This window comes from Adiantum capillus-veneris, chromosome 2, assembly GCF_014529385.1.
Source record: "Adiantum capillus-veneris isolate H3 chromosome 2, ASM1452938v2, whole genome shotgun sequence".
In the NCBI taxonomy this organism is placed as follows: Eukaryota; Viridiplantae; Streptophyta; class Polypodiopsida; order Polypodiales; family Pteridaceae; genus Adiantum; species Adiantum capillus-veneris.
The window spans coordinates 108,612,734-108,684,822 of record NC_140932.1 but is presented as its reverse complement, the minus strand read 5'-3'; positions in this window follow the sequence as shown (position 1 = coordinate 108,684,822).

The window sequence follows — 72,089 nt, the reverse complement described above, 5'->3', positions numbered from 1 at the left end:
GTTCATGCTCTGGCTCTTTTGTGGACTCAGTTTCTGTGGATTTATCTGCTGGTGAAGGTGGTGGGCTTGGCATGGGGTGATCGTGCTATTCTGAATCAGGAGAAGAAGGTCGGGGAGACATATCACCTTGATCATGTTGTGCTTCTCCTTGTGCAGTTGCTTCCTCTGCTTGCTTTTGCTGCTCTGTCGCCTCTTTAGCTTTTTGTTCCACTTCTTGGGCTTCTTTCAGCTTCAAATCTTTTGATTCTTAATTCATTTTTTTCAGTAACTCGATGGGATCTTCTGCCTGTTTCCTGGCATGGTGCGTTCTTCTTGGTCCTTTCAATTCAGTTGGTACCCATTTTGCCGGGTCCTTGCCTTGTGCTTGGCGGCTACGTTCATAGGGATGCTTTTCTCTTTTAAACCTGGCTTGTTTTTGTTGCGGCTCCTCCTGATGTGCTACCATGGCTTTTCTTTTCATCTCTTTCCTTCATGTTCTTTTTTTCTCATTATCTGAGCTTTCACTACTATGTCGTTCTGGCGAGCTCTCACAGCAGACTTTTATGTTCTCTTGGTAGATCTTGTAGCTTGAGGGGAAGGTTGTCCTGAAACTATCCAAGTGTTCTGATCTAGTGCAGATGGCAAGTTGTCGGCCATGCCGATAGCATGGTAGGAAATTCTTGTTAGAACCTCTGGTGCTCCGAGATATGTTATTTTTCCTTCTTTCTTTGTCCCCTTCAATGTGGACAACACGTACTGTGCATGGTCGATTGGTTTCCTGGTTGTTGATTTGAGAACTTGTGTAAAGGTTGTGGCAACCGCATGATTGGGTGCCGTATACCTTGGCGGTCTCTTGGCGAGGAAGTGAAAAAGCTGATGATACAATCTTGCAGGCTTTTCCACCTGTTTTTGGATGAGGTCGGCAAATGTTGCAACGGCGGTTTCCTTGGTGAAATTTCCTGTCGTCTTTCTATCTCTTGCCCTCATTGTCATTCCTTCTGTTGGCAGTTTGAGAGCTTCTACCACTATCTCTTTTGTAGTCACCACTTCGACTTTGTTCCCTTGCTGGTCAGAGATTTGGGCGGTTCCATCTTCTTTGATCGTGGACAAGAGCTCATAAGCTTTTTGGAAGTCCACTCCACATGGTTCTTGTTCGTAAAAATCTCTGAGCCCCAGCCTTCGGTTGGCTTCTTTAGTCTCGGGCTTTGCAGCGACGACAACATAAACTTCTTTTGATAGAAGTTGCAGTTCTACCTGATGTCCTTCTTCGCTCTTGAATCTACCTGTGAACACTGTGGTGTTATACTCTTCCAACTGTTCTCTTGACAGATAGGTCGCTTTGGCAGTTTTGTCTGAACTGGGATCCAGTTGGTATGGTGGTAGCTCTTGCAGCTTCTCCTATTGCGAGAGCTTCTTCTTAGCTTTCTCTGCACCTTGCATGGTACCTATTAGGTGAATAGAGTGTCAAAGTTAGCAAATTTGGCAAATTTTTCTCCGAAATGTCCTTCAGTTCGAAATGCTGACAATTTTGGTCCAATTTGCGTCAAATTAATTTTTGAACATGCAAAGATGCAAAGTAAATATATTTAAAGGTCAAATTCATGAAGTTAAAACAAAAAATTGCAACAAAAGTAAATAATCGTGATTATTTACAGCTGAGTAATTTTTTTAACTTTTTGCAAATTTGACATTATAGGCTTGAAGTATATACCAATTACATACTCTAAGTGAAATATGTGCTCATTTGGATGCACAGGATGAAAATGGTGTCAGACTTAGGCTTTAGGTCTCTGAAACAGTAGATGTAAAGAAATTTTGAGATTTTGAGCTCCAAATTTGTTACAACTTGGCTAGTGGGCTTAGGACATCATGTACTTTGAATCTATGATGGCAAAGTTGCAAATTTCTTCCATCTTGGCCAAAAAGTAAATAATTGTGATTATTAACTTTTTCATCAAAATAAACACTTTTTGGTACAACTTGGTTCTAGGCATGGTATAGACTTTGTGTATGTGATATGAGGTGATTTGGATAAAAAATGTGGCTCATAACTCAAAATTTGGCTTGCAAGGACTTCTTTGCTTTTTTTTTGGCAATTTTCCAAGTTATAGTTGATCATTTTGGCTCATACTTGAAATTTGGTATGTAATAGGTGTGTACAAGTGATAGGTGAGGTGATGATACAATTTTCAAGCCAAAATAGTGCAAAAGTAAATAATCGCGATTATTTACAACAGTCAATATTTTCTTGCAAAACTTGTAAATTTTGACTTAGACACATCCTATACACCTAAAACAATTCTTAAATTGAATTTGGTAAAGTTTGGCCTTGCCAACATCACTTTGTGCTTTGTCAACTTTGAAATCACCGATTTCTGTGACTACACTTCCTGTAGAGTTTGTTAGGAAATAAGACGTAGCTAAATAGATAATTGAGTAGATTACTTAATGGAGAGAGACATATTTACATACACGAGATTATAGAGTAGAGAGAGAGAGAGAGAGAGAGAGAGAGAGAGAGAGAGAGAGTACACACGATATACGTGGTTCACCCAATGTGGGCTACGTCCACAGGAAAGCAACCACTCAATGGCTTTAGTACTTCAAAACAAGAAGTAGTTTACAAAGGGATTATACCCTTAATGGAGCTCCCGCCTTGCTTCACTCTCACCACCTCACACTCACCTTGTTGCATCAACTTCACACTATGAAATGTGTGTAAAAATGGCCTCCTTTTATAGGCCAAAAGGGCTGCCCTCTCTTATGAGAGACAGCCATGTGTAGCCGCCCTTGTGTGAATAAGTCCAAATCGGACCCTCCAATCCGCCCATGTGTGGCCGCCCTTGAGAAGACAAGTCCGCTTTTGAATTCGGCCACCGGCCATTGAATTCGGCCACCGGTCGCCGGCCATTGACTTCCGACCACCGGCCATCGGCCATTGACTACCGGCCAACCGACCGATTGTTTTTCGACCACTTTCCGGCCGCCGTCCGGCCATAATATTCCGGCGAAAAAGAATATTCCTGCAAAAAAAAAAAAAGTCTCGGGGGCCTCCGCCCCCGAGGCCTTTAAAGTTGCCCCTGATTCTTGTCTGTGAAAATTTTGGTTTCCGGTGAGTGATTTTCCTTCACGCACGATGGCTTCTCCTCATAATGGGGGCCTTACAAATGTACGCTTTTACCACAGAAAATTACAAGGGTAAATCAGGCTCCATACTTAACAATCTCCCACTTGGAGACTGATCTCCAAACCAAACCTGTGACTGCTTTCCATTCTGGCTTCTTATCCTTGAATACCGTTTGAAGATGAGCAAAAGCTCAACTTCTCCTTGTTGACCACCTTTGTAAACATGTCTGCAGGATTTTCACTTGTATGCACCTTTCCTAGCTTTAGTTGTCCCTCTTCCAAAAGAGTGCGTATGAAGTGATATCTCACCTCAATGTGCTTTGTCCTTGAATGAAAGGCTTAGTTCTTCGCAATATGGATAGCGCTTTGGCTATCACTGTACAAGACACAATTGTCTTGTTTGAATCCAAGCTCTTCTAAGAATCTGTGAAGCCACAGAATTTCTTTGCTTGCCTCCGTCATTGCTACATACTCTGCTTCCGTGGTAGAAAGTGAAACCACTTTCTGCAGCTTTGAAGCCCAGCTTACTGTTGTGCCTCCAACCGTGAACACATAGCCAGTAGTGCTCCTTCGAGTATCTTTGTCACCTGCCATATCTGCATCAGCATACCCTTCTAGAAAAATATCAGTTCCTCCAAAATACAAAGCATTTGTTGTTGTCCCTTTTAGATACCTAAGTATCCACTTCACAGCTTGCCAATGCTCTTTACCTGGGTTGTCCATGAACCTACTCACAACTCCCACTGCATGTGCAATGTCTGGCCTTGTCCAGACCATAGCATACATAAGAGAACCTACCGCTACAGCATATGGAACTTTAGACATATAGGCTATCTCCTCTTGTGTCTTTGGACACATATCCTTCGTTAGTTTAAAATGACTAGCCAAAGGTGTAGAAACTGGTTTTGCATCTTGCATTGCAAACCTTTCTAGTACCTTCTTGATGTAATCTTCTTGAGATAGCTTTATTGTCTTCTTCTTCCTGTCCCTTGATATTTTCATACCAAGTATCCTCTTTGCAGCACCTAAATCTTTCATTGAAAAAGATTTGGACAGCTCCTCTTTTAGGTCTTTGATGTCCTGCATGTTAGCACTTGCAATCAACATGTCATCAACATACAACATTAGGATGATGAATTTCCCATCTCCCAAATTCTCCGTGTAGACGCAGTGATCCGAGTTGCATCTTGTGAATCCATGATCCAACATCCATAATTGATCAAACTTTAAGTACCATTGTCTTGATGCTTGCTTTAAACCATACAAGCTCTTCTTTAATCTGCAAACCATTTTCTCCTTACCTTTTACTTCATACCCCTTTGGTTGAAGCATGTAGATTTCCTCCTCTAAGTCACCGTGAGGGAATGCCGTATTTACATCCATTTGCTCGAGATTTAGATCATGAGCAGCCACAAGGCTTAAGACAAGCCTAATTGAGTTCATTTTTACAACAGGAGAAAATATTTCATTGAAGTCAAAACCTTTCTTTTGAGAAAAACCTTTTACCACAAGCCTAGACTTGTACCTTTTCTTCCCACCTTCTTCTTCCTTTAGCTTGTACACCCATTTGTTTTGAAGTGCCCGCTTACCTTTAGGCAACTCAACCAACTCCCATGTTTGGTCGCGATGTAGTGAGTCCATCTCCACTTGCATGCTCTTCGTCCATTCTTCTTTGGATTCATGTTGCATAGCTTCTTCATATGATTCCGGCTCTCCAGAATCTGAGATCAAGAGATGGTTGAAGGAAGGAACAAACCTTTTGTAAGGTCTCTGACCCGATCATAAGAGCACCCTTGTACCACGAAATGAATACAATGGAATAAGTTACTACTTTTAGCAGTTTTCCAGATTCTGTCAGTGCCATGATGTTTAGAATGTTATAAAGCTTCAAAATGTGAATTAAAATAATTTTTGTGAAAATTTTCCAAAAATAGTAAGTTTTTGGTCACTCGAACCGTCCAGTCTCGACTGTCTCGAAAATCTGCACCCGTATCCCGAATTTGAAAAAAATGCATTTTCGGACCCCGGGGGCTACTAAACATGGCAGGTACTCGGGCCACTACGCCTTAGTTAGAGCTTCGTATGGCAATTTACGGCATCAAAATCCGATTCGTATGACCCGTTTTAGCCTAGAACCAAATTTCCTAAAAATTGTCCGGGGAGGCACCGGGGGCCCGGGACTGTGTGGGAACAGGTCCCAGGCCACTCCAGATCAGCTTTAGCAGCTAGGGGGTGCCCTCTTGCTTTGTGGGAGTCTTGGGAAAGCTGCCAAGCCTGCAACTCAGTCTCAGAACCAGTTAACCAAGCCAACCTGACACTTGGTGGGCAGAGAACTGGACTTGCCATGCTTAACTTGAGAAGCTCCCAGATGCATTTAGCAACCCAGATCGATTTTCAGCCTGTAGGAGCCTATTTAAAGACCTGCATACACACACACACACACACTTATGATCACACACACACAGTGCATACACACACACCCACATACATTGGGGAGGTGCTGCCAAATCACACACCTATTGAAGAAGAAGCTAGGAGGGAGGTGCTGCCGAATTTTCATCTCAAGAAGCTCGATTAGATCAGAAAATCGAGAAGATTGCCAGCTCTTAATCACGATAACGACAGTTTAATTAATGCCATCTGCGAATCTTTTTCTCTACCATCTAAATCCCTTGTCTATTATACTTATTCCTAGTCAAAAATCTCTATGACTACTCTCTAAATTCTCCTTATTCGTACTCTATTATGTAATCATCATTCCATAGCTGAATTATCAGCCATTCTTCACTCTCGATTAATGATTAGAGCATAATTACCAGAATCTTCTCTCTCTAGATAGCATAGTAATTAATCGGCAAGCTAGTAATTGTGCAGATTGAAGAGAATCACTATTGTAATCACTCATTAGCATTGTAGCTTAATTGAATTCATTTCTCTTATGCATTAAGACGTAATTAAGGAGAAATTAATCCGTCAATAAGTCTCTAAGAATTGGTTTTTCCTCACACATATGCATAGGGTAAATCTGCATCATCTAATTGCTAGGAAATAGTTTAATCATACTTAATCCAATTCTCTGGTAATTCTAATAGTGAAATCCTAATTATTCTTGATCATGTAAGCCGAATAATTATCTTAGAGCCGGTTCCCATAGGATTATGTGTCATCCTTAATGATTGCTTTATGAAAGAAATCTAGACTCTCATATAGGAGGGATTAATTGATGTCACTTATCTACCCATTGGACTGTTATGATGCTTGTGAACCTTAGCTCTTTCTCCAAGCTAATCATTCAAAGTAGTGAGAAATGGCCCCGGTTAAGAGGACGCGCTTCGGTGGTGCCCATGATCGCGAACCAGGAACGAGCAATGTCAACGGGAAGGGGAAGGCTCCCATGGACGAGCAAATACCGGCCATCTCACGGGCTATTGACGAAGAAATGGAAGAGGTAGGTCCCAATTTCTATTCAAGTTGTTTAATTAACATTACATACAATAAGTTAGAAGTGAACATATCCCCGAACATGTTGGAGAAATCCGACAGAAACCTCGACATTGAATGCATAGTACATTTAAGTATAAAGTAGGAAAGAAATGATTGATGGGTATGCTGTTTGCAAGAGGAAAGAATGTTTTCTAGGGAAAACTTAGCTTGACATGTTCATTTTATTTCCAATGTTGAATCGGTCCTGACCCCCCTACTGATCACAGGGGGCAGAGTTCCTCGTTAGGGCTCTTGAATCCACGTCTTGATTTTTATGCGGTGGATACCCACGACTTGCTTTCTATGCGGTGGGAACCCACGTCTTGCTTTCTATGCGGTGGGAGTGTCCATGACGTGCTTTCTATGCGGTGGACATACCTAGCTGTATGGGCAGCTAGGCGACAACGGGAGGAATGAACTCTCGCTGGATGGGGGATGTTGTACCTCCAGAACATTGGAACGTTTATGAATAAGTTTGAGTAGAATTTTTACTAGAATTCTGTCTTGGTGTTGTTTGCAATACTGGTTGAAAGGCTGTCTTAACGAACCATGTGATTCGGAATTAAACAAGGAATATCTATGTTGAACAACCTTGTGGTAGTAATTAGGTCACACGAGGAAGTGTGAGTGTGGGGGTGGAAAGTGGGGGCTTGGCTCGGGTTGCCAATGCCTACGAGATGGGTGGTCCCGATTGGTCGGGAACTCTCTGTCCCCATCGTGCTTATTCGATATTGGTATTACTCATTGCCCCTAGAGCGGAGAATCCTCGAGAGTACGTGCCTCTGAAACATGGGGAAAAAGGCACTCGGGGTTTCTCTCCTCTTGGAAGGTGGGTCTTAGGATCTCTAGATAGTTAAGTACGCTTCCCCTGCGAGGTGGAGCTAGATCTCGTTGCTAGTAGGCTCGAATTCGACTCACTTTGTGATGAGAGATCGTCCGCTAGTTGAACCCTGAACCATTTTGTTTGCTTCTGCTATAGATCTAGTGGCCACCGGGTTTACCATCAGATCCGTTGTTTGATACGACGGGGTGGGGACCTCACACCTGGTATCAGAGCCTAGGTTAGGCTGGGAAAATAAAGTCGTATTGTTTGAACATTTAAAAGGAACTAAAAGTATATAGGTAGTTGATCCGAATTCCTTGCATTGGTGTTGCAGGAAGACCCCGTGCTCGAATATCGGAAGTTCCAAGTGTTTGAGCTTATTTATGAGCAAGCTCGAAGATCCCCTATTACCAGTTCAGGCGAGATGTCATGGAGATACTGTTGAAGGCTTATACGCCACACTCCACTCGCATTGACAAAGGATGGGAACTTGATTGGACATTTCGAGGATGGGTTTACTACATCAATGCTCGAAAGCTAGGATGCCTGGCTATCGACTTGAAGAAGATACGTTGGGGAGAAGAGTTGAGAGTGATAGAGATATTCTACTTGGTGCCCACACGATTGGACCAGACTGTTTTGGGCAACTCCAACCAAACCATCAACGACTGGCTCTTGGAGAAGGTCACCAATGTGATTCCAGCAAACCGAGTCAAAACCTTTGGATTACTGAAAGCGGAACTCCGGCCCGATATCTTAGTTTATTATCCCCTCAAGAATGTGTATAAGAACTATTACACGAATGAAGTAGTGCATCATGTCAATACCATTTCCTAGGCGTATGTCATACGCAAATCCATAAAGCCATGTTATAAGCGGTCATCAGTCATTCTAAACCTTGAGGGGTTTCGGTTGTAATAAATTTCCATCAATAAAGTGCTTTTTGTCTCTGAATCTCTGTCTCTTGATAAAGTGGAATCTTGAATTTTATTTAAAGTCTCGTGTCTATCTTGAAATTCAAGTAATGATATCAAGAATTTCGTATAACCCATGTAGGTACCGCTTGTTGCTCTGTACTTGGCAGCGCAAGAGAAGAAGCTCCTCCTTAAGCAAGCCCAACCTCCGATCTTTAAGGGCGAGGGGGCAAATGTGGAGAGAGATGCGGAAGTATGGATGGAAGCCATGGACGATTACTTTGAAGCTGCGGGAACCCAACCCGTAAATCAGACCATGCTTGCGATGTTCCGCCTGACTGGCGATGCCAAGATATGGTGGAAGCAACATTGCAGGGACATGGATATTAAGGGATCTTCCCAGTCCTGGGAAGACATCAAAGCTGCGATAATGGGACGTTATTTACCACCTGCCTATAGGACCTTGAGAATGAATGAATTCTTTTCACTTCGGTAGTTGAATTCAACGGTCAAAGAATACTATGCAAAGTTTGTCACTCTTCGGAGATATGCTCCTAAGATGACCTTGGAACAACAAGTGGAAAGGTTTTGTCAAGGACTAATCGATCCCTTGAACACTCGGCTGGAGGCTCTCAGGCCGTCAACTCTACAGGATGCCTTGTTGAGGGATAAACCTCTAGCTCTCGAAGTACAAAAGGCTAATCAGAATAGGAGGAATCATTGGGCAAAGAGGGCAAGGAACACTGCTTGGGACAACAGACCAGCCAACCAAACCTATAACTAGCGCCCTATTGTGGCTACCACCACAACCATGGAGTTCCCTAATGTTCGATGCTATGGTTGCGGCGAGCATGGACACTACAGATACAATTGCCCCAGGAACATTCATGCAATCAACGCCAATGCCATACCCTTGAATCCCCGGGGGCGTGGCCAAGCTAATGGAAGAGGAGGACGCGGAAGAATGAGCAGAGGGCGAGGGCGTGGAGCTACCGCCAGAGTGAATGCCGCAGTAGTTCAACCAATTATGGGTGATGAAGCAGTGGAGAGAGAAACCCTACATGCTGCAATTGACAATCCCAATGGTTGCGAGCAATACGCAGTCATTCATACGCCAGGATCTCTCAGAGGTGAACAAGTTAACTTCCTTATAGATTGTGGCAGTACTCTTTCATTTCTTTCACCCAGGTGCATGAGAAAGCTTAAGCTAGATAAGTATCCGTCAAGCAAGCTAGTTGTCGAGTTAGCAAACGGCAAGGAGGTAGTATCTCAACACTCTGCAGGCAAAATTGACTTTGATTTAGGGAGACACCCAACTTCTGCCCAATTCCGAACCCTACCCTTAGGATTCTTTGATGGGATACTAGGGATGGACTGGTTAAAGCAAAATAAGGCCCATATCCATTGTGCACAAGGAAACTTTACATTTACAGATAACTTGGGTAATGAAGCCTTAATTCAGGGGGAAAATGGGAGACCTAGGGCTATTCTAGTTAAGGCCAGCAGACTCTTGAAGGGACTAAGAAAGGGTCAGCAAATATATGCAGTTAAACTCAATAAGGTGGACCAATCAGATACCTCACTTCGACCAGACTGGCTGAGGGAGTATGATGACGTATTCCCTGAGGACCTTATGAATCTTCCACCACACAGAGAGGTAGATCATGAGATTGAGACTATCCCTGGGTGTGAACCTATCTCAAAAAGACCTTATAAAATGTCACTTCCGGAGGCCATCGAACTCAAAGAACAACTTAGGCAACTCATTGAGCAAGGATTCATTCGACCCAGTACTTCTCCTTGGGGTGCTCCAGTTCTTTTCCAAAAGAAGAAGGATGGGACCTTAAGGCTATGCATAGACTATCGTGGATTGAATCAGGTAACTGTCAAGAAGAAGTATCCAATTCCAAGGATCGACGAACTCTTGGACAGGCTCCACGGCGCCAAAATATTTACAAAGATAGATCTAAGGTCAGGATATTACCAAATCAGGATCAAGGAATCGGATATTCCGAAGACAGCTTTCAATACTAGGTATGGGCACTACGAATTCACAGTAATGTCTTTTGGTCTAACAAATGCTCCTGCAAGCTTCAACCGACTTATGCAGGATATTTTCAGACCTTACCTCGATGATTTTGTCTTGGTTTTCCTTGATGACATTCTGATCTATTCCAAAGACGAGGCAGATCACAAGGAACATGTTCGCAAAGTACTTGATCTCCTTCGAGAACACCAGCTTTACGCTAAAGAGAGCAAGTGCACTTTTTGCTCACCAAAGGTCAACTATCTTGGATTTGTCATTTCGGCTGAAGGGATTTCAGTGGACCCAGACAAAGTCAAGGACATCGTTGACTGGCCTCAACCATCCACTGTCAGCGAAGTAAGGGGATTTCTTGGAATAATGGGATGGTACAGGATTTTTGTCAAGGATTATGCACGTATTGCTGCACCTTTGACGGAACTCCTGAAGAAAGGAATGAGGATCGATTGGAAGACTGAGCACGAGTCTAGTTTTGCTAAGCTAAAAGAATTCTTGGTCTCAGCTCCTATTTTAAAGCTTCCAGATTTCAGTAAAGAATTTGAAGTAGCAACGGATGCTAGTAAGTCTGCTCTAGGCGGAGTTCTTACTCAAGAAGGAAGACCGGTGGCGTATACTTCGCGAAAGCTGAGGGATCATGAAAAGAATTATCCCACTCATGATCTGGAACTTTTAGCAATTATACATGCACTGAAGTTATGGAGACATTATCTTCTTGGACGCAAATTTCAATTGGTTACAGACCACAAGAGTTTAAAGTGGATTTTTACTCAACCCATTCTCAATATGCAACAACGTCGATGGATAGAGCTATTACAGGAATATGACCTTGACATAAAGTATAGACCAGGGAAGGAAAACGCAATTGCAGATGGTCTTAGCCGAAAATCGTTTCTCGGAGCTATCTCTATTCCAAATAACCCTATCTGGGATAGAATCAAAGAAACATCCCTCGAAGATCCAGAGTACCAACGTATGGCTTCATTAGTCCAGCAGAATAAGATGCCTGAAGCTAAAGATTACGCTCTTATGGGAGGATGTCTTTACTACAGACATAGACTCTGTGTACCCAGAGACCCAGCTTTAAAGAAGGCCATTCTATATGAAGCACACGATAGCCCTACATCCGAACACCCAGGCTATGCTAAAACTCTTCACGCCGTCAGAAGGAGTTATTTCTGGTTTGGAATGAAAGGAGACATACTTCGCTATGTGAGGCAATGTCTTTCTTGTCAACGGATAAAGGCCAAAAGGATCAAATTACCAGGGCAACTTCAACCTCTTGACATACCCCAGATGAAGTGGGAATGCATCAGTATGGATTTTGTTACAGGGTTACCTTCTGCAGGAGGGTATGATTCTGTTTTCGTGGTTGTTGACATGCTCACAAAAGTGGCTCATCTAATACCCATAAAGATGACCTTTACTGCTTCAGATGTTAGTCGGGTATTCATCAAGGAGATTTTTAGGTTACATGGTCTACCCAAGCGTATCGTCAGTGATAGAGATGCCAAGTTTACATCAAAATTTTGAACTTCTCTTTTCCAATCTATTGGGTCATAATTAGCCTTCAGCACAGCATATCATCCGCAGACTGACGGGCAAACCGAAAGAGTTAATCAAGTCATTGAGGACATTCTCAGAGCCTATTGTTCGCAAGAACCAAAGAAGTGGTTACAATATCTACCTTTGGTAGAATATGCTTATAACTCTTCCGAACACAGAAGCATTGGAATGTCACCTTTCAAAGCTCTTTATGGACAGGACTGTTTAGCACCACTGAACTTTTCAGATCCAACCATCAGAGTAGAAGCCTCTAGAAAGATGTTAAAAGATATGGAATCACAGACTAGAGCCATTCGCCAGGACATTCAGGCAGCTCAAGATAGGCAGAAGCACTATGCAGATAAGAACCGCACAGATAGAACTTTCAAGGAAGGAGATAAGGTTTTTCTCTGAGTCCGACCTAAGAAAAGCAATTTATCACTAGGCAGATACAAGAAGCTAAGCCCAAGGTATTGTGGACCATTTGAGATCGTTAAGGTTATAAGTGACCAGGCCTACAAGCTAAAGTTACCTGCAAACTTGAAGGTTCATGATGTATTCCATGTCAACTTACTCAAACCCTATATTCCCAATCCTGATCAATTCTTGGACTCAGATCAGATAGTCATGCCAGCACGAGGAGTTCTCGAGCTCCAACCTGACTATGTACTTGAAACAAGGGAAAGAAAGTTACGCAACAGAACTATCACGGAGCATCTAGTCAAATGGAAGGATTACCCTGAAGAAGATGCAACTTGGGAGGACGAATCGACGCTCTTAAAAGATTACCCAAACTCATTCTTGAGATGAGGACATCTCAAATTTTTCACGTTGGGGAGGTTGTAAGGTCTCTGACCCGATCACAAGAGCACCCTTGTACCACGAAATGAATACAATGGAATAAGTTACTATTTTTAGCAGTTTTCCAGATTCTGTCAGTACCATGATGTTTAGAATGTTATAAAGCTTCAAAATGTGAATTAAAATAATTTTTGTGAAAAATTTCCAAAAATAGTAAGTTTTTGGTCACCCGAACCGTCGTCTCGACCGTCTCGAAAATCTGCACCCGTATCCCGAATTTGAAAAAAATGCATTTTTGGACCCCGGGGGCTGCTAAATATGGCAGGTACTCGGGCCAGTTCGCCTTAGTTAGAGCTTCGTATGGCAATTTACGGCATCAAAATCCGATTCTTATGACCCGTTTTAGCCTAGAACCAAATTTCCTAAAAATTGTCCGGGGAGGCACCGGGGGCCCGGGACTGTGTGGGAACAGGTCCCAGGCCACTCCAGATCAGCTTTAGCAGCTAGGGGGCGCCCTCTTGCTTTGTGGGAGTCTTGGGAAAGCTGCCAAGCCTGCAACTCAGTCTCAGAACCAGTTAACCAAGCCAACCTGACACTTGGTGGGCAGAGAACTGGACTTGCCATGCTTAACTGGAGAAGCTCCCAGATGCATTTAGCAACCCAGATCGATTTTCAGCCTGTAGGAGCCTATTTAAAGACCTGCATACACACACACACACACTTATGATCACACACACACACAGTGCATACACACACGCCCACATACATTGGGGAGGTGCTGCCAAATCACACACCTATTGAAGAAGAAGCTAGGAGGGAGGTGCTGCCGAATTTTCATCTCAAGAAGCTCGATTAGATCAGAAAATCGAGAAGATTACCAGCTCTTAATCACGGTAACGACAGTTTAATTAATGCCATCTGTGAATCTTTTTCTCTACCATCTAAATCCCTTGTCTATTATGCTTATTCCTAGTCAAAAATCTCTATGACTACTCTCTAAATTCTCCTTATTCGTACTCTATTTTGTAATCATCATTCCATAGCTGAATTATCAGCCATTCTTCACTCTCGATTAATGATTAGAGCATAATTACCAGAATCTTCTCTCTCTAGATAGCATAGTAATTAATCGGCAAGCTAGTAATTGTGCAGATTGAAGAGAATCACTATTGTAATCACTCATTAGCATTGTAGCTTAATTGAATTCATTTCTCTTATGCATTAAGACGTAATTAAGGAGAAATTAATCCGTCTATAAGTCTCTAAGAATTGGTTTTTCCTCACACATATGCATAGGGTAAATCTGCATCATCTAATTGCTAGGAAATAGTTTAATCATACTTAATCCAATTCTCTGGTAATTCCAATAGTGAAATCCTAATTATTCTTGATCATGTAAGCCGAATAATTATCTTAGATCCGGTTCCCATAGGATTATGTGCCATCCTTAATGATTGCTTTATGAAAGAAATCTAGACTCTCATATAGGAGGGATTAATTGATGTCACTAATCTACCCATTGGACTGTTATGATGCTTGTGAACCTTAGCTCTTTCTCCAAGCTAATCATTTAAAGTAGTGAGAAATGGCCCCGGTTAAGAGGACGCGCTTTGGTGGTGCCCATGATCGTGAAGCAGGAACGAGCAATGTCAACGGGAAGGGGAAGGCTCCCTTGGACGAGCAAATACCGGCCATCTCACGGGCTATTGACGAAGAAATGGAAGAGGTAGGTCCCAATTTCTATTCAAGTTGTTTAATTAACATTGCATACGATTAGTTAGGAATGAACATATCCCTGAACATGTTGGAGAAATCCGACAGAAACCTCGACATTGAATGCATAGTACATTTAAGTATAAAGTAGGAAAGAAATGATTGATGGGTATGATGTTTGCAAGAGGAAAGAATGTTTTCTAGGGAAAATTTAGCTCGACATGTTCATTTTATTTCCAATGTTGAATCAGTCCTGACCCCCCTACTAATCACAGGGGACAGAGTTCCTCGTTAGTGCTCCGGAATCCACGTCTTGCTTTTTATGCGGTGGATACCCACGACTTGCTTTCTATGCGGTGGGAACCCACGTCTTGCTTTCTATGCGGTGGGAGTGTCCATGACGTGCTTTCTATGCGGTGGACATACCTAGCTATATGGGCAGCTAGGCGACAACGGGAGGAGTGAACTCTCGCTGGAGGGGGGATGTTGTACCTCCAGAACATTGGAACGTTTATGAATAAGTTTGAGTAGAATTTTTACTAGAATTCTGTCTTGGTGTTGTTTGCAATACTGGTTGAAAGGCTATCTTAACGAACCATGTGATTCGGAATTAAACAAGGAATATCTATGTTGAACAACCTTGTGGTAGTAATTAGGTCACACGAGGAAGTGTGAGTGTGGGGGTGGAAAGTGGGGGCTTGGCTCGGGTTGCCAATGCCTACGAGATGGGTGGTCCCGATTGGTCGGGAACTCTCTGTCCCCATAGTGCTTATTCGATATTGGTATTACTCATTTCCCCTAGAGCGGCGAATCCTCGAGAGTACGTGCCTCTGAAACATGGGGAAAAAGGCACTCGGGGTTTCTCTCCTCTTGGAAGGTGGGTCTTAGGATCGCTAGATAGTTAAGTACGCTTCCCCTGCGAGGTGGAGCTAGATCTCGTTGCTAGTAGGCTCGAATTCGACTCACTTTGTGATGAGAGATCGTCCGCTAGTTGAACCCTGAACCATTTTGTTTGCTTCCGCTATAGATCTAGTGGCCACCGGGTTTACCATCAGATCCGTTGTTTGATACGACGGGGTGGGGACCTCACACCTTTCTGGAGGTCTACTTGCTCTTGTAGATCTTCGGGGAATAGGTTGAGGCTCCTCATTTGGTTGACGTTGTTGCACATTGTCACTGTTTGCAGTCCTTGAGTCTTCATCGTCCTTAAGCTCCATGTACTCATCACCTGTTTCTTTTGTTTGTTTTCTTTCCAAGTAATCTTTGTACATATTTTGTTCGTTAAAAATTACATCCCTACTCCTTAAGATTTTACCATCTTCAGGATTCCATAGGCGATACCCAAAGTCTCCTTCTCCATAGCCAATGAAGAAACACTTTTTGGACTTTGCATCTAATTTTGATCTTAGGCTTCTATCTATGTGCATGAAAGCCTCACACCCAAACACTTTGAGAAATGCATAATTCACCGGTTTATCTGTCCATGCCTCTTCTGGAACTCCCCCATCCAATGCCGTTGAGGGTGACCGATTGATTAAGTACACAGACGTACTTACAGCTTCCGCCCAAAGCTCAAGCGGTAGGCCTGCATGTAGCCGCATGCTTCGTGCTCGCTCCATGATTGTCCTGTTCATCCTTTCCGAAATCCCATTTTGTTGAGGTGTCCTTGGGGTTGCCCTTTGCCTCCGAATGCCATTGCTAGCACAAAAGCTTTCAAAAGCTTGGCTGCAATATTCGCCTCCATTGTCGGATCTGAGGCATTTAACCTTAGTACCTGTTTCATTCTCCACAAAGGCTTTCCACCTTTGAAATATGGAAAATACATCGGATTTATTCTTCATGACATAAACCCATGTTTTTCTAGTCGCATCGTCTATGAATGTTACATAGTACAATGAGCCACCAAGTGATGGTGTACTTGCAAGACCCCAAACATCAGAATGAACCAACTCAAGTTTTTTATTTTTTCTTTCATTTCCTGATTTTTGAAATTTTACCCTCTTTTGTTTACCATAAACACAATCTTCACAGAACTCTAAGTCCACTTCTTTCAAACCTGGTAGAAGTTTCTTTGTTTGAAGGATTTGCATTCCTTTGGCACTCATATGCCCAAGTCGGTAGTGCCACACCGCACTGTCAACTTCTGTAGTTGCTGCACAAGCTGAAGGTTGCGTGCTAACAGTACACAAGTAAAGTGTACCGACTTTTTCACCCTTGGCAACCACCAAAGATCCCTTTGAGATCTTCCACCGTTTGTTTCCGAATGCAATGTTGTGACCTTCATCGTCCAATTGTCCTGTAGAGATCAATTTTTTGCGAAGAGAAGGAACATACCTAACATCTTTAAGCTTCCATTCATTTTCGTTAGCAATTTTGACAGAAACTGTACGTTTGCCGACAATCTCACAAACTTCATCATCTCCCAAGTATACATACCCAAAATTACCTTTGGTGTAGTCTTCGAAATGTTGCTTGTGTAGTGTCGCATGGAATGAAGCCTCGGAATCTACTATCCAGGAATTAGAGACATTATCTAATGAGATAATTAGAGCATCTTGCTCTACTTTACCTGCCACATTGGCCTCGGATGTTGGCTTGTTGTCTTGAGACTCTGTCTCCTTCTTCTTCTTGGACCAGCAATCCTTCTTGACGTGGCCCTTCTTGCCGCAGTTCCAACATTCAAGAACTGACTTTGTGCGTGACTTGCTCCACCTTGAGCGATCACGACCCTTTTGGTTTTTGAACCTCTCCTTAGGCCTTCCTCTTGTTTCCACTGATAGTGCAGCACTTGATGATTCTCCTGTGCTTCTCCTTCGCATTTCCTCGCTTAGGAGAACACCCACAACATCATCAAACTTAAGAGTATTTGTGCCATAGATAGAATTACTTATAGCCATCACAAGGCTGTCCCAACTATCCGGTCAAGATGATAGTATAAGGAGAGCTCTTCGTCATCGAAATTGATTTTCACTGATCGAAGTTGACTTATGTTTGTGTTAAAGTCATTTAGGTGTTCTGCAACTAAACCATTCTCTGCCATATTTAGATTGAACAAGCGCTTCATAAGAAATACCTTATTGGATGCCGATGGTTTCTCGTAGAAGTCGTCAAGTGACTTCATCAAGTCCTCCATGGTCTTCATTTCCGAAACATTGAAGGCCACCGTTGACGCCAAGCTTAACCGGATTGTTCCCAGTGCCTTTCGATCAAGGACAATCCATGCTTCATCTGCCATTGTTGCGGGCTTCTTTGCAAGACCGCCTAGTGGCAAATAGAGGTCCTTCTGGTAGAGATAGTCTTCAATCTGCATCTTCCAATGTTGGTAGTTTTTGCCGTTGAACTTCTCAATCTTGAGCTTCCCTTCCTCCGCCATAACTCCCACTCAATTCAAGGAATCCTTTCCTTGAGATAATTTAGCTACGAGCAAACCTTGCTCTGATACCAGTTGTTAGGAAATAAGACGTAGCTAAATAGATAATTGAGTAGATTACTTAATGGAGAGAGACAGATTTACATACACGAGATTATAGAGTAGAGAGAGAGAGAGAGTACACACGATATACGTGGTTCACCCAATGTGGGCTACGTCCACGGGAAAGCAGCCACTCAATGGCTTTAGTACTTCAAAACAAGAAGTAGTTTACAAAGGGATTATACCCTTAATGGAGCTCCCGCCTTGCTTCACTCTCACCACCTCACACTCACCTTGTTGCATCAACTTCACACTATGAAATGTGTGTAGAAATGGCCTCCTTTTATAGGCCAAAAGGGCTGCCCTCTCTTATGAGAGACAGCCATGTGTAGCCGCCCTTGTGTGAATAAGTCCAAATCGGACCCTCCAATCCGCCCATGTGTGGCCACCCTTGAGAAGACAAGTCCGCTTTTGAATTCGGCCACCGGCCACCGGCCATTGACTTCCGACCACCGGCCATCGCCCATTGACTACCGGCCACCGGCCAACCGATCGGTTGTTTTCCGACCACTTTCCGGCCGCCGTCCGGCCATAATATTCCGGCGAAAAAGAATATTCCGGCTGAAAAAAAGTCTCGGGGGCCTCCGTCCCCGAGGCCTTTAAAGTTGCCTCTGATTCTTGTCCGTGAAAATTTTGGTTTCCAGTGAGTGATTTTCCTTCACGCACGATGGCTTCTCCTCATAATGAGGGCCTCACAAATGTACGCTTTTACCACAGAAAATTACAAGGGTAAATCAGGCTCCATACTTAACAGAGTTGGTTAGTCACTTTTGAGACTATGGACTTGTCCGCAACATAGTCGTGAAACAACTCATCCAATTTTGGCCCATTTGGAGTCAATTTGACCTCGTTTGTCGAATTTGATGCTCTGTAGCCTTCGAGACATTTTATGCCTTTTGAGGGCTTGGCTTGATTGATTTTACGAAACCAATCATATACATTGTGTATAGACCTTGTATGCAAGCTGTCTGTGGAGTCAGAATGCAATTCTGGCATCTGCCAAAAACCTAGCTTTTCTACTTGCCGAATGGTCAACTGTTGCTATAGAGGTGTTCTATTATGTTGGGGCATGCTACAACTTAAATCTCATCCGATTTGGTTGAGCTGACAAGCCGCTATGGTCGATTTTTGGTTGTAGGTCTTTGTACACTACTCGGATTCTAGGATTTTTTCTAGGGGTTTAGACTAGCTACCGGCCGTGCAAAATGGATCATTGATGAGTAAAGAACTTACCCCTCATGTCTTGTGTGAGATGGCGCTAAAAAAGAGGTGACTATGGACTCCAGAAAATACACACCAAGGAGGTCGAAAAGCTCTTTCTTCAAAGGCAACGAGTGGAAACGAGGTGATTTTAGCTTACCTTGGGTATCTATACTCAACTTCCCAAACCATTTTTCCCCAGATTCCCCTGTTAGTCCTATTAGGACGTGAAATATGTGTTAGACTCAAAAAAATTCCCAATCAGATTCCTGTAGCTCATTTTGCAAGAATTCTGCAAAAGTAGGTATGGCCGCCTTATTTAGGCTTCCCGCTTCCATCTGCCGATTTGATTGAATTTTTCTGTGCTTTTTCACCTTGTCTTTTTTATCACCATTGTGTCTTCAATTTTTCCATTTGAGCTCCTTTGCTATTTATTACTAGTTTTTTACATGTTTATTGGAAAAATAAAAGAAAATAACAAATTGCACTAAGAAAGCAAAGTGAAAATCCAATAATTAAGAAAATTCAATGGCTTAATTATTTTTTGTTGGATTTCTCTATTTTTTAATCAAAATATCAAGAAAAAATGATGAAAAATCACCAAAAAGGACTATTTTTAGTTGATTTCTTGATAGTATATACACTATTTACACTCATTGGGAAGATATTATCAGTTCAATTTTCCTTATTGATGAATTATAAGGGCATTATTAGGTAATTTTACAAAAAATCACACGTTAACAGCAAAATTTTTCCTCCCTCTTCAAACATTGCCCTTAATTACTTAGTACTCTTCTACTCCTCCTAGATGGCGTACTCCGGGACGATTGTGTGCATGGGTTGAACAATTGTGTCTATGCATACCCTTGGTTGGCTATACCATGCTTTGAAGATTAATGTAGCTCAAACCATTATGATGTGCAAGAGTTGGGTCTTGAGTAATTAACTCAAGGGTTTCTGATGTCGAGGCTTTCTGATGCTGTCTTCCAAAGAGAAAATCTTGTAGCTTGTGTGCTCTTTCCTTGATTGTGCCATCAGGATGCTTTAGCATGCTGATTTCTTGAGCTTTTGGTATCAATAATAACAGTTGTCGAGCTTTCACTCGCCATTGATATCTTGGTTTGTCTTGGTCAGAATGGTGTGGTTGAGGTTTTTGAGACTTAACTCTCCAATGCTTGATTGGTTTTTCAGTTTGCAAAGAAGATAAGTGTTCTTTTCTCTTCCAAATCCATTTCATGTTAGGTTCCTTGCTAGGAGATGCTCGTCTCTGTGTTTTGACCTTTGGAACCGTCTTTGGTATTGTCGATGATGTTTTGGGCACCCAGATTTGAATCGGCTTGTCCTTAAGCTATGCTTTCGGTACCCAAATTTGCATGACTTCTTGCATGCTACTTGTAGCATTTGCTTGTCGATAGGATGAAGAAGATTGATTTCTTCGCGGTTTGCTTTGTTGGTAAGATCCTTTCCATTCCTCCTTGCTTGGTGCAATTGGAACAATGATTTGTCCGCCTTTAGGTGATAGCTTGAGCTGATTTGTATCCAAATCTGATATTGCCTTGTATGTCCGCATCCAGGGAATTTCGAGGATCATCGTCTCATTCATGTGTTCATCTGGTAAGAATACACACTAATGAGGACATGAACATCCATGTACTATCACATTCAAGTTGACTACTCCCAATGTTGGTGTTGGGTTCTTGTTGCATCCTTTGATAGTCGCTATTCCTACTGTCAATGACTGACTTGTTGCTTTCTTGTACGTGGAATAACTAACTGCATTACTCTAGCTCCTGTATCAACCAAAGCATTTGTGCTATGATTGTTGAGCTGTAATTTGATGCGAAGATCCATTCCATCTAGCCATTCATCATCCATTGACACCACATCTTTCTGCAATTCCCATTTTCGGCCATCTATTTCCAGTGTGTTGATGGGAATAGGTATTTGTTGATTCTTGAGAGCAGCTTTCCTTTTGAGTACCCAAAGCCGAGATTCCTCTTGGGCTTCATCAATAACCTGCTCTCGTTTTATCTTCCTTTGCTTGGTTGCATGTATTCTTTCTAACAATTCATTGGTTAGTGGCATATTGTACTTCTTTAAACGACATCCACTAATCCAATTAGCCATCGGTTCACCATCTAGGGTGGACAACTTAACTGCATTACTTGGAGATACATCTTCAATGATAAACGGTCCGTTTTCTTTTTTCTTAAACTTGGAATGTGTTTCTTAAGAAAATAGATTAAAACTAAGTCCCCTTTTTTGAAGATTTTTTTAGTTAGATGGGAATCAAAAAACTATTTTTGTTTCCACTTTTGTGCATAGATGTGAGCTACAGCAGTTAGCCTTTGCTCATCTAGCTTCTCTAAATCTTCAAGTCTCTCTGAAAATTCATGTCTAGTCCACTCAAGATTTTTAGCTACCCTTAGTGTCGGCAATATAAATTATATTGGCAGTAATGGCATCAAGACCATAAACAAGGATAAAGGGTGTAGCATTTAAATCTGTTTTGAATGAAACTCGATAAGCCCATAGAGATGCATGGAGATTCATTGCCCAGTCTGTCCTTCCTGAACTAACCACTTTCGTCAACACAGAGCTAAGAATTTTATTCGTATGCTCAGCTTGTCCGTTTGCTTATGGGTGATAGGGAGCTGATTTGTTATGGATGACCATAAATTCATTAAGCAAATACTCAATTACCTCATTGAGGAAATGAGTTCCCCTATCACTGACAATTTCTATTGGCAATCCATATCTTGTGAATACATACTCATATAAGAATGCGGCAGTGGTTCTGACATCACTCTTTTGAGTTGCTTTAGCCTCGGCCTAGCTAATCCAGCATGTGCTTGTTCTATAATCAGAATATATTCATCTTCATTTGCACAAAGACGTAAATGTTGATCCTTATCTCTCTGATACAATTTGTTTCCAATAAGAGCATAGTCTCTTGCTTCAATTTCAATTGCTCTTTGACGGCGTTTACTCATATCATCAGGAAATGTTCGGCTTGTTAAGTAAGTAACGAGATAGTTACTCCACTTAGGAACATGCGACATTTGAAACAATGTTACATGAGGTATGGGTGTTTGTTTTTGACATTGAGGACAATCCTTTACAAAAGAGCAAACATCACTTCTCATAGTTGGCCAAAATACTCCAAATCTCAAGATCCTTTGCATAGTTTGGTCTTCCTCAAAGTGAAGTCCTACTATGGTAATATATGCTTGACTTAGGTACTGGGTTTTTTCTTTAGGATTAATGCATAAGATCAATATTCCATCTCGGTTTCTTTTGTATAACCTACCAGCTAGTAATTGATACATAGCCGAGCGCTAAATTAATCCGATTGTAATAGGAAGTGGTATTTGTGAATCCACTTAAGCTATGGTCATCAATGATACCATATTTTCCGACCATCGAGGTATCATTTCCACGGAGAACAAATATGCATCTGGTAGATCATCGTCTACTCCTTTAGGTGGTTCCCCTAAAACAATCCTAGACAAATGATATGCTCTTTGATGAGTAGTGCCCTTTTTCACAATTACACTGAAATCAAATTCTAGAAGAATGATAAACCATCTCACTATTCTTCCTATTCTGCATGGCTTGTGGACCAAGTACAATAAGGCTTGGTGGTCCACAAAGAACACAAATTTGTTTGCTAGTAGGTAATGTCTATACTTTTTTACGGCATAGATCATTCCTAGTCCTTCCCTTCCTGTGGTCGTATAATTCTTTTCCGCCATGTTCAGCTGTCGGCTAGCATAAGAATAGGAAAATCGATTTTCCCATCCCTTGGTTGAGCTAGTATACACCCAATGGCAAAATTGGAAGCATCTACATGTGTGAATTATCTTATTCCAATTTGGTGCTTTCAATATTGGAGCTAAAGTGAGAGCTTTCTTAAGCTTCATGAAGGATTATTCACACTCATCAGTCCATTCAAAGTATGTAATCAAGCTATACATGGGTTTTGCAATTATAGTGTACATGTAAATGAACTGTTTGTAATATCCACAATGTCCCATGAAGGCTTGAACCCCCTTGACTGTTGTTGGTCTAGGAAAATCAGCAATGACATGAATTTTATCCATATCAGTAGCTATGCAATTTTTAGACACTATATGTCCAAGAAATTTTCCTTGTCTACCCATGAATGTGCACTTTTCAGGATTTAAGCAAATCCTATAAACTCTACATTTTCCAAATACCTTTTTGAGGTGTTGAAAATGATCAGCCCAGATTGATGAATGTACACATAGATCATCCCTATATACTTCCAAGCATTTCCTAAGATATTCCTTAAAAGCATGACTCGTTGATCTTTGAAGGGTGACAGGAGCATTAGTTAACCCACAAGGCATAACTCGATAGGGAAAAATACCCCATTCCGTTGCAAAAGCAGTTTTATGCTGATCTTTTGGGTCAACCAAAAGTTGATTGTATCTCAAAAATCCGTCTAAGAAGCTGTAAGCTTTTTTTCCTGCAACTCGTTCTAAAACATGCTCAGTGATTGGAAGAGGAAATTTGACTCTAATGGTAGCTGCATTCACTTTCTTGAGGTTGACACACACGTAATTTTCCATTCTTCTTGGGTACTACCACAATTGGAGACACCCAATCTGTGTGTTCAATTTCATAAATAAATTCGGCTTCCTTTAGTTTTTCAATATCTTCTTTGATCATCCTAGCAAATGTTTCATTGTATGTGTATGGCCTTTGTCTACTTGGTTTCACATCATCTCTCATGGGTATAGTATGTTGACAATTTCTGGATCAACACCCTTGGGATCTTTGTAAGACCAAGCGAAGATATCTCGGTATTCTTTTAGTAGGCTTAGTAAAAGCTCTTCGTCTTCTTCTGTTGGTCATTTGCAATGTAAGAAGGCGTAGGCTCTTCTCCTGGTTCAGCCAAATCTATCTTTTTCGCATTTTCAGGCCCTTCGTAGGACTCACCCTTTTTTCTTAGTTCTCTAACAGGTTTTTCGACTATGATTTTTTGATGTTGGACAGTATAATTCTTGTAACGGAATGGAACATTTATTGCATCTTTACCATCCTCTTCTGTGGCTTCCATTTCGGTCGTATATATCTCCTTTAGAGCTTTTTTCAACTCTTGATATTTCTTTTTTTGCTCAACTCGTGTCATGGTTAACTCCTCGTCTTGTTTTTTCGGTTTTGCTTGAGTATCCTTTTTCGTTTTTCCTCGATGTTTTTGACATTTTTGGATTTTTTTTTGAAGGATATTTGCCAGTAATTTTGTCCTTGACATAATCATGTGCATCTATCTGCATCAGGAACTGTGTTCTACTGAGACTGATGGCATAGGTTTAGCTTTCACGTTTTTGGTGTCTCTTTTTCGTCTATACCATTTTTGTCTTCTCAATTTTTGGTTTGGAAAGTCAAAGAACTTTTCCTCCTCTCCTTTCATGAGTATCTTAGCGCTCACATGTTCTTTTTCTGACCCCAAATCTTCTGAGGTAGCTGAATGTTCTTCTAACTCATCTGTTGCATCGTAGTAGACGCTGAAAAGACTTGTTGAGCTTTCTCAAGTCCTTGGGTTCCTCATTTTCATCTTCAATGTAGAGGGTTGAAATCATTTGGATGGGAATTATATCATAGCCATCCTCATTGCAAAATTGAGTAGGCATAGACGTATTCACACATACATCCATTGTCGCTAAAATTTGAGTCCACTCAAATGGCTCAAAGAAATGCTTTGGAAAGGGTTCAAGTACATAGGCTTCATCTATGCAATCCCTTTCTAAGATACATTCTTCTCGTTTTAAGCTTCCATTTTTTGTAGCTCCGCACATCCAAATAGGAGTGTCTCTCTTTAACCAAGATGGAAGCTTAGTTTCGATCGAAGAGACTGAATCAAAATCTTGTATGGGTGTTTTCATCACATCTCTATAAGTGTGATCTTTTATGTTAACCCTTGTTATAGATCCCACTTGCTTCAAGTACATATAATTGTTTTTCCAATCTTGGATAAGCTCTAACTGTCACATGAAAGGTCTTCCGGTATGATTTTGTAATTGAGTTTTTTTTCAAAGTCTACTATGGCAAAAGTGTGTTGATATTCAATCATCAGGAATTAACTATCACTTTTTTAAGCAGTCCTAAGGGTCTTTCAATGTGTCCATCAGCTAATTGCAATTTCATTCGAGTTTGTTTAATGGATGGTTGTCCCCAGGATTCCCATACTGATTTTGTGGCTATGGCTATGCCTGCCCCACTATCGAGTATTGCCATGGTTTCAATGTCATTATATTTCACTAGAAGGGTTGTGTTTCGTTCTTCCCCTTCGTAATATTCTCCGACTTTGTTCATTGGAACAGATCGAATCTCTTTGTTATCCATTTCGTGTTTCAATCTTCCCAAATCTTTTGTGATGAGCCCCGTTGTCCCCACCTTCTCTAGAGTTTTCTGTAGATCATTCCGTAAATATGGTCTAATTTTTAATAGTTCTCCCAAAGTAAAAGTGCATTGGATGGGTGTAGACATGATCGAATGAATGTTGTCTACTTCTAGGGTCTGTTTTGCTCTTTTTACCTGAGTGGTCTTACACACTATGGATTTATCTTTGTTATCTCCCAAGTAAGAGGGTAATGTTTTCAAAGGCAATGGTTTAGACTTTCTTGAAGCTTCAGATCTGCAATCCCCATACAAGGATTGTACATCCATGTCCATATCGGGAGGTAGGTTGTCTAACCAAACTTCCTCTATAGGAGTTGACTTTAGAGTTAGGCTCCCATCATTGATCTCTCTAACTTTTTCCCATAAGTGTCTTGTGGCCAATCTTCCTCTACGAATGGAATTCCTTCTAAGGTATCTTCATTGTTCGGCACTATAAGTTCTCGCTCTTTTGGTTCAATGTGGGCTTCTACCACCACTTCGGATTTTTCTTGATTGTCTCTTACCACAAGCTCTTCAGGTTTTGCCATACTTTCGAGCTTGGGTTTTTGTTTTCCCAACATTTCTTGCATGATTCTTACCAAATTTTGATAAGCTACAAGCTTAGCTTCTTCCATGTCTGGAGAAGGATAGTTTTTCCATTTGTTTTTAATGTTTTGGCCTGCTTTAAGTCTTGCTTGGTAGGCTTCCAAGGCTGCATTAATAGGCTCAAAAAAATTGTCAACCCAAATTGATCCTCCAAATTTCATGGTTGTTTCTTTGATTTTGCTTTCAGTTTCTTTCACCTTTTCCTGGAATTGTTTTTATACTTTCTCGTCAATTTCAGCTCGTTGTTTCTGTGTTCTCATCTCATACCTTTTGCTTCTGCTTCTTTTGGTCTTTTGAGAGGCAATTTTTGTATACTCCAAATCATTAGAGGAGTTATGTTTCTTTTTCTTAGCCTGGGCTCTAGTGATTACCTTGATTGGAACAATCGGTTCACTCTCAGATGAGCTACTAGGTATCACTTGGACTACGTTTACTACTGTTTTACCCTTGTTTAAAGGACTTTTAGGACAATCTTCCGGGAAGTTTCTTCCCTTTTTGCAACATTGTATGCAGTAAGCTTCAACTGGCTTGAGGTTCTTGTCAGGCTCTGGACATTCATTTTTCCAATGATCATCTGCACCACAGTTATGACAGTTTCTCGTTCTTGGCTTAATCATGGGTCTTACCATAGGAGGTCTAGCACCTTGATTAGCTACAAAATACATTGGTGCGAGCTCTGGTGGAGTATAAGTCATAGGTTCTTCCATTGGTGGTGGATGTGAATTATACTAATCTCCTTCTACCATTATTGTAGATGGACTAGGCTCAGCATAGGGTGTAACAGGCACTAGTGCTTGTTCATCTATGACTCCTTCTAAATGCATGTACTTTACAGGCACTGCATTATGTCTTGGATACGGAGGTTGTTGATCCAACATGGGTTGAGGTCTTTCCATACCCATCAGTGGTCTTTGATCTGGTGCCATGTTAGGCTGGTACCTATACATGGGTTTCCTTGTGGCCTCATAGGCATGTATTGAACATTTCCATCATACTTTGGTTGGTAGTAGCACTCATTGGTCTCATGAGTGGTCCATTTACCCTCGATTTCACACCATTTCTGCGGTCTAGTTGGTTGTCCCTGTTGAGGTATCCCTTGCCCTCGTCCCCTCGTAGGTGCTCTTTGCATGTTATTCATCATGTCATTCATCCTTTTGAGCATGTCTTCTTTAGTTGAAAGTGGTATTGCAGCAGCCGTTCCCACTTGTGTTGGTTTAGTGGATGTTGTTTTCTCACTTGGTTATCCTTAGGGACATCTTCTTCGTTGAAAATATCACAATTGTCTCCTAAGTCAATAGCATCTGACACACACTCTTCTAGGGTTGTATGCTTCTTGCTATACAATATAGCATGAAGTTCTTTGTTTAGCAGTCACTCTAGAAACAATGATACTAGGTTCTTCTACAGGTATCTCTAGCTCTGGGCATCTGGCAATATATTGTTTCATTCGAGTTGCACAATCCCTAACAGACTCACCTTGTTTCTGCTTAAAGTTATAGATTTGAGCTATCATATTGTGTTTGATCCCCATTTAGGAACGAGCAGCTACAAATCCTTGAGTTAATGTGTTCAAGTCCATGATTGACCTTGACGGAATGTTTTGGAACCATGTCAATTCTTTTCTTTCTAATGTCATTCCAAACCCCTCAAATTGAGTATGGAAATCAAATATGCGTTTTGCTCTTAGCACCTGCTTAAAGCTTGCTAAGTTGTCATATGGATCCCCTGATCCACTGTATTTTTTGACCCATTTTTGAAAATCAACTGGTCTGACACGTCAATTTGGTTCAACTCCCGGTCTCCTGGAATTTGGTCCTGTTTCGAGTCCTTCAAACCAATCTGTTGGAGCTAGTGACTCATGGAGCCCTAGACTGGCTTTAGTGTCACCCGGTTTTCTTTGTGATGAGGTGGTTTCCGGTTTCTTAATATTACTCTCAGAATATCTCTCACAGTGTTCATCTTTTGGAATAGTTTTCGATCCTTGGCCCAATATACAATCCCTTATTGAATACCCTTGATATTTGGTTTGTTCTACCTCCTCAAGAGTCAGCATAACAAAGTTGTTGTTATAACAATCCCTAAACAGGTAGGTTGGTAGATCTGTCGATCCCTTATCCTTGATCTTGAATATATAGATGATCTTCATGGGCATTTGTTGTCCTGATTTGGCATGCAAAGTCCACAGAAGATCTTTTACATTTCTATCCTCCAACAATAGACTCCGATCCTAGGATTATCAGTACTAAGATGTTTCAAAGGCTTCAAATCAACTTGATCATATCCCTTGAATTCTAAAGTTGGTGGTACTTCTTTTGCGACCATATCTGGAATTATAGTATCTACTTCTAACTCCCATTTTTCTATCATGTCAAGGTTTTCGACTTGTAAATACTGAGTTCCGTTTCTATCTATGTACATTTTTCCTTGTTTGTTTGCCCTAATTTTCTCTTCAAACTCAATACCATGGTCTCATCAATGCAAATAGCATACTCTTCGTTAGGATCCACGTAAACCTGAGCTCCATGGTGATTAGTCTTATAAAAAGAGAGTATATGCTTATAGCGCATTGTCGTTCCGGTTTCTAAGTGAGTCGAATAAGAAGACATTTCGAATGTTGAATCAGAAAAAGTATCTGAGACTTCTTCAAGGATAGTGTGCAAAGAATTGCCTTGATTCATGCTCTCTTTAGTGGATACTCTACTGGAGGTTTCTCCAAGTATGCCCTGATTTCCTAGTACACGAGACTTGTGAAGCCCTGGATAGAGTACTTACCTTTGGATTGACTTGTTGTCAATTTCTTCCACTTGACTGGATTGCACTTTCTGTCAAGCTACCGATTCCTCGTTTGCAACCTAATTCTTGTACAAATTTGATCAAGTTAGCTATTCTTTCACAAAAACAGTATAGTTTTTGCTAGCTATTGTTTTTGTTCTATGTGTATCACTTCAATTCGAGCTACTTTAGTCAGCAGTTGAAATTTTCAAACTCGACTTTGGCAAAAATCGAAGGATTAATCTGCAACCTGGAAACTGAGTGAACATGTATCAATTTGGATCCAATTGAACCCAAAATTGCCCTGTGGCTTTGTATTATGCTGGTCTAACACTCTACAAGCTCAAAAGTAAAAAATGGTATCTCTCTGTAGCAGTAGTAAATAATAGCGATTATTTACTTCTGGCAGTTTTTTTACACTTTTTGGCTTGGTTTGCCAAGTATACAACCTGTCAAGGTCCTTGGACAAGTTTCAACAAGTTTGGACAAAATCTGTTCAGGTTTATTAATTGTTTCGTGTCCACAGACTCTGATTTCAAGAATCTAGCTTAAGTCTCACTTTTGTGATCCAAATTTCACCAAAATTGATTTGTGTCGTCTACTTGATATGCTTGACCTTGTGGTATGCTCAAATATGCAAGATAGTCAATTTTTGAAACAGATATAAATAATTGTGATTAGTTACTCTAGTTAGTTTTTTGCAAGTTTTTGTCTCAATCTTGACACAAATCTGTTAAGCACTTCAACTTACGGTCTCTAGCCAAGTTTCATCAAGTTATTTTTGGTCAAAGGATCATCAATTTTGTTGACTTTGCAAATTTGGTCACAATTTTCAATCCAATGATCCAAATCTTATCAAATTTGGTTTGCGGGCTTATTACAACATGGTAAAAGTAGTGGTGTGCTAACTTGGTCAAAAAAGTTAAAAAATGGGGTAGATGTAAATAATTATGTTTATTTACTTTTGATAAATTTTTGCATCTTTTTGGTCAACTGAGCATGTACACATGTCTATCACATCAATATAAGCCTCTAAATCAAATTTCATCGATTTTGGACTATTTTTTTCCCAATTTACACTCAAGTTCTCGAAAGTTAGTCAAACTTTAGTTTTTACCCAGTTTTTTGACAGTTTGGTGATCCAAGTCCAATGTGCCTTCACAAAAGTTGTTTATACACATGCAATGAGTCACTAGTATCAACCTTGGTCAAATTTGAGCTAAAAGTAAATAATCGCGATTATTTACTTCAGGCTCAAAATGAACCATTTTTTGACTTTTTCCATGGAGAGTCTTTTCATGAGTTATTTTAAGCCTAGGAATCAAGTCAAAACTTAATTTGGCTTAAAATGTCAAGAAAAAGTAATAATTTGAGTTTTTGCAAACTCTTGAAATTTTTACCTCAAAGTGTCCTTGAGCTTACCCACTGGTTAATACAACTTGTAAGCACACTCTCCAGCCGGATTGAGTGGTTTGGAGTCTTTCTGTGCTATTTCTAGCCGCGACCTGAAATTCTGCACTTCAAATAACAACTCACAATGATTCTTTCGAAAAGAGCAATGTTCTGAAATCCACCTCGGATCCTACTTACCCTACTCTTAGGTTCTCATGCAATGGGGTTGTGGACAGTGTTCACAAACACTCGTTTTTTATTTTAATGATTTTTTGAGCATTGATCTTAAGACTTGCCTCGTCTATCAATCATTCTCAAAATCCTAATATAGTTCTACAATCCTAAAATCCTAAAGACACTCGAGAAGTACGATTACTTCCAAGCTACCTCTACACAGCAAAAGACGACAATCTTAAGCTACGCGGTTTTAAAAAGAAAGTTTTTCCTCCAGAAGATCTTAGAGGAAGTTAAAGGATAACTTCACAAGACGCTCGTGTTTTTTCCTAGTTTAGGTCTCTTCGATCCTCAGCAGCGGCGCCAAATGTGGGACGGATGTCTAATCTCACTATCATATCTTATTGTTGATTTAGCAAGAACCACGATTAAATTGTCAATCCATGGGACGAAGCTGACTCGACTAGTGCATAGAGGCTACAAGAGGTTGTCAATCTCTCAAAAAACAACAAACAATTCGTATCTAACTCAAGCTACACTCAAGTGACTGAAATCACCAAAAGCCAATCACTCATCGGCAAACAAATCCATTACAGCATCAAATGACATCCAAACGTAACAAAACTTCTAGAATATGTATATAAGACCTAAGCAAACATGCTTATGGTCTCAAATCCCACTTTAGGTCAAATATCAAAGTCGCGATTATTAACAACAGTGGATTTTTGACCTAGTTGTTTTCAACTTAGAATGCACCTAAATGCTTAGCAATGATGCCCCAATACCCCGCCTATGCTTAGTTTTTTATTTTGAAGTATAAATTTCTACTTATGATGAAATTAAGCCGCCGATCACCGACGCCAAAAGCTACAAAATACTGTGATGTGTTTACGTCAATGCATAGAGCTCTTACCTGCGGTTGCAATGCAACAAACGTGACTGCAATGTGACAACCGGGGAGGGAGTAAGAAGCGCGAGAAGGAGGGAAGTGAGAACCATTAGCTCATGCTATGTTTTTCATTATCCAAAACTTTATAATAACTTACAAAAATTGGCTTTTATACCTTAGCTAAGGTTTTTGGTGGTCAAAACTAATAATCTAGGAGCTCTTACTAAAGATAGGTAATGACAGGCTGATAAAATCTAGAAGCTTGTAGCCCTGGCTCATCTATTACAAAGTTTATCCAAAAAATAGGAGTTATAATATTCTCGATTTATAAAAAATAATAAGTTTTTTTACAATGAGAGCTCCAAAAATGGTATCCGAGTTAGCTTACCGCTAACACTTGTCTCAGACAAAAAGAAATCACATCCAAACACACACACACACACACACACACACACACACAGAACCTTAGAGCCATAGCGTGCATTGTTCCTATAGGAGAACCTTGCCTTCCTATAGAATTCTTTCCCACATGCAAGAATGTGGATCCACACAGAGTACTCCCCCCTCTCTCACACGCTTAAGCTAGTTTCCCACTACTTTTATTGAAAATTTTTCAATAGTGATTTTTTAAAATTCAGCTAATAAATAGGTTCAAATGGTTACATAAGATGGTCCAGGCACGACTCTGAATGTGAGGGGGGAACCAAAGCCGATGCTAGATGTTCACGTGTGAAATAGAGTTGCAAAGCGAGCAAGTGGCGTGACACATATTGGGACGGATGAGTAGGGTTTCACGGCCATCTCCTACAGTACATAAAAGGTGGTTTAGATATGGAAATGGATAGAGAGAGAGAGAGAGAGAGAGAGAGAGAGAGAGAGAGAGAGAGAGAGAGAGAGATTTTATTATCGTCCTCGGAGGTCAAATATGACCTATGGGCCAAAGTTACATGTGATGTAGTATATGTATGGCTGATGAGTGACTCTCGGTGCTCCAAAATTTTAGTGATGAGAGTCACAATTGAAAGCCCACACATTGTGGCTGGGAGAGGAAAGTGTGTAGGTCTAAGTCATGGCTGAAAATGTGATAGAAGCAAGTTCGGATGTGACCAAAAGATGAGCACTCTAGTAGTGTGTGGTACTCAGACTCTTGCACTTGCAGTGAGCATAATGTGCACAGTTGATTTGACTCTTCTCAATTTCCCCAATGCTTTGTCTCGCATTGAAGGAAATGGGAGCTAAGTTGAATGGTTGTGATAGTGCGTATCGCCAACAAGGGGATAGGCTTGAGCATGTAAGTGTGAGTACAGTTTCCTCTTTCAGCGAAGACATGGTTTTGTAGCTGGGGGCAATGTGGGTGGTGTAATGTATGAATTGTGACCCACCAAATTTCTCCAAAGCCGTAATACATTGGCGTTGTAGAAAAGCTTCATTCACTTGGGAGTCAATTGAAGCATCATGTAGCAAGTGTAATGCATCCCATCTCCCAAACCACTTCTTTATGTCTTGCATCCATCCCATGCTCAAGATCTTTCTTTTATGCGTCTTTTGAAATTTTTTGCTTGCTTCCCATGCAATTGTAGGAAGTCGATGTGAGGGGTTTTGACGATCTTTATAATGTACTTCATGACCCTTTCCATGCGCGTAACCTCAAATGGAAGAGATCCCGATTCAAGAAGTAGGAGCATATATGGTATTTGTGTCTTAACTTGGAGAAAGTTTTTAAAAAAACGCTTTGCGACATTATCAAAATCTTTCCAAGTAGATTTTGAGATGCTCCCGCCACACACTTCAACTCCATAAAGAAGAACCGTGGTCACCAATGCATCAAAAAGGTACTTCTTAAGAACCCAACACTTGATGTTTCCCGCATTACACATGTTCTTAACTGCATAATATGATCTCTTTCCCGCTTCCAAATGACACATAGCACATACATGCCTCTTGTGATTGGATAGAACCTCAAGGACAAGGTACTTAAAGCTCTCAACAACTTCAAGTGTCTCATTCTTGTACACAATGCATGGCTTCTCCTTATGGTTGGTTTACACAAGCATAACCTTTGTTTTGGATTCATTCACAACAATCAGCTCACTATGCAATCAAAATTTCTCAAGGACAACCATAATCTTTTGTGCATATTCTAAAGTGTGTGCTAAAAGCACTACATCATCTACATACAACAAAAGCATGATTATTGCATTGCAAAAATAGTGACCTCTTCAATGCCTTCTTCTTGCATAAAGTCAAGTACCATTTGTTTCAATTGATCGATGCATAGACCAAAAATAGTTGGTGACAACAAACATCCTTGTTTAGCCCAAATAGTTCTTACAAAAATTTCTGAAATTTCTCTTCCCATGCACAATTGACAAATCACCTTCTCATAGATTGGAGAAACCGCAACCTTAAACTCACTTGACACTTGGAGTTCTTCCATCCTTCTCCACAAATTGTTACGTGGAATCATATCAAAGGATTTCTTAAAGTCCACAAAACAAAAATATAATCACTTGCCTTTCAATCGACTTTCCTCCATGAGAACACAAAGAGTGACAAGATGATCAATGGTGCTATGGCATCGACGAAAACCGGCTTGTCGTTTTACACGCTTGTCATTATCTTTAGCCCAATCACTCAATTTCATGTCCATTATGCACCCAAACAAATTTTCCATAAGACACCCAATCATTATAGTCCGGTAGTTGTTTACATTCTTTACATCTCCTCCTTTATGCAAAGGCTTGACCCAATTAGTACTCCAATCATAAGGCATACCATGTTGAAGTACAAGGTTGAACATATTAGACATCCACTCATGGGTACAATCTCTCGTCCACTTGATCATCTCTGGTTTGATACCTTGAAGATCTCCCGCTTTGCGAGTGGCCAATTTTTCAAGCCCACCGCATACATCCTTAATAGTAAAAAAAGAGGGCATACATGCGAGTGAACCATAAAATGGAATTTCTTCAACATTTTCTTGCTCATATAATTGCCTACAATGTGTGTGTATATCCACAAGACTCAAGTTACCAAAATTCTCAACCCATTTGCCCCTCAAGTTTCTTCAAAATCTTCCACATGCATGTGCCTTTTCTTGGACTTGAAAAAGTTGTTTCTTTACCTCCCATCTTCTTCTCTTCTTTTGAATCAATGACTTGTATGTATGTAAATGACTTTGATAGTTTTCTTTGTCCATAGTTGCATCAAGCTTTATCAAGGACTTTTGAGCATCTTGACATTCTTTATCAAACCACCTTTTGAGTGATCTATCTTTGTTGATACCATGGAGATGCTTTATGGAAAAACATTCTTTGGCACAAGAACAAATAACTCTCTTGAAAGCTTCCCAGTTAGTTTCTAATGGTGTGTCATATTAAAGCTTTGTTATCCATAACTTTTTCTCAACCATTCCAATGTACATTGGTATCCGTTTGAAATCCATACATAATGATAATTTCTCTTCCCTTTGGCTGAGATTGTCATGCTTAGTTGCTTCTCCACATGAAAGGTCAATACATAAGGTTCGATGGTTGGATTCCAAGGTCCATTGTACAAACACAAAACTCTTTATGCAATACATGATGGCTTCGGAGAGTAGCATGTAGTCAAGCACACTATCCCCATTATGTTTCCTACATGTAAATCCATTGGTTCCACTCCACAAAGATACACCATTTGCAATGAGCATACTTGTGCTATTACACTTGTGTAAAAGTAGCTTTCCATAGTGATCTGACTCTTTTTCATCCATTGAAGTACGATCATATGAGTAGACTTCCTCCAACTCCCTTGAAATATATGTCATATCAAATTGTTGAGTATCATGTTGCAATGTTTTTGTGCGAGCATTCATATCCCCAAATACAATAACCTCACCTTCGTTTTGAAATAAGCAATGTCCTCCTCTAAATAAAAAAATGACTGATCTTTATCTATGCAAGCATAAAAGGGGGAATCATGATGAGGAATCTAGCAACCGGCTACAAAAATGGGTGCTCTTCTTGGTGTCATGATTTTCAGCCATACATGACGCTTGTACTTGTCATCTTTCACAATTGATACAAAATCTTTCAATCCTTTCTTAACCATGTATGCTACCCCTCCTTGCCCTCTTCGTTGCTTGAAATTCTTTGACCACATCGATGAATGTGCATTGTAATCCTCCAAGCCATTAATCCTTTGTGTATCTTGCTCCCAAGTTTCAACAAGAAGTACAACATCAGCTTTGCTTGTTAGTTCATCAATGCCAACCCCTGCATTCCATGGATAACCATTACAATTCCAAAAGCATATTTTCAATTGTAACTCGATCTCATAGGTCACGCATCCCTATTTGCTCGAGGGACTTGCCTCCTCCTTGGGCATCTTTTCTTCGTGAGAGATCTCCTTGTTTTTCTTATTCTTTTCCTCATATGCCTTGCGACGCATATTTTGTTGCTTAATAGTGTGATCTTCACATACAAAACATTTTGTATCCCTCAAATAGATCCAACTATTATCAAGGATAATCTTTCATTTGGTCTCGTTCGGCATGGTGCATACAATAGGCTGTTCTTCCGAGCAAGGAGCTCCTTGCTTACCCACTCTATGTGCTCCATAGACCATAACTCCAGACATGCCAAAGTGGGTTTTAAAGAAATATTTGATAACAATGGCAAGAGAAGGAGATGTCTCTAACTTCTTTTTAAAAATTCCACTTTCCTGAACCTGTTCACTTTGAAAATGCTGCTACAAAAATGCTTTCCAAACCTTTGAAAAATTTTGTCTTTACATCAATGCATAGAGGGCATTGTTCTCTTTGATTAAGGTCATAGATCACCCAAATCGGAGTTTGGATGAAGAAGTTATGATCAAAAGAGTGAACTGATGTTTACTAGGTCAAAAAGTGGGGAGAGAGAGAGAGAGAGAGAGAGAGAGAGAGAGAGAGAGAGAGAGAGAGAGAAGGCTTTGCACTACTCAGTCCAGTTTCTATACTTGGGTTTGATGTTTAAGAGAGCTGCCAAGGATTGCGTACATTTGGTGAATCAGCACACATGCAAGATCAACCTCTATAGAGATGCTAACGATGAGGAGCCCCAATTGCAGCAACAATGTCAACAAGATGAGGCCTCACCATGGTTGAGAGAGAGATATATATATAGATAGATAGATAGCTCTATTATCATCCTCGGAGGTCAAATATGACCTATGGGACCAAATGAACATGTCACGTGGTGTGAGTGGAGGTCATAAGTGACTCTCGATGCTCAAAAATGTAAAGAATGAGGATGTCGAGCTCTACACCTTGAGCTGGCATCCACTACGGGTCTTGGCCGCTTACGGCATTTACTTACTGGCGCGTTAGGTGACCGACACGGAGGATCTCTGCCAGTGATTCTACAGCTGGACTACACTTATAGTGCCAGCCTAGTACGCTTCTAGCGAGTTCACACTTAGTGACCGCATGTACATATGTGCTACTTTTCAGCTTTAGCACTTCGTCATTTTGTACTCTCTTTTCTGTGAAGAAGAAGAAGAAGCTTTCCATCTCTGTGTGCTTTGTGCTTGTCTTGTGTAGCTCTCTTGCATCCTCATTCTTTACATGGTATCAGAGCCTCGTGTAGGCAAGAGAGGCTAAGAGAGCAAGAGCATCACAATCCCTACACCTTGAGCCTCTCTTGCCTACACCAGGCTCTAATACCATGTAAAGAATGAGGATGCAAGAGAGCTACACAAGACAAGCACAAAGCACACAAAGATGGAAAGCTTCTTCTTCTTCTTCACATAAAAGAGAGTACAAAATGACTAAGTGCTAAAGCTGAAAAGTAGCACATATGTACATGCGGTCACTAAGTGTGAACTCGCTAGAAGCGTACTAGGCTGGCACTATAAGTGTAGTCCAGCTGTAGAATCACTGGCAGAGATCCTCTGTGTCAGTCACCTAACGCGCAAGTAAGTAAATGCCGTAAGCGGCCAAGACCCGTAGTGGATGCCAGCTCAAGGTGTAGAGCTCGACATCTCAACAAAAAATGGCTGAAATGAGCATCACAATAGAGAGTCCACATCGTGGTTGGGAGAGGAAGGTATGTAGGGAGAGCTCATGGCTCAATATATGAGGAAAAAAGGACCTAATGTGGTCAAAAGCTGAGCACTCAAGTAGTGTGTGGTACTCAGTGTCTCGCACTTGACGAGGACATAAGAAGGTGCAAAGTCAATGAGACTCCTCGTCAGTGCCCCAATGTCCTATCTCACACGTAGAGAATGGGAGCTAAGACAAATGGAGGCAATGGTGCAAATCGCACTCAACGGGATGGGCTCAAGGATGTAGGGATAGGTTCGGTTACCTCGTTCGGAGAAGAAAAGAGATTTGTAGTTTAGGGCAACGTGTGTGGTGTAATGGCTGAAGCGAGAACCTCCGGATTTCTCCCAAGCCGTGATACATTGGCATTGTAATAAGGCCTCATTAACTTGGGAGTTGATCGACGCATCCTTGACCAAGTGACATGCATCCCATCTTCCAAACCATTTCTTGATATCAAGCATCTACCCCGAACTTAGTATTTTGCTATTGCATGTTTTTTGGACCTTTTGACTTGCTTCATATGCGATTCTAGGAAGTCGATACAAAAGGCTACGTTGTGTCTTAAGCATGTACTCCACAACCCTTTGCATGCCCAAGACCTCAATGGGAAGCGATCCGGACTCAAGAAGTAAGAGCATGTAGGGTTTTTGTGTCTTGACTTGGAGAAAGTTGGTGAGAAAACGCTTTTGGACATTCTCAAACTTTTTCCAAGTAGACTTCCTGATGATTCCTCCCCACACCTTCACTCCATAAAAAAGCACCGGTGGCACCAATGTGTCAAAGAGGTACTTTTTGAGAGCCCAACGCTTGATCTCTCAAGCATTGCACATGTTATCAAATGCATAATAATCCCTCTTACCGGCTTCCAACTGACACATTGGGCGATCCTTCCATTTTATGATTGGATGGAACCTCAAGGCCAAGGTACTTGAAGTGATCTACCACTTCAAGTTTCTCATTGGTGTATACAATGTATGGATTTTCATCATTGAGGGTCTTTACAAGCATAACCTTGGTTTTGGATCCATTCACGGTTAGCCCGCTATGTAGGCAGAAGCGTTCGAAGACACTCATAAGGTTTTGTGTATCTTCTAAGGTATGTGCCAAGAGCACTACATCATCGGCATAAAGCAAAAGCATGATCACCGCATTTCCGATCTTAACCCCTTTTATGCCTTCTTGCTACATAAAATCAAGAACCATGCATTCCAATTCATCAATGAGTAGCCCAAAGAGGGTTGGAGAAAGTGGGCATCCTTGTTTGACACCAATGGTGCTTGCAAAAGATTCTGAAATTCCATCTCCCATACGTAGTCGACATAGTACTTTTTGGTAGATGCAAAAGACTACATGCATAAATTATGTCGGCACTTGAAGGCTTTGCATACTTCTAAAAGATTTCCTCGTGGTACCATGTCAAAATATTTCTTGAAATCCACAAAGCAACAATACAACTTTTTTCCTTTCAATCAAGACGCTTCCATAAGAACTCAAAGAGTGACAAGGTGATCAATGGTGCTATGATGCTTTTGAAAACCTGCTTGGCCAAGCACATGTTTGCCATTCTTTTCAGCCCATTCACTTATCTTCATCTCCATGATACATCCAAATAACTTTTCCATCAAAGAACCAACCATTATAGTGTGATAGTTGTTCACATTGTTTACATCTCCTCCTTTGTGCAAAGGTTTGGTCCAATTTTCACTCCAATCATGAGGCATGCCATGCTGAAGTGATAGGTTGAACATATCGCATATCCAATATCGTGTTTTCTTGCTTGTCATTTAATCATTTCAGCCTTGACACTTTGAGGTTCCCCTGCCTTGCGAGTAGTAAGTTTCTCAAGCGTGGGCTTACATCTTCAATGGTAAAGAAGGGAGGCATAAATGGAAGGGAGCTACAGCACTCCATCTTATCAACATTAGGTTGCTCATAGAGGTTCTTGCAATGCATATACATATCCTCAAGAGTCAAGTCACCAAAGCGCTTGCCTTTTAGATTTTGCCACATGCATGTGCTTTCTCTTGCTCTAAAAGAAGTTGTTTTTTGACTTCCCACCTTCTCCTCTTCTTTTGAACAAGTGCTTTGTATGTGTGTGAAAATTCCAAGTAAACTTCCTTGTCTTTGCTTGCATCCAATCTTAGCAAGTGTTTTTGGGCTTGACTACATTCCATGTCAAACCATTTCTTCTTGGTGCTACCCTTCTTAGACCTTTTGCAAGACATGTGTTTCAGCGAAAAGCATTCCTTCGAACAAGAGCAAATTACTTCTTTGAAAACTTTCCACTTGCATTATAATGTTGGTCTCTCTTGATGCTCTATCATGCTTAACATTTGGTCCACCATATCATCATATATAAGTGCTCGTTTGAAGTCTAGACGTAGGTACAAATGATTCACATCATGTTTGGAGGCTACATGCTCGGCCCGTTTACCACACTTGAGGTCAATACATAACATCCTATGATCCGATTCCGGATTCCATTCACCAAGTGTAAAGCTTTGTATGCATTCTAGAGTGGCTTCCGAGAACAACATATAGTCAATCACACTATCACCATTGTACTTTCTACATGTAAAGTCATTGGTGCCTTGCCATAGAGATACACCATTTGCAATGAGCATTCCGATACTATTGCACATATGTAGAAGTGACTTTCCATAGTGATCCAGTTCTTCTGTATCATTAGAACTTTGATTATACATGTATGAAACATCCATTCTTCTTGAGACATGTGGCATGTCGACTTGTTGTGTGTCGTGTTGTAACGTATTTGTGCGAGCATTCATGTCTCCAAAGACAATGACTTCACCCTGGTACTTGTAATGAGAAATGTCTTCCTCTAGTTCAACAAAGGGCTGATCTCTATCCATATCCAAGCGAGCATAAAAGTTGGAGTCATAGTGAGGAATGTAGCAACCAGCCACAAACATGACTTGACCATTTGGTGGGCTGATTTTCAGCCATAAGTAGCGTTTATACTTATCTTCTTTGACAATGGAAACATCTTTCAAACCCTTTTTGGTCATACATGCTACGTCTCCTTGGCCTCTTTGTTGCTTTGCATTTTTGGCCCACATCAAAGAATGCACATCGTATATGTCAAATCCAAGAATTTTTTGTGCATCATGCTCCCATGTTTTGACAAGAAGTATCACATCGGAGTCATTGGTAAGCTCATCAATGCCAATTCCCGCATTCCATAGATACCCATTACAATTCCAAAAGCTTATTCGCAAGCGTGAGTTGGTCTCATAGATCATGTGTCCCTATTTGTTGAGTGGATTGGCATCCTCCTCAAGTGACTTTTCTTCTTGAGATGATACCTTAACCTTCTTGCTTCTTTTCTCATATGCTTTATGACGTACATTTTGTTGCATAAGAGTGCGATCCTCATATATATTACAACCCGTTCCTTTGAGGTAGATCCAACTATTGTCAAGGATGATCTTTCTCTTTACCTCATCAGCCATGGTACATACAATAGGTCTCTCTCTTGAGCGAGGGACTCCTTGTTTTCCAACTCGATGTGCACCATAAGCCATGATTCTAAACATGCCAAAGTGTGTAGCAAAAAACTCTTCAATAGCAACCGCATTGGGGTGTTTCCATGCTTTCCTCCTTGATTCCATGAATGACGATGTTCTTTGAGCGTTTTTGTCGTTCTTGCAATTCTTGAGTGTCCACATTCTCTACATTCTTTTCTTGGACAACGGTTTGCGTGATAGGAGATGTAGAAACCACATTATCCTTACATATATCAGCCCATGATTTGGATGCATTTCTCATCTCACATACATCATGTCGTTTTGTATCTATCGTTTCCTCTTTCAATACATGATTACTCTCAACTTTGCTCAAGTGCTCTTTCAATACATTCATGTCAACAAGAGAGCGCTTACATTTTTGAACTTCATTCTCAAGATGCATCAAGCGAGTTGTTTGCATTTCAAGAACCTTCTTGAGGTGCTCATTCTCCACAACAAGAACTCTTAAAGTGTCATTCTCCACTGCAAGTGCGTGCAACTCTTCACCTTACTTGTTGACGGTTTCTTGTAATGAGACCAAGTAAGCCATGATAATTGTTTCCGCTGTTGTAGACGATGTCGTTGGATTAGCATCCGAATTCCTTGAAGATTTTGCATCATTCTCCATGGCGAGTGTGGATTTTCCACCCTTGTGAGTTTTGTCTGACATTGCCTTCAAGTCGGCAACAAAAACAAAAAGTTTTGACAGTTTTTTCAGTTCTGAGATGTTGTTAAAGCAAAGCCTTCCATTGCACAGAAAAATTATGTCTTTACATCAATGCGTAGAGAGAGAGAGAGAGAGAGAGAGAGAGAGACAGAGAGAGAGACAAAGAGAGAGAGAGAGAGAGACAGAGAGAGAAGAAAGAGAGAACCTTTTTGCTATAGCACGGAGTTCTGAAGAAAGGTAAGAAAAGCCTAAGACCTCTGCAGGGTGCTAATGAAGAAAGGAGGAGAGAGAGAGAGAGAGAGAGAGAGAGAGAGAGAGATGTTTCAATAGTTATGAAGAGTTGTGCACGGCTAATGATAGGGTGCTTGTTATACGAAGCTGGGTAAAATTCAGAACTCGCATGTTTTAATTGTTGAACCTTTACGGCAAGGAGGGAGAGAGGATGGCCAGAGGTAGGATTTGCCAGCACGTGACAGCCTGAATCCTTCCTCCCATTATAGATAGTATAGATTCTTAATTTTTATCTTCTAACTCAAGAAAAGCATCGGTTTCACAGAAACCACTAGCCAGATTTGATTCCTTTGGAATCTCTCAACTTAGAGCTAAGGGATTGGCTCCATGTCTCCCTCTGCACCTTGTCCTCTCACAAACTGCAAGAAAATCAAAATCCCCCCTATCCACCTTTGTTTGTTGCATAGTGGGTGATCCTTCATGGCCCCCTCTACTCTTGTCTGCTCTCCCGCAAAGGCAGAATTCCAAAAAGAGATGTCACAAGTGCATTTACACCATTTCTCCCACTTGACCTTCACTTGTACCTGCACCTCTCTCCTCGACAACCTGCACACACCTGCTGACTCTCGGCCTCATAAGCTAAGCTCGCAACCTTACTTTGCGCATGTGTGCCATATGCAAGAGAGAAATATCGGCCCATGTATCCTTGATGCACTCGTCCATATTCTGGCCTTGATGCCCTACATGATTGCAGTTTTATAAACTACCCTTGTGCAGCACTTTGCCCTCATTCGTGCATCGCACTCCCTGGTTGACATCATCAATCACCAACTCCAAGTGTATTTTTGTTAGCGGGTCGCCGCGACGGACGTCTGCAGCATAGATTTTTGGTACTAACATAATGTCAATATGCAAGGAAGTGACTCGAGATGGGGCAGGGAGACCCAATGAGATTTTCAATCTCATCGAAGTGAACCTAAAGGACTATTCATACGTCTACAATAGCAAATCAACCACTTCCTAGTTAGAAAATCAATCTAGGTCCAATCTCACCGCTCTAGGTCATCACGCCTTTTTCAACATCCAAACAAATTTGAAATATAACAAAATTTAGGAAGAGGTGTTACAACGCTTAAGAGAATATTCCTACCAACTTCTGCAGTCATCTAGGAAGGTACATAAATCATGATCCATCACAAAAAATGTATAGAAAATTGAAGCAGAACTACATGGAAAGGTTCCCTTCAAGCTTAGAAACACTCTTCCAAGGTCAAAAACATCAAAAATAACCATGCAAGACCTTAGATCAATGCATTTAGCTCACATACAAGATGTTGCAAACTACAATAGAATTGAGAATGATTACACTTAGATTATAGAGCAAGAGACAAGGAACACAATGTGCTATTCGGAATCAAATTCTGATTACCAGACAAGGAGAAAGATTGATTACAATTTGCACCACAATGAAGCTCTTCGTTGACGTTCAATAAATCCCAAGATAATGATAATGTGTGTAACAAAACTAAGGGTTTTGACTTAAAAGCTTGGGACCCTTTCCCACGGCCATTCGGCCACTTACATGGTTTGTAGGCTCAAAAAGACTAAGAGGGAATGATAGACTACAATTTGAGAATCATCAATAGCAGAATTACACAGGTTCTTTTGGAAAATTGATTGAGTACATCAAAGTTTGGTGTGTATCTAGCTTTTAAGTGACATTCCATTGTATCCACCAAACATTCCCCCCTTCCTATTCATTGCATGTCCTCCTGCAATCTGCTTTTTACTATCGCCTTTAATAGTTGATCAACCTCTTTTCCAGCGTCCCTGTGAGTCGCCTGAATTTTTCTGCCCTTGCCTCGATCTCTATCTTCGTTGTCAGCTCTCTGAAAGGATTATTGCTAAGAGTGTTCTAAAAAGCAATATGCCGAGATGGTATATCTTTGGTCATGGGATTAAATATGGAGGAGTCGACTTCAAAGAATCCTATCGTGAATGCCTCCTCAAAGGTTGGCAAGTAGTGGGAGGGCAAAAACATGACTCTCGCATACAATCCCATGATGATGTTTTTGATGGGAACCTCTGTTTCCATATTCCTCTTGTGCCTTCCACAAAAACCTGCCAAGCATGCTCGTTGCTTATATATCATTGAATGTCGTTATGCAAGTGACTAGCATCTTTGCAATTTTGACAAGCATCTGGCATGCGAGATCTGGTATTTATTTCATCAGGTTGATGACTCCTTTGAGCGTGTGAATCATATATTTTTCTAAAGAGAGGATGTTATTGCTTGGCTTGGTTATGACCGGGTAGTTTAAAACTGTTGGTCTCCTACTTTGCCATGAATAAAAGCTTTCCCAGGATTGCCGTCTGTTAATGGGACAATATGTGGGGTCGATTCAGAGACGTTGTGGGGCATTTCTATAATAGGCTTCATTGGTGGGACACTGCTCAAACCATTTCCTTCACCAGGTTGGTTGATTATCGATAATCATCTGTACGTGTATGGTGGTGACAGGAACATCCCTGTAATCTCCTTTTGGGTTGGGCTCGAGGGCAGGTAGCATTTTTCTTTTCCATAAAAGAGCCTCCTGCCTCATTAGTGGGAGTGCAATCATTTCATGCCCAAGATTTTTTACCACCTCGTCAGGAGCAATCATGAGGAGGGCAACCGACTCCAACACCTTGAGCTCATATTCCAAATATTCTTTGTGTGAAGGGTCTTTGACTTCTATCTTGGCTTGTAGCTTCGATGTGTTTTCAGCCGCTTTTGTTGCCTCCTATTTTGTGTCCTCCAACTCTAATTCTTGCAGGCTGTAGAGTTCTCTTTTGCATTGAGACTGGAGGTTGATATCGCTTAAATACGTGTCAATGTCAAAGGACCTAGTCGTTTGTGCTCCTTCCTCTACCACAACCTATGAATGAGGCGACCTTGGTTCTTTTTTACTTCTTTGTCCTTGGTCAGAAGTATCTGCTTCATTCTTCATTTTCTCGTCTGTCATTTGTACTTCACGAGCAGCTGGAATTGTAGTGATCTTTGGCAGTGTTGCCTCTATTTCCTGAACTGTTTTCTTTGGCTACAGCACTTTGTCTGTCATTTGTTCAGGAGGGTCCATGGTGTTTTCTCTTCTTCTGTTTCAGCCTCTGAAGGTAATTTTTCCTCTTTTGGTGATGGAAGGTTTTCTTCTTGATTGTCAAGGTTGTCCATATCACCTTCCTCTTCTTGGACTTTTGCTTTCTCCCTTGCCTTGGTAGATTCGCTTGATGATTCAAGATCATCGACTCATAGACGTTTTGCGTCCTCTCTTTCTCTTTTCTCCATTTTGCTCTTAAGTTCATTCTAAATACGTTGCAACATTTTGTTGGCAATGTTGAGATCTTCCGTTGCCTCATTTCTTCTACGTTGTTTGATTCTCTCCAACGCTTCAGACTTTCTGAATCGTAGAGGCACATCTTCTTTGTCCTCTCTTTCATCATTTCCTTTTGTTCCAAGACTTCTCTTTTCCTCATGATTTTGTTGGTGAAGTCTTTCTCTCATTGCATGTGCTTGAGAGATACCCCTCCCCAGGGGTCTATGCACAAAATATACAATTTACACTTTTATACAATTTTCAATATACATCAGAGTTGCGGAAGCATTTGCATAGGGGAGGAGTTCTCAGCGCCCGACAAAGCATGGAGTTTAGGCCATGAGCCGGACTGCATCGAGAGGTACCTAGCCGCCTAGTGCTACCCCTGGAATGGGTGTTATGAATGAAAGCATACTCAAGAAAATATAACATTGTGGAGGGTGAATATATGTGTACACCGCGTTGCAGGAAGAGAGAGAGAGAGAGAGAATATAGTGGAGGATGAAATAGAGTTCATAGAGAGATGAGAAGATGACAACAAAGAATCTTTAAATGCCCATCTAAATGGAACAGGAAACCATGTATTAATGCAATGACGAAATCTGGGTATACCATGATATCAAAAATTTTACGACAAAATAACTAGCAGAGCATCAGACCCTGTGTAGGGATTGACATGTCCACCCATCCACGTGACCATATGTTAAGGCGGTTACGCCGCTAGCGGAAGCTAAATAGCGAGAACTCAACCAACAACAGAATTTGTCAGACGAGGACGGAGCTTGACCCGCAGGCGCATGGAAACAACTAGGTGGGTGTCAAATCACCTACTCGACCTTCTAATGACAATCACTACCAAGGAAATCAAATCTAAGTTCTAAAATACGCAAGTGACTGAAATCCGTACTACGAACGAATGCTATACGAAACAGGATCTAGAATCATCGAATCGATCTCAAACTCAAGGGGAGGTCTATACACTAGGTAAGAACAACACCCTAAAGACTTGAACTGCAAAATCAACCTATAACCACTCCGTGCGGTAAACGCGTATGAAGACAGGCCGAAAATTACAGAAGACCGAAACTTGACCCCGATGGTACGAATGTGTAGCTCTACTCGTTGTGGTTCTATAGATATGCTGCACGCTCTATTCCGACACACGAGTTGGAAGAAAACTCACACCGAAGCTCGTAAGAACTTACCACACATAGAAGCCGATAGCGCGCACTCTTGGTATCTGTGCGTAGCTCTCGCCGTTGCTAACACAATGGCGGTGTCGCTTCTCCAATGGCGGCTCCGTAGCTCACGTAGCAAGGAGATAAGACTCTCTCTCTCTCTCTCTCAGACACAGTCACGGCGCTCAAAACTCACTTTGATTAATTATTGAATCCCTTTTAGGTTACAAAACTTTGGCTTATATACCTCAGCCTTGGAGGTGAGAACATCTCTAATTATTTACATCAGCAGGTGAAATTACGTCGGGATTACAAGCTGGAAACTCAATTGAGTCCCGTTACTTAATGAATGGCTCAAATCAAAATTAATGTCGGAAAGACATTTATTACAATCAATGGTTACAAAATGATGGGCGTGAGCAAAAATGCGGGTGTGATCCTCTGCTGGCTCAACACTCCCCCCCTCCGCGTTCATGTCGTCCCTGACATGACTTTTGGCTTAGTCAATAGAGTCCTGTCGTCTTGAGCATCTGCAAATGTGATTCGTAGCGTAGGTTGCCGATGGTCAAGGTTGGGCCGAATATTTTGCTTTCGTGAGTGAAAAAGCCGGTGTAGAAAGCTTCTTCGAATGTTTGCATGTGGAAGCTAGGCAAAAACATAATTCTTTGGTATAAGAGATGTAACACCTTTGGTGATGGCTGCAAAGAAAGATCATACATCATATCCGTCACTGTGTCGGCCGTCGATAGTAGACTTGAGGTCGTAGCTTTATCTGGCGCGAACACTTCAATGCATGCTAAGAGAGTCCTGCAGATTTTCTTTAGCATCTGACACGAAAGGTCAGGAGAGCCAGTAAAGAGTTTGATGGTGCCCGTTAGGGTTTTCACCATGTAGGCTTTACCTATTCTCTCTCCTTCCTTTGGTCCTGGCATCCTTGGGTAATTAAGCCAATTTGGCTTCTTTTCTGCAATCCTGCCATGCTCTTTCCAACTTCTGACTCTTGGCACCGGGCAGAAGGTTGCATTCTCCCGAATCTCCTTTGGAGCCTCTACCAAGTAGATGAGGTAGGCTTGGTATTTGTTCAGCCAACCTTTCCTCCATCTAGGTTGAGAATCTACAATCTTCTTTGATTGTTCATCCTTTGTGATGTCGCCTTCGTAAAGAGCGACATACTGCTCCTCCTCTATTCTCTTTTTCGTCTTTATCACTTCAAATTTCATCAGAGGGAAAGGCAGGCTTGGTTGCATCCACTCTTCATGGAGCACTTTTGTGTCTAAACCTTGAAGTCTAATGGAGATGAGGAGTCTCCTTTCCCATTCCATTTCCGCCTTGGCACTTTCCTCTGTTGACTTTTCTATTTGGTCCTGGAGCTTTTGTTCTTCTTCTTCAGAGATTCCTGAAGTTGAGGCCACTTCTTGAACTGGGGCTGGATCTTCAATTGTGGTTGCCTCTCCAGTTTCTGGTAGCTCTATGGCTGCTCGCCCTGCTTCTTCTTGTGGTGTCTCTGTTTCTCTTCTTTGTTGCTCTTGGAGGTCTTGGAGCTGTTTGCGGAGGGCCTCATTTTCTGTCCTTAGTGTTTGGTTTTCTGATGTGAGCCGCTCCTCTGCAGCCAATGATCCCTCTGCCATGTGCAATCTTTGCACTTGCTCTAACCTCAACTCTCTTTGCAGACTTCTTACCTGCTCCTCCAGAGCTGGTACGAGGGCTCCCTCTTGTTCTGTTCCTGCTCTGCTAACTCTAGGGGTGGTCCCGAGTCTCGTGATTGTCCTTTCTTGAAGTTCGACTCTTTCCCTTAGCTCAATGAGCTCATCCTTGGCTGCCTCCAGCTCATCTTCTATTCTCTCCTTTGCTTCCTGTGAACTTGTTACCTCTCTTGAAGCTTCGGCTAGTTGGAGTATCAAGCCGTCTCTCTCGTTTTCGGCATCATAGAGTGATGCTTTATGACTTTCAGATTCAGTCATAGCATTCTCTAACTTCTTCTGCAACTCTGCTTCCTTTTGTTTTGCTGTCTCAAGTGCTACTTCCCTTGCCCTGGATCTTTCTTTAATCTTGCTGAGCAGTTCATGCACCATGTGCATGTCTTTTTCATCTTCATCTGTCAACTTGACAGCTCTTTGTGCCACCACCTCCAATGGCTTCGGCTCGTCCATTTTTTCTTCACTCTCCATTGTACCCTTTGTCTTTTCTTTCGTCCCTTTCCGATCATCTTGTTTCCGTAGGGATATCCCATAAACTGCCTCCAGGGCCTCTTCCTCACTGTATCCGATAGCGACCAGATCCTCATAATCATCTTTCTTTTGCTTAACTGGATCTATCTCCTTTTCCTTGGTCCCGGCCTCCGGCTTTTCCATAATTTCTGTTTCTATTTCTATTGTGGTTTCCTCCACAATAATTTCCATCTTCTTCGGGCTTTGTACAACAGTAGAAGAGGGCTGATTGTCCCCAGTCATCTTGGCTTTCCCTTTGTTTGCTTGCCCGTCTTTCTTTTGAGGTTCAGTAGACTCCTCTGCTTTCTTCTTCCCCTTGTCGTCCTTTTGCAGCTCAGCTTTTAAAAGCTGTACTTCCTCTTCAGTATAAGGCTCGACAGGATTCTGCTCCAATATGGCCTCCGACTCCTCATAAGCTCTAATATATTGATCGTATTGATCAACATGTGGCCTGGCTGAGCTGGTTCCAACTTTACTGGGGTCTGGCACCCACCTTTCTTCGAAGTCCCCCTTTAGAGCTCTTTCCGCTCTAAACTGCTCCACCAGCCTTTCCATTCTTGCGGCTTTTTGACTTTTGGTCTGCTTGGGATCAGCCTTCTTCTTCGCTTTCTTCTTGAGCGGCTCGTCCACAGCCTTTTCAGGTTCTGAAACTATTTCTAGTTTTCGGTGTGCTCTTGTGGACACCCTCTTGGACACTTCTTGCTGTTCTTCCTCCTCATCGGCTTCTCTAAACCACTCATTCTGGGAGGGAATTTGTGGCCCTTGATCCCTAGCTCCAATAGCTTCATAAGCGATTCTTGTTAGGATTTCTCCTCCTCCTATGTACTTTGGCTTCTGGTTGTGCATGGCGATCACTTGCTCGTGGATGTATTGAGCATAATTCACCTCTTTTGGCATGTTGCTTTTCAATGCCCATGTGATGGTTGTCGCAATGGCATGGGGTGGTGTAGTATACTTCTGCGGTCTTTTACTACACACATGGAAAAATTGGTTGTATAATCGGCAAAGGGTTGCCGCTCGTTGATCTGCCATATCTCCGTAGGTTGTATTTTGTTTCTTTGATCCATAGACCTCTATGGCCTCCCTTCTTTCTCTGACAGAACTCCCTTTGTTGTGCAGCTTTAATGCATCTGCAATGAGCTGTGGAGTGATCTGTACTTCAACTGTTTCTCCATCCATGGCTGTCAACGTGGCTTTCCCATCCTTCTGAATGGATGTTGCCAACTCATACACTCTTCTTGTGTCTACACCTGATGGTCTCGAGGTGAAGAACCTGTGTAAGTCAGCCTTTTCCAGGTATCTGCTTATGTTCTCTGTTCTACTATAATCCACTAATTCTCGTGGGATCATAGGTACATCGACCGATTGCCCTTGAGGATCTCTGAAAGTCCCCTGGTAGATCTTTATTCCCTCTTTTTCTAGTACTGCTTCCTCCATCCAAGTCTTGGTTGGCTTGAGGATTTCTGTTGGAATATCAAAAGGTTCTGCTTCTGCAAGAGCATCCTTGATGGTTGGTCTTTTTCTCTTAGTTGCCGATGACTTAGCGGAATCCATGGATCCTGTAACTCCAATTTCAGAAGTTAGCGTCTTATTAGTACTGAAAGCCGAAATGAAGCTTTTAACTATTCAAATGACTTGAAAATTGAAACATGAGCTATTCAGGGCCTAAGGATGCAATGTAGGTGAAAAAATATGCAAACTGGGCTCAAAAACATGCTTGAGACATCATACGCGTATGATGTCTTTTGTGTCAGAATGACTTCATATTGGTTGTGCTTGTAGCTGATAGTGTATACATGAGTGTCATATGCTTGGATTTGAGTTTGGATACCATTTGGTCAAGTTTTGGCCAGTTTAGTCCAGTTCAGGCTCTTGGCAAAATTTTGAAAGGGAATTGGATTTTATGATCCAAATTGGGTAAAACTTGGTGGGTTACCTTCAAATGGCATGTAGAACACTTCTGTTTGGTGGTTGAAGCCCTTAGATGCCAAAATCACATAGTGAGACATCATACGCGTATGATGTGTTTTAGTGCATTTTTGGACCAATTTTCTCTATAAGCTTGGATTTGGCTTTAGATAGGCTTATTCAGTGGATTTATGAAGTTTGGATAGAATTTGGGCTAAAAATGGCTCAAAAGACATCATACGCGTATGATGTCTTTTTCATCAATTTTGCATGGGATTGGTTCTGTGGACTCTCCATGTGCTAGTGAAGGACTGTTTATACTCAAATCTTGGTTTGGACTTGAATATGTTGGACTTGGGACAAAAATAGGCTTTGTATGAAGGATTTTCTCTTAATTGGGCTAATGGGGTGATCCACTTGACCAAATGGTTCCAAACTTCATATGTAGCATGTATTAGATATATATAATGGATGTATGATGACAAATGAGCATTTTTGGCTCTGTAAGTGCAAATAGACATTATACGCGTATGATGTCTTTTGTGTCAAAATAGTGCTTTTTGGTTCCAGATAGGTTGTAGACGTGTTAACCAACAATCCTACAAAGTTTCAATGAGTTTGGAGTTATTTTGACAAAATTAGGACCAAAAATCAATTTTATGGCCTACTTTGCGTCTTTTTGGTTTTCCTTGGGTTTTCTAACTCCAATTCTCATGATACTTGGTTCATAGGATGTGATTAACATGTGGAATGAGGCTATGCACTCAATTGTTGAAATGGATGTGAAAATCATGCTGTGAGACATCATACGCGTATGATGTCTTTTCTTGAAATGTTGGTCTTTTTGTGCAAAGAATGCTTTGTGTTAGTGCCCTAAGCCCTGCTAACTAGTTTTCAACTTAAAAAGTCATCAGTTTAGCTAAAAAGCCCCCTTATAGGCATTTCAGTCTCCGAAGTCGTCTTTTTGCCTTGGAGTTGAATTTCTTCAACTTTTCTTCTTGAGAGTTGCATTTCCAGCTCATTGGATATGTTGTGAAGCCACCTATTCGGTTGAACTCGACTTTGGCTCCCCGTTCTCCATCTTTCTCCATTTGGTTGCCCGAAAGCGTCTTTTTCACCATCGGTAAGTGAATCAGCTTTCTTTTTGGTTTTGCTTGCAAACATAAGTCATCCATGTATAGTTGAAACTGCTTGTGAAGTTTCATGTCATTTGGTCGTCAATTTTAGCCGTTATGCCAAAATGACGCTTTGTGTGTCCACAGCCGAATCGGTTGTTCCGACCTACTTTTGGTGGACCAAACCCGGAGATACTCCATGGTTGCATTGCCCTCGATGTTGTTAAGCTTCCTGAGAAGTTTTGTGTCGTTCCGACAACTTTTTTCTGTTTGCCTCTTGCAGGCTCTGTTGACCTAGGGTTTTTCCAGTCGTTCTTTCTTGAGCTTTGAGTGCTAGAAACTCATCTCCTATACTAGGGTAACCCACCTCTAAGTTCTTGCAAGGTTTGGTTAGGCGGTTGTGCTCCTACCTAGAGTTCTTCCCCATTCCCCGTCTGCTCTTGTTTCTTGGTTTTGGTGAGTTTTCGCGACAAAAGTTAACGATAAGCATCAAAAGCTTATGGCAACGAGTCTACCTCTCATGTCTGGTGTCCTCTGAGCTCTCGTAGCAGTCGTAGAAGGCGGTAGAAGGTCGGATGCTTCTTTGTGCTCTTTGCTCTCTCCAAGAAGGTAATAGTGGAAATGATCTTGATAGTGAAGTGAAAAATACTTAACTTCGGGCTTCCCGGATCACTTGTTACCAAATTTGACATGTGCTCCTATCTCATCGTGAAATGCACTTTAGGATTTGAAATTTCTCAATTTGGACTCCTTTTGACCTGTTTCTGAGAAATCTGTCCACTTTGCCAAAATATTGTCATTTCGGGCTTTCCGCAACTTTTCCAGAATTGTACCCAATTTTTATCCTGGGTTGCCCTTGTCATTAGGACCATCACCGTCTATTCTTTTCTTTTTTCCGATCTCATTTCACCTGCTTTTTTATTTTTCTTTTATTGTTATTAAGAAAATCATAAAAATAAAGGAAAATAGCAAATTGAAGCCAAAAAATTCCAAACATACATGATAAATAGCTGGTAATCCTGTGTATATGAATATACACTTCTTTGTGATTTCTAGACTTGGATTACCACATTTTTCCACTTTTTAGCTCCAAAAACACTCTTATTTAGTGATATTTACACATATAGAGACCCAAATTCATCATTTGATCTCTTCTTGTTGCAAAACAAGGTATATAAGGGCATAAATATTATCAATATCCGCAATCAAACATAAAAATTGCAAAATCATGTAAGACACTGCCCTTGTAATATAATTTTTGTTTTTCTTTGTTTTTTTCGCTTGTAGCTGCTTTGTAGCTCCTGTATACCTCCCCCCCTCCTAGTCTGAGTCCTCCCGGACGACTATGAAGTGTTTGTGGGTGAAGCATTATAGTTGTTTTGGTCATGAGTTCCCAATGCAGTTGTAGAGCGATGATACAACAGTCTTTCCAATAAAGCTGCTCTTTGTTTGATTGAAGGATTGGTGGTCGGGTTTTGGGTTGGTTTTGGCACTTCGGTAGTAAAATCAGTAGATGTGTTCTTCGTTACCTTGTTGTCTTTTTTTACAATCCAAATCTGCTTCCGCTTTGCTTGTGCTTGCCACAAACTCTTTGCGACCCAAACCTGCTTTGTTCTGTGTGTTGATTTCCTCGCCTTGAAATACCTAGGAGTTTCCGTTGATTGTATTGAAGGGAGTTCCTGTTTACAAATCTTTGGGATCCAAATTTGCTTGCTGTAGCTTTGTGCCGTCATAAACTTCTTTGGAATCCAGATCTGTTTCACTGTCCTTGATTGTCGGGGATCACTCTGTTGTCTGGTATTGAAGACTCTGTTTTCCACCTTTTTGTTCTCTGGCACAACCTTTTTTGGTTTCCATACCAACTTTGACTCCTTTGTTTTCCAAGGTTGAGCTGTTATATTATTGCTTGTCTTCCTTATCCACTGGTGAGAATTCCTCGTCGAAGAGTAATCCGGTTGTATAGAAACTTTTGGTTGCCATTGTTTCTTCTTTTTCTCTGGTTGTTGTTTGCCCTTGTCCATGGATTCTTCCTTTGGAGTTGGCTCTTCTCCTTTGGTGAACTGAACTGATTGACTTTCACCTTCGTATTTGATAAGCACTGATTTAGAACTCCAGTCAATCATTGCATTGTATTGCTTCTGCCATGGTTGTCCTAGCAATAATGGATGTTGTGTAGCTTGGTCTTCAACCACGTAAAACATATGAGGATACACATTTTGGTTAATCTGTATATGTAAAACTGTGCATCCAACAGTTTTGATTGAATTCTCAGAGTAACTTTTTAACTCTTGCTTGGCAGTTTGTAATTTCGTGTCATTTGTCAATTGTCTATACAAACTGAGTGAAAGTAGGTTAGCTTGAGCTCCTGAATCCAATAGTGCTCTGGCTTTGACTTGGTTGGTTCCTACTTTGCATTCAATGATGGGTTCTTCTTTGTCATTATCCATTTCTGTTATACTGACTGCGTTTATTCGTATTGCTCCTTCATTGCGCTGTTTCTGACGCAGTAGTCTTCTTTCCTCCATTCTTTTCTTCGCCTCGGCTTGCGCTTCCTCCTCAATCTTTTTCTTTTTCTGGACACGCAGCTTTTCTTGATGTATTTTGAGAAGCATGTCTTGTGTTAGCGGCAACAGATACTTTTTCACTCTGCATCCACTAATCCAATTGGGCATTTCTTCTCCGTCTAATGTAGCAAGCTTGACGGCTCCACTTGGTGATAGATCTTTAATCACCAGAGGACCCATCCCTCGCTTTTTAAGCTTCTTAGCATGCTGTTTCAGAGTGTAAACTAGGACATAGTCCCCAACTTTAAACTCTTTAGTCCGCACATGCTTATCAAAAAATTCCTTTTGTCGCCTTTTTTGAGCGTAGATGGAAGCTACTGCTTTTAGGCGAAGCTCATCTAGCTTTTCCAGTGTATCGTTCTTTTCAGTTTCTTTTTTGAGTACAGTTCTCAACATGAAATACGGAACCACGTCGTACCCGTCCTTGTCGCAAAATTTTGTTGTGGGACCATCTGGAATTGCACAAACATCTAGGGTTGCTAGAATGTGTGTCCATTCTAATGGTTCAAACGTGTCCTCTGGAAAGGGTTCTCTTACATAAGTTTCGTCTTCGATAGCCCTTTCTAAAACACATTCTTCTTGTTTCAGACTTCCACATTTCGAAGCTCCACACATCCATAACTCCTTGGGTTTACCTAACCAAGCTGGAAATTCGGATCCCGCCAAAGTAGCTGAATCAAATTCCTCTACCGGTGTTCGGTTCACATCTTTGTAGCTATGGTCTTTCAAGTTCACACGTGTAGTGGTTTCCATATTTCTCAAGTATATGTGATCGTAGCCCCAATCTTGGACCATTTTCAACTGTCTCATGAATGGTCTTCCCAATATGATATCATAGTTATTCTCCTTGGCAAAATCGACAATAGCGAAAGTATGTTCGTATTCAATGCCGCAAGAAGTCACTACAACTTTCTCTAATAACCCCATAGGTTTCTCCATGTGTCCATCTGCTAATTGGAGTTTCAACCTAGTCTTCCTTATTGCTGGTTTCCCCCATTTTTTCCAGATTTCCTTTGTAGCTATGGCTACCCCAGCTCCGCTGTCTAGTATTGCCATTGTGTTCACTCCTTGGAATTCAACTGGTAAGGTTGTATTCCCCTCTTCACCTTCGCAATACTCTCCGACCTTGTTTAAAGGTACAGGCTTAGCGTCCTTTTGTGGCTTGCTCAGCTCCTCTATGCTCTCTTGCAATCTCGATGTTGGATCTTTTATCCCGAATTTCTCCAAGCATTTTCCTACAGTGGTCCACATATGTGGTCTTAGCCTCAAAAGCTCAGCTAGAGTGATAGTGCATGTCACTTGTGTTGACAAGATCTCTATCAATCCTTGTGAGTCCATGACTTTTTCTGGTGAGATTTTCCGTGAGGGAAGTGCTCTAATTTCAGATTTTGCTTCATACTCTCCTAAGTATGAAGGTAAAGTTTTCAGTGAATGAGGTTTACTCTCCATTGTTCTAACAGAGCCCCCATCTCCCCAGTAAGATTGCAGATCCAAGTCCACTTGAGATCCTGCCTCAAATTCCACTATGGGAGGAGTCCTGATGTCCTTTTCCCAATTTGTCTGATTAGCTTGGCAACTTAGCTCGTTTGCAAAGTTTGCCTCTCTCACTTGTTTCCAAAATTCATTGTAGTCATCATCTCTTTCGTAATTCCTCTGTATGACTGGATGAAAACTCTCTATCTCCTGATCGGTTGTGTTCAATACTATGCGATCATCCTTTTGTGTATTTTCAGGCTTTTGTGCACTGGGAGTCTTTTCAGCTACCCGTGAAACGATAGTCTCTTGCTGAATTGGGTTTTCCTTTCCACAATTCATTGTTTCTTTTGGTGGTTCTAATAAAGCTTGTGCAGTCTCGATCATTCTCTGGCACATTTCAAGTCTCTGCTTTTCCAATTCCGCGTTTGGGTATGTCATCCACCTCTGTTCTTGTGTTTGGTTGTTCTTTAACCTAGCTTCATAAGCTCTCATCAGTGCGTCCAATGGTTCGTGTACCTTGTCGACTAGCACTGATCCCCCGGAGCTTAAGCTCGTTGTTTCTTTGATACTCTTTTGTTTCGTTCTTTCCGGGCTCAACTCTCTTTTCCCGTTTTCACTCTCAAGTTTTTCTAATCTATCTTTCGTTCGCTTTAGTTCTTCAGCTAGAATAGCGTCTTCACGTTCTTTTCTCAACTTCATACGTGCTTTTCTAGCTTTCCATGTGTTTTTCTGACTCCGCGGTCCGTGACTAACCACTTCAGTCGCTAACTTTCCATTCTCAGGTTCTCTAGTGGTTTTCTTAGCTTGAGCTCTAGTAACAACTTGCGTTGGTATCAGAGTTTCATTTTCAGACCCACTGCTGGTAGGAATAGTTTCTAGCATATTCAATGTCGTCTTTTGCACTTTGTTTGGATTCTTTGAACAATCCTCAATGAAGTGAGTAACCCCACACTCAGTGCAATAAGCTTTAATTCTAATGATTTCCGTATGTGGGCAAACATTCATCAGATGGTCACCTCCACACTTGTAACAGGGTCCTAGTGCTGGTCTTGGTCCCCCTTGATTCGTCCTTTGTGGATATGATGGTCTTTGTCCTGTTAACCCTCCATGAGCTATGAACATCAAGGTTCTTGCGTCCAAATTGTATCTCTCTTCATCAGAAGCACTTGTAACTGTTGGTGTTCCAACATTCCCCATCATGCCCCATGGTTCTGGTTGTTTTGGTTCTTCTGGTGGGTAATACACTGTCGGAGACATGTGTGCACCCGATTCTTCGTAATATGCTTGAACAGGCACTAGGGCGTGTTCTTCCTGACTCTCTAAGGTTGGTGCATATCTAATGCCCACTGGTCTTGCTCCTGGTAAAGGTGGTTGTTGTCCCAATACCGGTTGCGGTCTTTCTATCCCCATAGGTCCTGGTACATTTCCCGTTGGGTATCGAGGTACTGGATGTATCTGAGGTGGCGCTAATTGAGCAGGAGGTGCATACTGGCGCTCCCTTACATACCCTTTGTTGTAATAGCACTCCTCTGTTGGATGATTTGTCCATTTTTGTTCGATAGCACACCATTTCAGTGTTTTTGGCAATGGTTTTTGGTATGGTGCCATCCTTTTTAGAGCATCTTCTATCATTTGCTCTACATTTGGCATGGTTGTTGTTTGAACATTCTTTTTAGTGGTAGTCTCGCTCGCTACGGAGGAGGAGCTACTGGATGCAAAATCTGTATCCGCTGACACCTCTCCATAAACCGTACAGTTATCCACTAAGTACAATGCCTCTCTTGTTACTTGCTCGAAACTTGTACAAGCTTTCAAGTGCAAGTCTTTCTTGAGAGTGTCGTTCCTCAGTCCCTCGATAAAGAGAACAGATAGTCTGTCATCTTGTGGTCGTTCACGTACTGGACATCTCTCAATGTATTGTTTGAAGCGAAGTGAAGCTTCCTTCACTTTTTCGTGTTCTCTCTGTTTAAAAGCATATATTTGTGAGACCGTATTGTGCTTAATCCCTCGTTTTGAGAATTCCTCCGCAAACTCTCTTAGCAAATGGTCAATGTCATGGAATCCCCCTATGTTCATTGGTTGAAACCATGTCAATGCAGTACCTTCTAGAGTAAGACCAAATCCCTCGTATTGTGTATGGAAATCTGTTATCTGCTCAGCTCTTAAGACTTGCTTAAAGAGTGACACATGTGCATACGGATCTCCTGAACCACCATACTTCTTTTGCACACACTTGGCTACTTGAGATGGTCTCATACGTCTATGATCTGCTACCAATCTCATTGCTCCTGTGTCTCGGCTAAAGCTTTCTCTAGCATCATGGACTTCATGGGTTACCCTTGTCGGTTCCTGCGCCCTGAATCTACTATTGGGAGGTAAATGCGATGGTTCCGCTTCAAACCTTGGACCTGGCGTGGTATAGGTGGGGATTGGAACTGCACTACCTCGATTCGTCTCCATTGACTCTCTGGAATGTAATGATCCCATTGGTCCAAGCTTCGAGTCCCAAGGTTGACTGAAAGAATCAGCAACCTGAGTTCTTTGTCCTCCTGTTGTCATTGAGTTTTGCACTCCAGTTGTTGGTGCTGGTCTATGTGAGCTAGAAGTAACATAATACTGATGTAGTGGTCCCCCAAAGTATGTATATCCTTCTAATTCTCGCTTGCCCATTGTTGAGTATTGCCTTCCATACTTATCGTAAGCGGCAATTTTCACTTCCGATCCCTCTGTGTAGGTAAAGACATAGAGTCTTTTTTTGTCTGTCAACTCTCCGGTGTAGGGTTCTTCACATCTATAATAGAGATCTTGCTCCCCATTATTATATTTGTACAGCCCCACATAGATGTTATCAGTGTTGATCCTTGTAGTTTCATTCTCTCTTCTTAACCTCGCATTAGGGAAGTTCATTATTGGTGCTTTCTCCTCAAGTTCTTCATCTATTTTGGCTTTGGTGCCCATCAATCCCCACTTGTCCACAATGTTAGGGTTTAGGACTACCAAGTACATGGTACCCTCGTCATCTAGATATCTATCTCCGCTATAGCTCACAGGCACTAAGTCCTTGAACTCACTAGGTCTTTCTTCTATCTTTACACAATAGCGGTCCATTCCATCTTTGTAGATCTTTGCACCTTGCTCATTGTCGTACTGGTATTTTATGAACAATAGCTTCATGGTGGCGGAAGGGTTTGATGATCCTGCTGCCATATTTTCTTTGTTGTTCAGGTTCAAGTTTTCCAAGTTTTCGGTGAAAATTTCGTAAGATCTCTCCGAAGAAGTATCAGAGATACTTCCCTCAAAGATCGGCTCTAATGGTTGCACCCAACTTTGGTTTACACTTTCCTCGGTTGATATGACACTTGCTGGTTCCCCTTGTTTTGGTTGATTATTCCGGAGGTTCCTGCCCGATCTCAAATTCATCAATTCCCCTAAAGGACTGTAGCTTTTCCGTCTCGGCAATTTGTTTTCCCCAAGTTTTTGTGGTCAGAATTGATCCAAATTGACTGATACTTGGTCAACTGTTTAATTTTGTCAGTTGGACAACTTCTGTTTCATCAAGTGAGAATTTTGTTACTGTTATGCTGAAAAAGACATTATACGCGTATGATGTCTTTTTTCACAGATTTTGACTATTTTGGTTATGCTCACTCTCAATGGCCCCTTTATGCTCTATTCACTCACAAAATTCAGTTTGAACTCTGTTTGAGCAAGTTATGGCTAGTTCAGGCTTTTCTTGGCAATTTTCCGCTTTTGACTTGTTTTTTGGGTCAATTGTGATCCAAATGGGATGAAACTTGAAATATAACCTCTAGACAGCTATTACAATGGATCTGTGTTGGCAAAGTATCAAAATATGTCCAAAATTAGGTCAAAGACATCATACGCGTATGATGTCTTTTTCATCAATTTGGGTCCAAACTTGATATTTATGCTTTCTACAGTGTTTGTAACAATCTTGTCAGGTCAGATTTCAAAAATAAGCAATGGAAGTGCAAAAAGACATTATACGCGTATGATGTCTTTTTTCCCAGATTTTGACTATTTTTGGTTTTAAGACTTCTCCAATGTTTATAATTGAGTTTCAGGTGTTTTTGTCAGGTTTGACTGTAAAAACAAGATCTGAATCAAAATTTCTTGTTCTTTGCGTTTCTTGGACTCCGACTTGTCTTTTTGGGTTTCTTTGAGTGTTAATGCCCTTGTTTTAAGTTGATCTTAGGGTAAAACCCCCCTTCTAAACACTCTGGCAATGTCAAATTTTCAATTTTAGTCTCTGTTTAGGTCCTTAGACATCATACGCGTATGATGTCTAAAGTTGCAGATTTCCAGTTTTTCAGCACAGAACTCTTCCAATAGCTCTTTTAAGTGCTCAGCAACAATCAGTTACACAGAAAATTTTTCTGAACTTTGTTTATTGCATATTTCACTACCAAAGCGACTTTTTCAGTGATCTAACATGCAATCAAACACATCAAGCAAATAGAACACCAATCGATAGCTCTAGATCAGGATCAAATCAGGCCCTACCTAAGCTACTTCTAATCATAAAATGGATTTTTTGCAATTGAAAATATAAAGAGATTTACTACCACACAAGGAGTAGCAAATGCTTTTTATGTCAACAACCACTTAAACACCATCAAAAAACAATCTAATCTAAGCTAGACTAAAAATACTGTCAACACGGAAGACCCAGGAATACTCCACTTCCTAGTATCTCTCGAGACCTTCGGAGTCCACCACTCCTAGATCTTTTCTAACTAAAGTATACAAAGTAGTTTATACGACTCACCTCGTAGGATTAGTCTAAGGTCACCTACTTAGGGCTCTCGTCCCCGGCAACGGCGCCAAATGTTAAGGCGGTTACGCCGCTAGCGGAAGCTAAATAGCGAGAACTCAACCAACAACAGAATTTGTCAGACGAGGACGGAGCTTGATCCGCAGGCGCATGGAAACAACTAGGTGGGTGTCAAATCACCTACTCGACCTTCTAATGACAATCACTACCAAGGAAATCAAATCTAAGTTCTAAAATACGCAAGTGACTGAAATCCGTACTACGAACGAATGCTATACGAAACAGGATCTAGAATCATCGAATCGATCTCAAACTCAAGGGGAGGTCTATACACTAGGTAAGAACAACACCCTAAAGACTTGAACTGCAAAATCAACCTATAACCACTCCGTGCGGTAAACGCGTATGAAGACAGGCCGAAAATTACAGAAGACCGAAACTTGACCCCGATGGTACGAATGTGTAGCTCTACTCGTTGTGGTTCTATAGATATGCTGCACGCTCTATTCCGACACACGAGTTGGAAGAAAACTCACACCGAAGCTCGTAGGAACTTACCACACATAGAAGCCGATAGCGCGCACTCTTGGTATCTGTGCGTAGCTCTCGCCGTTGCTAACACAATGGCGGTGTCGCTTCTCCAATGGCGGCTCCGTAGCTCACGTAGCAAGGAGATAAGACTCTCTCTCTCTCTCTCAGACACAGTCACGGCGCTCAAAACTCACTTTGATTAATTATTGAATCCCTTTTAGGTTACAAAACTTTGGCTTATATACCTCAGCCTTGGAGGTGAGAACATCTCTAATTATTTACATCAGCAGGTGAAATTACGTCGGGATTACAAGCTGGAAACTCAATTGAGTCCCGTTACTTAATGAATGGCTCAAATCAAAATTAATGTCGGAAAGACATTTATTACAATCAATGGTTACAAAATGATGGGCGTGAGCAAAAATGCGGGTGTGATCCTCTGCTGGCTCAACACCATAAATCCATCATGTGCATAAATCAGCTTGTTAAACATGATGAAATAATCATGGGGCAAATTTGTATGTACTCGGTTGATCCATACATGCACTCATATGCAAAAAAACAACCACCGAGAGGGTGACTACTCAGAAAAACGACATAGAGACACACACACACAGAGAGAGAGAGAGAGAGAGAGAGAGAGAGAGAGAGAGAGATGATGGCTATGGAGTTTAGAGCTTCTCACCGTGCTTTAGAATTTGTTAGAGGCTGTCAAAAGGCTTCTTGCTTTGCCGCAAGAGAGAGGTGATGAGAGCTACATAGAGGTATCCGCCACGAAAGCTTCCGGAGAGCGCGTACACCGTGAAACAAAAGAGAAGATAATAAACAAGTAGAGAGAAAGTGTCGTGAGAGATAGACAAGAGCTTATGTAGATGGTGATGAAGAGCTTGCACCACTCCGTATGATAGATACGTATAGCCTTGCAGTAGTAGACGTAAGGCTATACGTACAGACGGCCCTAAAAACTGAGCACTAACCGGCAAGTTATAGGCAAGTGCAGCAAGCTAGATTGTTCTCCAAGCAGAGAGATGGTGCTAGTCCTCAGCCTGGAATAGCTCCTAGCTTTTGGGAAAAAGCTCTTGTCTTTCTAAAAACAAGACTTTGCTTTTGTGGTCAACTCTCCCACTTACCATTCAATTTTTACAGCAAAATTGGCCTTCTGAGCAGTATCTGGCCAACTAATGGAAACCGTAGCTGGGTGAAAGCATGTTAACTTGTCATGCTTTTTCATGTCCCGGACAATGCTAACTAGCACAATTTTGACATATGCTAACTAGTACAATAACTTGAGCTACATCTCCAAGATCTATGACATATGATATATCAATAGAAAGCACTTGAAAAAAGGAATCCAAATGTACAACCTCCAAAAAATTTTGATATTATTTGTAAAAAATTTACCGGACGCCCAACTTTTCGAAGATGTGCTAACTTGAAACTGCTAACTAGCACAAAAAGCGCAACAGGTTAACAGTCTAGCTCTAGACTATGTCACACCGTAATGTCCCGACATAACTATAACTTTCTTGTACTGCCCATGCGTATTTTATGGTATCGCTTTTTATAAAAATATTTCCCGTAAAAATCCCGTATGGTCCTGTTTTTACTCCAGGTGATCATTTTTAAATCCGACGGAGGCTAAAATTAATATTTTTACATTTAGGTCATCATAAAAAGCACATTGCTTTTTAAAAACACCAAAAAGCATGAAAAGCTAAAAATAGCGTAAAAAGCAAAAAAATTTCTAAAATTGAACAATGGGTTCTCCTCATCGACTGAAATAAGAAAGCGGACTCGCATTGCACTAAAAAGCACCAAAAATCATGAAAAGCTATAAATAGAGTGAAAAGCACTCAAAAAGCAAAATTTTTACAAAATTGAACCACAGCTTCCTCTGAACATGTAGATTAAGGATCCAACCTTGCTTTTTGCAAAAAAGCACCTAAAAGCATAAAAAGCTAAAAATAGCGGATTTTTCCAAAACTGAACCAAACGTACGTCTAACCTGCTGGAACATGGAAACAACCTTGCTTTTTACTTTAGAACCTTCCAATACTATCAATCAAGCATCTTAAGTCAAAATTTGGCAAAATAGCTCTTCAAAGCTATTTTTCTTATGTTTAGAAGAGACCCAAAAATTGGGGATCTTACATCCTCCCACACTTGAAAAATTCAAGGTGTCCTCACCTCAACATGAAATCTGGATACTTTAGTCTCATTACATCCTCAGGTTCCCAAGTTGCATCTTCCTGAGGATACATTGACCATTTAACAAGGTGTTCAATGATGGTTCGATTACGTAGAGGCTTGGTTCTACTCTGAAGTATTACTTCGGGATATACTTCAAAAGTTCCATCAATGGTGTGAGGTCCCCACCCCGCCTTCTCAAACGGCGGATCTGATGGTAAACCTGGTGGCCACTAGATCTACAGCGAAAGCGAACAAAAGGGTTCAGGGTTCAACTAGCGGACGATCTCTCATCACAAAGTAAGTCGACTTCGAGCCTACTAGCAATGAGATCTAGCTCCACCTCGCAGGGGAAGCATACTTAACTTATCTAGCGATCCTAAGACCCACCTTCCAAGAGGAGTGAAATCCCGAGTGCCTTTTTCTCCATGTTTCAGAGGCACGTACACTTTTGACTTCGCCGCTCTAGGGGCAATGAGTAATGCTAGTGTCGATTTAAGCACTATGGGGACAGAGAATTTCCGACCAATCGGGACCACCCTTCTGCAACCTGAGCCAACAAGCCCCCACTTTCCACCTCCACACTCACACTTTCTTGTGTGTCCTAGTTACTACCACAATGGTTGTTCAACATAAAAGTTCCTTGATTAGATTCCGATTTACAAGGTTTGTTAAGACAGCCCTTCAACCAGTATTGCAAAGCGACACCAAGACAGAAATTCTAGTAAAAATTACACTCAAACTTATTCATTAAAATTCCAATGTTCTGGAGGTACAACATCCCCCCACCTCCAGCGAGAGTTTACTCCTCCCATTGTCGCCTAGCTGCCCATACAACTAGATATATCCACCGCATAGAAAGCACGACATGGACATTCTCACATAGAAAGCAAAACGTGGGTTCCCACCGCATAGAAAGCAAGTCATGGGTGAAGGCCCTAAGCTAGTAACTCTAGCTACTGCGAAATCGTCGCGAGCCGCCCCCTGTGATCAGTAGGGGGATGAGGACTAGTTCAACATTGGAAATAGAATGAACATGCCGAGCTAAATTTTCCCTGGCAGACATTCTTTCCTATTGCAAACAGTATATCCATCAACCATTCTTTCCTACTTAGAATTTAGTATACAATTGAATTCAAATGCCGAGGTTTCCGTCGGATTTCTCCAACATGTTTAGAGATATGTTCATTCCTAACTTATCGTATGCAAACAACTTGAATTTAAAATGTGACCTACTTCCTTCATTTCCTCGTCAGTGGCCCGTGAGATGGCCGGTGCGTGGTCATCCATGGGAGCTTTTCCTTTCCCATTCATGTTGCTTGTTCCCGCCTCACGGTCGTGGGCACCACCAAAGCGAGTTCTCTTTACAGGGGCCATTTTATACTCACTACTTAATTGATAAACTTAGAAAAGAACTAATGTCCAAGAGTACCATAACAATCAAGATGAGAGATTAGAATCACTGAACAATTCATTCTATACGAGACAGTTAGGTTTCCTTCAAGACATAGTTTTTTTTTTGGATAGTACCTTACATGTTCTATGGGAACTGACTCTAAAATTTAAATACTTGGCCTAGGTAATTAATAATTTCAAAATTTTACTAATCAAATTACTAGAGAGATGAATTAGTCATGTTCAATCACCTTCCTAATGCAAGTAGAAAGATGCAGAATTACCGTATGCATAGGTGAGAGAAAATTCTCTTCTTAGTGGCTTAATGATAGATTAATTTCCCTTAATTACATCCTAATCTATGAATAAATTGAATCTAACTTAGTTACACCATATTGTGTGGTAATAGAATGAATTTAGCCAAATCCACATCATTACCAGCTTGACAATTAATTGCTATAGCGGGAGATTTCTCTTACTAATCATGCATTAATCTATGATTAGGAGAGATTAATGGCTGTATAATTAACTATTGGATGACTATTATGTAATAGAATAATGATATGGAGAATTAGAGAGCAGCTATTGAGAAATATAGCTAGGATTAAGCATAATAGATTAGGAATTAAGAGAATGATGAAGAGGTTTGCAAAAAAGCATGATTTAAATCGATATTACCGTGATTACGGGCTGAAATCCTCTCGAATTTCTGATCCAATGGAGTTCTTGAGACGAGAATCGGGCAGCACTTCCCTCCTTTGCCTCTTCTCCAAAAACTATGTGTGCCGGAAGCACCTCCCCAAGGTGTGTATGTGTAAGTGTGTGTGTGTGTGTGTGTGTGTGTGTGTGTGTGTGTGTGTGTGTGTAGCTGTATTAAATCTTACTTAATAAGACATAATTGAACTTTTACATTCAAAAGACAACTGGCCAAGGATCAATGAACTGATTTGTACGAAAATAACTCAGTATCAGAATTATCTAAGTACAAAGATTTTGAGAAAGAGATCCTCTTTCAATGTGGTTTGGTAGTAAAAAAACTTCCCCGTTTTTCAATGGATATTTCATAACAGAAGTGCTGCTTGCCAAAGAAAAGAAACCCTCCAAGATAAGATAGAGTCCTTACCTGCATCCATCCAAACAAGACAACAATTCAGTTAGCCTTGGATGTGTTTTACAGGTATTAATGGACTATATCAGTTGTTATCCATGTCCATCTTTACAGAATTTAATTACTTTAGACAAGCTAGGTTATAGAGATTTTTTAAAAAAAACAGTGAGGTCTACTTGTTTAAGCCATAGCTTGGTAGCTATGCTTGAGCTCATAGAAGCAGCCATATACTTACTAGTCAATAAAGTTTTGTAAAAACTCCATTCTTATCACGTGAGACCACATTTCTCGAGTCATATCTCGGTATTTATGCCAAGTTTTGAGAGTACCAACCATATACTTACCTTCAATTTCCCAAGCTTTCTCCATAGCTAGGTAGCTATGCTTAAAAATAACAGTAGCAACTATTCTCTTTCCAAAAAGAGTATCAAAAAAACCTATTCAAGTGGAGCTTTTATGCTTATGCGAAAGAGGTCAAATTTTTCCGCAATGTTGAGAGTAATCCCCACATTCTTACCTTCAAAAAACTTCGAGTTTCTCATTAAGCCCTTAGTATTCCATTCAGTTCGACAGTATTCAGCTCTATTTTAGCCAAGATACTTTTAAGTGTAGCGTCTTTTTATCAGTTCCTTTCCACATGCTAAAAAAACGATATACTTTCCTTTATAAAGAGCAGAATATCCAAATATTGGTAGTTCCCCTAAAAAAACCCCAGGGTTATGCCAAGCAAGAGGTCATCCTCCTCACATTGTGAATCCATACATAGTACCCCATGTTTTAAATGATACAAAGCTAAGATTAGCTTTTTTTAAAAAACCAGTTTTAACGTCAAAAGAATAGTTAAGCCGCAAGTTTGAGATAACTCGCAACAGCTTGAGAAAAAAGCCAGAAAAAAACCAGTTTTTCTTAAAAAAACAACGACATAACCAGTCCATCATGCTAGTTTTTTTTCCAGAGCCAAGTGACCATTAGGTTCACACTCAAATGCTGCTTCTATTCATATATTTGGAAAAAACCAATTTTTTCGTCAATTGAAACAGATGTTTAAGAACGGCCATGAAGCCAAGCCAACCAATATACTCCCAACCATATACACCTGTACATGCCAACGTACTGCCCCATATCTACCTAATAATTTTATGCAGAGGTGAAGTCTTTCCATGGGTTTTTTTAGAGCCATTTCATCATACTGTGGCAAGCCTCGGCTTCTATGACAAGTTTTTCTCTTCAAAAAAACCGAAAACAGAAAATACCTCCCTTCATTTCCTATGCATAAGTGATTCCAAGGTCATCAATAATGCCTAGGCCTATCAGAAAAAACAAGTAGATAGGAGCTTGGTGATAAAAAAATTTATATGCAGTAACGAAAAAATTGTCCAAGGTTCCGCAGCAAAACAACCACTATCCATCAAAGTATGCCTTAGTTAGTACATCCAGTCATTTCCCTTGATCTGCCCAAGAGATGCCAGCCCATCTAAATATGTCCCACCCTAATTGAGGACAAAAGAGTAGGTAGCACTACCCATATGCTGCTACAATCTTTCTTTAGGGGAAAAAACGTTTTAGTCAGAGAGAAAAAAACCAAAGACACCTATTCTGCAGTCATTTAAACGATTGCCAAAGCCTTTGAGAGCTTTATGTAGTATTTAGCAACCATATGCTATGCTAGAACATCTCCAGAACCACAGTCGGTCAAGGGATAATAACCATTAAGCTTGATCAGGCCTCATGCTACAAAAAAAACAGCAGTCGGTTTCTGGCGAAAAAGAAGACAGTTTAGGAAGACTTATAATACCTGTGGTGACTGAGTAGCAAGCTCCATTGCTTTTGGTATTTCAAGCGGAAATAGCACAGAACGGGTTTACCCAATATACACACTGAATCTCAAGCTAAGTGAGGGCTAAGGAGTGCCCTCACCTTTATAGGTTTGGTATGCACGCTTTCCTGAGTGTCTGAAGTGAAGAGAGTAGAGCCGCCCCATGCTATGAGAGCGCCTCGTCCGTCAGATGCCATTACTGCCAGGGGAGAAAGCTCACCTTTACACGATCCGAGGATGGAAGGAGCCGCCTTCCTTCTGTAATGATAGTTTTGAAGATTTTTTTACGAGCTCCTTGCCCAATACCCAAGTCGGTGGCACAATGCTAGTAATGTAGGCCCTACTTTGCCAATAGGGGGGGGGGGGGGGGGGGGGGGGGGGGGGGGGGGGGGGGAGATATATAAGACTCCATAATGTTCACCCATAGTGTGTGTGTGTGGGTGTGTGGGTGTGTGTGTATTGAGTGGGTGTGTGAGCATGTATGTGTGTGTGTGTGAGCACACTCTTAAATAGGCTCCTCCAAGCTGAAAATCAACCAGGCCTGCTATTTGCATCTGAATGAGCACTCACTTCATGCATGGCAAGTCTAGTTACCTACCTACCAAGTGTCCAGTTAGCTAGTCTAAGTGGCTCTCACACTCACTCTCAAGCTTGGAAACTCTTCCACAACTCCCAAAAGACAAGAGGGCGCCCCTAGCTACTAAATCAAGCTTTGAGTGGCCTGGAATCCATTCCCACACAGCCTCGAGCCCTGGTGCCTCCCCGCACAACTTTAGGAAAAATTGGTTTTAGGCTAAAACGGGCCATACGAGTCCGAATTTAATGCCTTAAATTGCTATACTAAGCTCTAACTAAGGCGTATGTGTCCGATTACCTGCCATATTTAGCAGCCCCCAGGGTTCGAAAATGCATTTTTTCAAATTCGGGATACGGGTGCAGTTTTTCGAGACAGACAAAACTGGACGGGTCGAGTGACCAAAAACTTACTATTTTTGGAATTTTTTTACAAAAATTATTTTAATTTACATTTTGAAGCTTTAAAACATTCTAAACATCATGGCACTGACAGAATTTGGAAAACTGCTAAAAATAGTAACTTTTTTCATTATGTTCATTCTATGGTACAATGGTGCTCTTTCTGGGTCGGGGTCAGAGACCTTACAAATGGATGTAGACAATAGAGAATCATCGAGAATATGTCATGGATCAGGTGCATACTCTTGACTAAGCTGACTTAAAAAACATCATGTACCTTTATGTGTGGCGGTAACAAGAATCTGTAAGCTTGATCATTAATCCGCTCTGTGATTACAAAAGGTCCACCATATCTAGCACTTAGCTTCTTACACTTAACCGTTGATAAACAACTATGTTTGGGTTTCACTCTCAAAAATACCATATCCCCCTCTTCAAAAAGTCTAGTAGATCGTTTTGGATTAGCATAACTCTTTTGTCTATCTTGAGTAGTCTTAATATCCTGCCGTATAAGGTCTGTTTGTAGTTGCATTTCATCCAACATTTCTTTGGATGCTTGAGCTCGTATGAGAGGATCTTTCCATTTGAGTGGAGTAAGACACGCTTGTCCATACAATGCTTGAAAATGAGACTTTCCAATTGAGCGTTGGAATGATGAATTATACGCAAATTCAACCAAAAACAAATATCAAGTCCATTTGCTCTGCTCATATATACAATAAGCTTTCAACATGTCTTGAATGTTTTGATTTGTCCTTTCTGTCTGCCCATCAGTTTGAGGGTGATAAGTTGTACTAAAGGCTAACTAGGTTCCTGGTAAATAAGGTTTTCCAAAAATTTGAGGTGAACTTCGCATCACGATCAAAACGGTGATACGTGAAAACACCTTTCATGAAGACCTGAGCTATATCCTTAGCCGTAAATGTTGTCTTGACTAGAAATAAATGGGTCATTTTTATAAGCATATCAACAACCACAAAAATAGAGTCATAACCTAGGTAGTCCTGTAATAAAATCCATGGATATGCATTCCCATTTCATTTGTGGAGCATCAATAGGTTGAAGCTTACCGGGGTATCGAATTCGTTCAGCTTTAATACGCTGGCATATTAAACATCTTGTAACATAGTTCAACACATCGTGCTTTAGTTCTGGCCAAAAGAAACTCTTTCTTATAGTAGAGTAAGTCTTAATGTATCCTGGATGTCCTGCCATAGGTATATCATGAGCTTTCTGTAATATCTAAAGTTTGATTCCACCTTGATTTGGAATACAAAGACAATTACCAAAGTAAAGTTCATCACCTTTAATGTGAAAGCATTTGATTTTCCTTTCTTGCTTCTTTGTGCGATTATTTAAGTTCATCAAGTACTGGACTTTTAGGTAATACAGGTCATTAGCCATATCTTCCCGAATAAGGTCAATTAAAGAAGTAGTAGAGGTTGTGACAACTGCTACAGTACTCTTCTTGCTTAAAGCATCGGTCACAAGATTTTTCTTCCCAGGTTTATATTCAATTCCAAAATCATATTCGCATAACAACTCCATCCATCTTCGTTGCCACATATTAAGGTCAGGTTGGGTGTAGAGCCACTTTAGGCTTTAATGTTGATATGTAGTTCAAATCTCCTTCCAAGAAGATAATGTCGCCATACTTTAAGAGCATGCACAATGGCCAATAATTCCAAGTCATGTGTAGGATAATTTAACTCATGTATACGTAACTTACGAGATTCGTAAGCTACTGGTTTTCCTTCTTGAGACAGAACGCCACCGATTGCTTGTCCCTTGCATAAGTGAGTACAGCGAATGTCTTTGAGAAGTCTGGAAGCTGTAGTATTGGAGCATTCACCAAGGCTTCTTTGAGTTTCTCAAAACTAGCTTGAGCACGTTCACTTCAAGTAAACACTTTAGTCTTCTTAAGTGTATTAGTCAATGGAGATGCAATCTTAGCATAACCCTCAATAAATGTACGATACCATCTTGTCAAACCAAGAAAGCCATGTACTTCTCGTACTGATTTTGGTGTAGGCCAAGTTATGACAGCTTAGACCTTACTTGGATCAGTAGAAACACCATCCTTGGATACAGTAAATCCTAAATATTTCACCTTGTCAGTGAAGAAGGTGCATTTACTACATTTGGCATAAAGTTGATTTTGACGGAGAAGTTCAAGTACTCACCACACATGTTGTTTATGTTCTTCTCTATTTCTTGAGTAAACCAGGATATCATCAAATAAGACAAGAACAAAATCATCCAGATGCTCTCAAAAGACGTCGGTCATAAGATGATTAAAAGTTGCAGGAGCATTAGTAAGTCCAAAAGGCATTACTGTAAATTCATAATGTCCAAAATGAGTATTAAATCCTGTCTTTTGTATGTCCTCCTCCTTGATTCGGATTTGGTAATACCCTGACTTAAGATCAATCTTTGTGAAGATAGAAGATCCATGTAATCGGTCAGCAGTTCATCAATCCTTGGTTATGCATATTTATTCTTGACTGTTACCTGGTTTAATCCATGATAATCAATACAAAGATGTAGAGTACCATCCTTCTTCTGATTAAATAGAACAAGAGTACTCCATGGAGAAACGTTGGGTCGAACAAAGCCTTGTTCAAGAAGTTGAGTTAATTGCTCCTTGAGTTCAACGGATTCAGGTACTAACATTTTGTAAGGTCTACGAGCAACAGGTTGAGCTCCTCGAGTAAGCTCTATTGGATGATCAACATTCACGCTTGGGTGGTATCTGTAAAAGTTCTTCAGGAAATACATCATCAAATTATGTTATCCATTCTGGTTCAGGTGAATCTATCTTCTTCTCCTTAGTGTTAAGCTTTATTGCGTAAATCCTCTCATTCTTCCTATGACTCTTCATAAGTTTGGTAAAGTTCACTAGTCTAAGCTTAAGCTTTCCCTATTTCCCAGTAACTATAACCCTAGAGTTTTGATCATTTTCAAAAATTAATGAAGCATCTTTACAATGTATGTGAGCATCATTCTCTTTAAGAGAATCCATTCCTAGAATCCCATCGTAAATTCCTATGGGTAAGACTCTAAAGTTTGTAGAAGTATTATGACCATCCAAAGCAAAATACAAGTTACCCAGTGAAGTAGAAGATCTGACCCTCCTACCCATAGCTAATTCTATTGTAAGGTCTATTTCAGGGTGTTCAGGCAAAATGAGGTTTCTGATACACTTAGGTGATATGAAAGAATGTATACTCCCTAAATCAATCAATAAGGTAAAATGGTTACCTTGATACTTCGCTGGGGTTGGAATTACTGAAAATTATTCATTCACTCCCTGCTATTCAATTCCAACACGAACATACGTGTTTTCTTGATTTCCTTCACCTCTAGCCCCTTGAGCTGTGTTAACTTTAGGTCTTCCTTGAGGTCTTTGATTTCCTCCTCCTCTTGGACGAAGTTGACGATTAACATTCCCGTTGTTGTTATTGTTCACAGTGGTCCATTTCGAACAAAAGGTGGATTGCCTAGCCTAAAATTCCCTTGGTTTTGAGGTTGTCTCTGGTTTTGGTTAAAGTTTTGTTGATTGAAGTTCCTCTGAACTGCCGATGGTCTGGGTCTAAAGTTTTTGAAATTCCAATTCGGGTTGAATTTCCTATGTTCATAATTGTCCACCAATCG